This window comes from Lycium ferocissimum, chromosome 8, assembly GCF_029784015.1.
Source record: "Lycium ferocissimum isolate CSIRO_LF1 chromosome 8, AGI_CSIRO_Lferr_CH_V1, whole genome shotgun sequence".
NCBI classification, from domain to species: domain Eukaryota; kingdom Viridiplantae; phylum Streptophyta; class Magnoliopsida; order Solanales; family Solanaceae; genus Lycium; species Lycium ferocissimum.
This window is the reverse complement of record NC_081349.1, coordinates 39,590,125-39,662,213: the sequence shown is the minus strand read 5'-3', so window position 1 is coordinate 39,662,213 and position 72,089 is coordinate 39,590,125. Positions and strand designations below refer to the sequence as shown.

The 72,089-nt window shown below is 32.6% G+C and overlaps 2 protein-coding genes and 3 long non-coding RNA genes across 6 annotated transcripts; 2 read left to right on the top strand and 3 right to left on the bottom strand.

Annotated features, from left to right (window-relative positions):
• The first annotated feature begins 2,327 nt into the window (after positions 1–2,327).
• LOC132066925 (zinc finger CCCH domain-containing protein 23-like) lies at positions 2,328–3,522 on the top strand. Its single transcript, XM_059460113.1, has one exon. The coding sequence runs from the start codon at positions 2,611–2,613 to the stop codon at positions 3,421–3,423; it is 813 nt and encodes a 270-aa protein (XP_059316096.1). The 5' UTR covers positions 2,328–2,610; the 3' UTR covers positions 3,424–3,522.
• Positions 3,523–9,700: 6,178 nt separating this feature from the next.
• Positions 9,701–10,855, bottom strand: LOC132066924 (uncharacterized). The gene is made up of 2 exons (XR_009416965.1): positions 10,506–10,855; positions 9,701–10,064 (listed from the first exon to the last, which is right to left on the bottom strand). It is a non-coding gene; the product is annotated as an uncharacterized LOC132066924 (long non-coding RNA).
• A 17,450-nt stretch (positions 10,856–28,305) lies between these two features.
• LOC132066923 (zinc finger CCCH domain-containing protein 47-like) lies at positions 28,306–35,054 on the top strand. The gene is made up of 2 exons (XM_059460112.1): positions 28,306–28,459; positions 33,934–35,054. The coding sequence occupies exons 1-2, from the start codon at positions 28,335–28,337 to the stop codon at positions 34,784–34,786; spliced, it is 978 nt and encodes a 325-aa protein (XP_059316095.1). The 5' UTR covers positions 28,306–28,334; the 3' UTR covers positions 34,787–35,054.
• Positions 35,055–56,608: 21,554 nt separating this feature from the next.
• Positions 56,609–58,232, bottom strand: LOC132068426 (uncharacterized). The gene is made up of 2 exons (XR_009417395.1): positions 56,804–58,232; positions 56,609–56,685 (listed from the first exon to the last, which is right to left on the bottom strand). It is a non-coding gene; the product is annotated as an uncharacterized LOC132068426 (long non-coding RNA).
• Positions 58,233–58,238: 6 nt separating this feature from the next.
• On the bottom strand, positions 58,239–60,156 carry LOC132068425 (uncharacterized). 2 transcript variants are annotated; one of them, XR_009417394.1, is made up of 3 exons: positions 59,819–60,156; positions 59,470–59,513; positions 58,239–58,387 (listed from the first exon to the last, which is right to left on the bottom strand). It is a non-coding gene; the product is annotated as an uncharacterized LOC132068425 (long non-coding RNA). The 2 variants fall into 2 exon arrangements; XR_009417393.1 differs by having other exon boundaries at positions 59,470–59,510; positions 59,819–60,154.
• Between the last annotated feature and the right edge of the window lie 11,933 nt (positions 60,157–72,089).

Here is a 72,089-nt window from a genome sequence, read left to right as displayed (position 1 = left end):
TAAATTCACATATGCATAAGGTAAATTTGGATGCCAAAAAAAGAAATTAAGTGTCGGTGGATGAAGATCCAACATGAAGCAAGAATCAATGCCCTTTGGAGTCTCCAGGTCTTCTATATGCAAAGCGTCATTGATGTAGTGCTTATGAGCAACGATTTAGTTATTCCTGAAACTCCATTAGTTGAATGTGAGATACTACCTTAAATTTTATCTTTTTAATTTGGTAAAGTATAATTGTTTATGCTAATTATAAATTGTTAGAACTATTTTTTTCATGTGAATTTGTTAATTTGATTATATTGTTAGAACCTACCCATTCCTTTGCCGATTTCTTCACGGTTTATCATTTCCATAGCTCATGAACTAATCAATTTTTTTCGTTGCTATAATAATCTAATACAGTGAATCACGCAAACCTCTTCTTTCGTTTGAGTTTGTTTGGTCACCACAACAAATATGACTTTAACTACAAACTAATATTCAAATACCGTTAAACAAATTGGTATAGGAGAATATATATTATCTGCATCAATCTTGATTAACTCACTTCGTTTTTCTTTCTTTCTCTTTTGTTTTTCTTAAATCGGTTAATGTTTTTTCTTTTATGATACTATTAATTAAACTTTTTGATGTTTGTACTCCCTTTTCATTTTTGGCTTTGTTATTAAGATGAACAAATGACGCATTTAGTTGTTCAGATGCCTTTTTATGTTTTGCTTCTTCCTTTACAAAGTGTCTATTCCCATGTAAAATTTGACTGATTATTGACCTATTGTTAAAATTGTCATTTTATGACCTAATTTCTTACCCTCATTTAAGGCTATTTGATGAATCTTTTGTATAAACCCAAACTAAATTAAACAAAAAAAGTTGTCACCTCACACAAATTTGTTTATAGTCTTGTCAGTCCAAGGTCCACAGAAGAAGTTATTTTTTTTTGTTTCTTTTCGTTTTTTCCTGATATAATACACCTGAAGTTTTGCATGCAGATATCAGTTACAGGTAGAATACAAAAACTATTAATGGAGTTTATTTATTGTAGAAACTTTTACCTATTAGTTTCACTGTTTATTTAACCGGTATACACAGATTATACACTAATTATACACGAATATACATATTATATATGAATTATACATTTATTATATATCCAACGATTATTTTTAATTTATATGATTGGTGGTAGACTACATAGGTTAATTCTTCTTTATTTTGTGAGCGTTAAGTATTTCTTTCAACTATTGGTAACAGAAGTATTTTGAATTGGAAGACAAATATTCAAATGATGTGAAAAATGAGACGCAGTAGTCTTACATACATAACCAAGAATACTATGTGGTCATGATACTTCCGACCGATACTACGTCTTTTTTTTTCCATATAATATTAGAGTTTAACTTTTGTTTATTAATAAAAAAAGGATTCTATATCATATCATTATAACGATAACTAGATAGTACTGATAAAAGGTGAAATTTGTAATGAAGAAAGGTTTAAAAAGGCTGATAACCTGTTACATCAAGTTAAATTATATCGATAGTGTATATATAAGTAAATCATTTACAACTATATATAAGTCAAACAATGATAAAACAAAAGCATAAAAATAGCAAGATAATTTATGCCTGTTTCAGTAGATTTTTTTGTTTTTGGGTTTGTGTTCTTTTGTAGCCAAGTAATTTTCTTTTTTTATGTCAATGGAAACAATTTTCTCCATTCATCATAAGCTCTTATTTTGCCATTAAAGAATCACTAATCCTTTTATTATTTGACAGGTCCATAGAAGTACTAATTATTTTTCAGTCATTAACTCCTGACTAGAAAAAAGTTAAATCTCGGAGTCAGTAATTGCTTGAATTCCGATTACATAGATATGATTTTTCTCATGTAAAAATAATCTATTACACACATCCGTTACTTCATGTTAAATGGGTCAAAAAATAGATAAAAAGTCAGTAACTCATACTCCCTCCGTCCTAACTTTTGTGACGGTGTTTAATTGGGAAAAAAATTAAGAAAGAAAAAATACTTTTGAAACCTATGCATGTTTTGAAGGAATCTGTCAGAAATCAGCACATCGAGAACGTTTCCGACGAACTTTTTGTCAAAAATTCCTTGATGAACCAATTTGCTTTGGGACGTCCGCCCAAAATTGGCATGTTTAACAAGTAATAATGGTCTAAAACAAGTTATTGACATTTATATCAATTAAATCATCTCATTTGTGATAAAATGAGAGTGTTAAAACTAAATTATCTGTAAATATAGAAAAATAACATCCTTTTTGGGAAAGACAAAAAAGAGAATTGCGCACATAAATTCAGAGTGAGAGAACAATAGTTGAACATAGATATATATCCTTAGAGCAAGTAACACTTGGTTCTTCAAGATATAAATAACTTATCATTCATCCTACTCCATTAGAAACCGCCTGCTCTTGTTTCAGAAAAAATCCAAAATTTCCATTTCAGCTGTTCCAATGAGTCTCTTTACTTCTTTCTAGCAATTGAATTCACGTGTGAATAAAATCATACATCTATAAGTACGTTTTTCTTTGTTTGCATTTTCATTCTATATTTCTTCAATTGTATCATCACCATACAGTAACAAATGGCTTATAGAAATAATCGCCATTTTAGCTGCAATTTGCTTGAATTCACCGATCAAGAAGTATGCGAATCAGATCAATTTCATATGTACGTGTACAAAATTAAAAAATGCTCAATACTTCGCAGTCATGAGTGGGCCTCTTGCCCCTTTTCTCATCGAGGGGAAAGAGCACGTCGACGTGACCTTAGAAAATACAGTTACCTGCCAATCCCATGTCCTGGTTACAAATTCGCATCATGTATAAAAGGAGATTATTGTGAATTGTCCCATGGAATTTTCGAGTGCTGGCTACACCCTGCGAAGTACAGGACTCAGTTGTGCAATGCTGGCAGGTTGTGCGACAGACGAGTCTGTTTCTTCGCACACACATTGAATGAGCTTCGTCCTGAGACGAAGTACAATTGGTGTTATGTGTACCAGTACCCTTTAGACATCCAACCATATCCGGACATTTTAATTGAAAATGGATCAAATGGCAATTGGATGGTTATTCCTTGCAATCCTCAGCCGCCGCCACCACCACCTCAAGATCAGTACTACGGTATTACTGCTTCTCGACTTGGAAATTCTTCAACTTCTCAGCAAACTCCTCAGAAAAATACATCAAATCTTGAGTTGTTTGTTCCCGCTCCTCCTTTTCAATCTCAACCAAGAATCGATCAAACGTTTCAAAATGATAGTGATTTTTCGTTTTTTTCAACTAGCCCCGCAAAGTTAGCTGATGAGCTGAAGAATCTTGAGATTGGGCGTAGTTCTCAAGTGAATAAAATGCATGATGAAAAGGGGAAAAGACCTATGGAATTTGAGTCATAAGATCAAGAGTTTCCAAACATCAATTGGGTTTCTGATTTGTTGGTAGATGAATTTAAGGGTGCAAGATTGTAAATATTTTTAAATATAATGTATGACTGATAGTAATTGATAATTAATTAATTGGAGATCATTTTTTAAGATGGTTGTGTTAACAATTTCTATTACACAAATAACTACCTTTTAATAGCTTCTAACAAGTTATAGCTATAAGTTGAAGATTTACAATTAAAATATTTGCTTTTTGGGACGTATTTCGATTGTATCTCGCGTTTTTGAAATACGATGAAATACGGAAATACTGTGTATTTGAGTGAAAAAAAGGCTATATTTATGGCAATAAAAATCTTTTTCAAATTATGTGGTAATTTGTATTAATGGTTCCATGATTCATGCAAACCTCATGAGGTTTTTGTTGTATTCGGTTGTCTTTCGCGTTTTTGAAATACACGAAAATATAAAATTTGGCAGAATAAAAATAGGTTGTATTTATGGAACATATTCTCTTATTTCATTTTAAATAATAAGTCAAATTAAATCAACCATGTATCATGCATAACGGCTGAAGTTCCATAACAACCCACGTTTCTCTCTCCAAATTACTCCATTCCAAACTTTTAGAAATACTTCCAAATACAGAAAAATATACACTGGAATACAATGAAATATGGTTGATTGTTTAAGAAATATAAAATTGTAGTATGCGTATATACAATGGAATACAATGAAATGTATAGAAAACTGTTTCGTAAATTAGAAATACATTGAAATATAGCGAAATATATTGAAACAGTACACTGAAATATACTGAAACAGTACATTGAAAAACACTAAAAAAATGACGAATATACATTTTCTCCTTCGAAATACAAAGCGAATACAAAAAAATACACTATAAGGAAAGATATTTTCCTTCAGGTGACGTCTATCTATTTAAGAAAAGGCCATTATCGTCCTTTCACCTTTACTCCTTGCCCTAAACCTCAAAATCGAAACCTTTCAATGCCGCCATATCGTTCTTCGCATAATATTCCTTCTTTTCTCTCATAACATTAACACTCTTATACTACCAAAAATTCTTCATTAAACACTCGTTAATTAGGGTTTAATAACTTAATTACAATGGTTTTTTTTTTGAGTTTGGAGATGGAGATGGTAGTAATACAAAAATTCTTCATTAAACACTCGTTCATTAGGGTTTAATAACTTAATTACAATGGTTTTTTTTTTGAGTTTGGAGATGGAGATAGTAGTAATAGTGGTGGTGGTGGTGGTGTTGACGGCGGGGTGGGTGGTGTAGATAGATAAGGGAGGGAGGGGTATGTGAGGGGAAGGAGAAGAGAGGCCGGTGATAGAGAAAGGGAGGGAGAGAGGCGGCAGTGAGGGGAAGGGGAGAGAAGAGAGAGAATTTTTTTTAGGGTTTGGAGAAGATGATAAATCTTAAATGTGTAGTGAGGGAGAATAGAGAGGTACATGTATTTCAAAAGTTACTGGACCAGTTATGAAATGTAATTTTGAAAAAATAAAGCTATAAAAATTAAATAAAAATAAGGTAGTTATTATTCATAAATAAGTATTAGAGGTAGCTATGGCAAGTAAATTTTTCTGCCTTTTGTATGTATTTGGGGTTGATCTTGTTATTTATTGGTCATTTCTGCCTATTCGTAGGAAGTTCTATTGAAATAGTAGTAAAGTTTATGTGAGAGAAAAATTAAGCATTATTCTGTTCATCGATTGGTGAAGCCGTCAGATATTTTCTTAGTTTTTTTTTTTTTTTTTTTTTTTTAAATATTTATAAGTATAAGCTAGAGTGATTATAAAAAAAGAAGAGGAATCCATTCTGGTGCTATATCATATCCTTAAAAAAAAGAAAACGTACGCAAGAAAGAGCTATTTGATACTTGTACTCGGTACTTATAAACTAGTTTATTATGATTAATTATCAATTATAGTGAGAGTGAGTGTAAATTAATTATGATTATTGATAATAGTGTATTCGAATTTGCGTGTCATATATTTATTGGGTTAATGAAAATACCAAATACAAATAATTTTTTACTAACCACGCATTAAGAAAGCGATCATTAAGAACAAAGGAAGCACTTCGCGGCATGAATCTGAATTTTCTTTTCTCTCTACGTTTTTAATTATTCTACTCACTAATATGAAGTGAATGCTGAAGCGCTTGACACATTAAAAAGATGATATAACAAAATAAAGGAACCACAACAAATAAATTATAAGCATTTCACAGCACGAATTTGAATTAAAAAGTAAATTATAAACAGGAAATGCAGTGACAGAAGAAATTGAATTTGGTCACTTTTGACAAACAAAACAAGCAAATGATCCTATTAATTTGGTCATCTGAATAATATGCTTACACTCTTTTATGTGGGGAATGATGATGACTCCAAAGTATTGAATTATCCAATTGAGTGCCTACGATCAGGATAAACAAATTTATAACAAGGAAAATTTGCTTTTTATTTCAACCGTGACTAGCTGCTCTCAATAAATTTATAATAAGGAAAATGCTAGATAATGAGAGGATTATAATGCAGAAATTATTTACACAGTAAATAATACGAAGCAATTATTACTCATTAGATAAATAATAATATAAAAATTGTGATATATTAAATACTTCTTCTGTTTTAATTTATGTGGCACTTTTTGCTTCTTGAGAGACCATTTGACTAATTTTTAAAGCTAAACTGGATTAGATCAACTTAATATTTTAAAAATTAAAATTTAGATATTCAAAAACTATTAGAGAAGTACTGTAAGTTGCATTTCTTCTCATGTCGATATAATTTAAAATTCATTATGAAATATTGATCAAAATTTACATAATTTGAATCTCGAGAATCGAAAAATATCACATAAATTTTGATCGAGTGAGTAAGTAATAAACATTTTAACACAATGTATAATAATACGAAAAATATTACGTAAGGATTACAAGAGTTAGAAGCTTGTACTTGTAGTCTTGTAGTACTTTAGATGATATTAGGAAAACTACGAAATAGAAGAGAAACGGTTTTTGCTATTTGTGTGTTTGTGGGGCCTCAAATAGGTTAATTTTGGCTTATACGAGGACATAACATTTATTTATTGCTTTATTACTGTAGATGATATTAGGAAAAAACGAAATAGAAGAAGAAACGGCTTTTGTTATTTGTGGTGTTTGTGGGGCCTCAAAAGGTCAAATAGGTTAATTTTGGCTTGTATGAGAACAAAACATTGAATTATGGCTTTAATTAGATCAATACTAAATAGTTTAAAAATCGTAATACATTAAATAATACCCTTCCGTTTCAATTCAAATGTCTCAATTTAACTAGACATGAAGTTTAAGAAAACAAGCGGAGCTTTTAAATCTTGTGATATTAAATTAAATATGTGTGTAATGCACTGACATACCCTTTGAATCTTATGTTTTTAACAAGTCATGTAAAATGTTGGAACTAGAGAGCTACCAAATTTAGAAAATGCATTCTTCTTTAACAGACTAAAAAGAAAAGTAAGATACTAAAATTAAAGCATATGAACCAAGGAATTTTACTCAGGGAGTTCGGAAAAAACAACAAAAGCTAAATATAAAAAATAATGTTGTCTCTAGGAGTCAAACCTAGGACCCTAGACAATTTTGAACACTCTAAACCGCTTGAGCTAAGTTTTTGCATTTCTTTAGGGTATTCAAAAGTTAATATATATGTACATAAACACAGAAAATCTACCCTATATATACAATGTAATTTTTTGCCAAGGGTGTTCAGGTGAGCACCCTCACCACCCTCTAAATTTGCCCCTGTATGAACTAATAAAAATGTAATACGTAGTGAATAAAATTTCATACCAATCACACAGATTTGTCCTCTAACTTAATCTCTAGAAAATTGAAAGCCCCTGAACAACTTCTTTGATTTAGTGTTTAATTAGTTCATTATTTTTTTAACCTCGTCAAGACAAAAAAGAAAGTTATAATATAATCGAAACAGAAGAAATCGAAGTCACCAAACCGAACAAACGAAAAGGAAAGGAGAAAAACTGAAACATACAGAAATTAGGTATAACGTTGGTGTAACATTTTAAAAAATTGAATATCGCAAACATCGAATTAAAATATCCAAAAATCGTACCATACCGACCAACAAACACCTTGTGTGAGAAGGAAAAATTGATGTAGCTGTTTGTATAATAATACAAAAATTTTACAAGAGGTAGAAGCTTGCACTTTTACTTTATATGATATTAGGAAAAAAAAAACAAAGGAAGAGAAACGGTTTATGTTGGTTTTTGGTGTGTGGGGTCTCAAATCGGTGTTTGTTTGGCGTATATTATAGGAAATTTATATGGCGTAGGTAACATCTAAGAGGTATTTACCTACCGTAGCTAACCGTAGCTATACTATGTATTTTCGTACCAAGTTCAAATCTAAACCTCACTCCTCCTCTTTTCTTCTTCTAACCCTAATTCCTCCACCATCGTTCAACAATTTCATTTCGCTGCCGTCGTCTCACCGTCTGTCCAACGTGCGACGAAGATCTCGTCGCCGTCGTCCCCTAGAATTTTGAACATATGCAGGTTCATGGTGGCGGTGTTTCTTGGGTGAAATTAAGAAGATGAAGATGATCTCGAGTTCCAGATCGTCCTCGTCATCACGTAGTCATCACGTCGTCGTCGTCGTCGTCACATCACCGTTGTCATCACCTCGCACACGCCAGATTCAATTTTTCGCTGATGCGCAATCGACGGCCATAGCGGAGAAAATGGCTAGATCTGCGACAATTTCTAGTTCCAGATCTGGCCGTCGTCATCACCTCCATCGCTTTCGCCGGCGTCAACTAGACCGGCGGCTTTTCCGGAGGACCTTGGTCGCTATATTTTGTTTCTTCTATTTCTCAGATCTAGCTGGCTATGATCTGACCAGATTTGAGTGTATTATGCTTTTTTGAATGTAAATACAATATATTTTTTATATTTTCGCCTGTATTTATGGATTCCAAAGAAGATTTTTTTCGGAAAATCCATGTATTTTTGAATTTTTGTTGTTTGAATACAGCCAAATTGAACACGATGAATTGAATACAGTGTAAAAGTTACGAATGAATACAATGAATTGAATACAACCGAATATCCCTGTATTTTTTTGAATTTTTATTTTTTCAATACAACTGAACTGAATACAGTGCAAAAGTAGCTACGAATGAATACAGTGAATTGAATACATCCTAATTGAATACCGTGAATTGAATAAGACAAAATGAATACAGCGAAATGCACCTGATGGCAAACACTTTGTAGCTCGGAACAGTAATTAACGAAACTATAGCTACGCCTTGCAACCTACGTCCAAACTATAGTCATTTATGAAAATTCTCAATGTAATAACAAAACAATTCAACAAATTTATCACCGAGCCTTAAATAAATAAAAATAAAAATAGGTCATAATTCATTATCTTTGCTTATATAAGAATGCATAATTGTTGCCTCAAACTCATCCACCAACAAGTCATTAAAAAAAAAAAAAAAAATCTTGATCCTGAAATTCCAACTGCACAAACTTTTTCATGGCTTAAAGTTCCATCATCCATGTTATTTGCTCTAGATTTCATCAACTCTTTAGTAGAATATAGTGAAAAATCAGTCTTATTCTTAATTAACCATTTCAATTCTTGATTGAGATTGAGAAGAATAAGAAGGAGGAGGAACAAACAACTCAAAGTTGCTGTTAATTGTACTTAGAGCCTGTTTATCGACATGCCAAGTTGTTGAAATTAGCTTATTTTGAGAGATACTTTTATAATAAGTGTTTTTACAAAAAAAAAAAGAGTTAAGGGTCAAAAACACACCTTAACTATAATTTTTTTGTGTGTTTCATACCTGAACTATGCGAAGTGAGCAAAACACACCTAAACTATCACTATATAGTTAGCAAAACACACCTGGACTTATATATGATGGTGTGTGTACTACATTCTCTTTTTTTGTTTAAAAATAGTGCCACATGGCACTCCACGTGGATAAATAATTTCATTGTGGCAGAAGTTAATTCCACATGGATAAATAAAGGTTAAAAGTTAAAGGGGTAATATATTTGGGTAAAATTAAAAATCACCTGTCATAGTAAAAATTTTGTAATATTCTCACCGGATATTCTCTTCTTCTCCGACAGTGGTCTCATCTCTTCAGTGGTTGGTGTCTTGTTTTCCCCCATTAAGCTTCAATTTCATCATGAATTCCATATTAGTTGCTGATTTTCTTACAAAAAAAAAGTTAGGGTTCTTCATGTCACAAAATATTGGGGATTTTGTATAAAAATTTAGGGTTTTGTGATTCGTCTCATCTGAAAAGAGTTGAAAGGAGTAGAAATCGACTACACACATGTATTCTTTCTTCACCCACGAATTTCTTTATTTTTAAATTAGGGCTGAATCTGAATTTTACTTGAGAACTAACTTTCTCCTATTTTTTGTCATTTATGTTAAAAATCAATGCTTTATAATAATTTTGATACAGTTTTTATGATAGTTGGCTTATTAAACTTTGCATATATCTATTGTTCCAGTAAAATGACCGACAAATACATAAATTTAAGGTTTCATATTGGTGGTATACTTGTGAGTGAGTTAGAGCCTTTTTAGATTGGAGGGAACAAGGAATATGCCTTTAATGTTGATATGTATCATTTGTTTATTCCGGAATTGAATGATTATTGTAGGTATTTTAGGGTTACCAATGTAGAGAAAATGTTTGTTGGATCTTCTGAATGTGACAATTTGGTAGAATTGGTGAAAGATGGGGATTTGTTGGTCTCAGCTAATGTGTTGGCTAATGCGGGTACTATGGACATTTATATATGTCATAAGGGGGAGGTTTTTATTAAAACAACACATGTGGCTAGTGAGCCTTTTAAGACCACATGGAATAGGGTAGGTGGGCCTAATAAAGAATCTACCAGCAAGGTTAGTGGAAGTCTCAATGCACCTTTAGGTAAAGAAATAGAACTTATTAATGGTAGAGGTCAAATTGAAAGGGTCCAACAACTAGACCTGGTGGAAATTTTTTATTGGGAACACAAATGAAATTGAAGATGAATTTGGGTTGTCTAGTGAAGAGGAAGATGATGTAAAAGATACTGTGCATAGTGACGCTGAAGACAATGAAAATATTAACCTTTTTGATGATGAAAATGGTAACGGAAGTGATGTTCATGAAGAGCTAAACATAGTTAAGGCAGATTTGAAAGCATATGTGAAGAAAAAAAGGGAGCCAAGAAAGAAAAAAGTTGCTGAGTGTTTTCTGGGAGAAGTTGGCATAGATCCAGGTTTTGAAGACATTGACATACCCAAGAAAAATCTGACCGGTAAGCTATTAGATGATGAGCCTTTTTATGACAGCTCAGATGCGGACAACTTTGAGGGTGAAAATGAGGGGGGAAACAGATGTTGAAAATTTTGGTATTTTAAGAGCAAGGAAGAAGGCAAAAGGGTCTCATATGATCCAACATCGAAACATGTCATGTGGCAACTAAATATGGTCTTTGGGGATATGAAAAAATTCAGAAAAGCAATCAGTAAGTATGCAATTGAGAGAGGTTATCAAGTAAAGGTCTCAAATGGAATGGAAACAAGGCTATCACAGGAAGGCAACTTCAACATAAAAGTGCATCGCTTAGGTCTATGAAATCAAGTCACAAGCTTCACCACAAAGTGCAACAAAAGCTGGAGGTGTTTAGGAAAGACGTGACTGATTTTTATTGCAGTTCGAACTACTTTAACTGGAGGTGTTTAGGAAAGACGAGACTGATTTTTTTTTTTGTGATTCAAACTATTTCTACGTTGTGTATTTTGATTGTGAATATGGTAGTATTGATTTTTGGTCGTGTATGGTGACTGATTTGCAGCCCAAATAGTTATTGTATGGTGACTGATTTTTGACTAGTAGTTATTGAATGGTGTTGTTTAACATTCAGTTCAATTCTATAAGTGAATGTTGTTTTTAATGTATGGTTATTGTTGTGTTATGTGAGAACAACAAAAGGAGAAAGTTTTGTTGGTGAATAGAGATAAGATTGATGTACAAGAAATTAAAATAGCTTGAGAGGAAGCTATGAAGATTCTTCCGTATGTGTATTTCTGTTCCGATCATTTCGTGTGTGTATTAAAATAGTTGTGGTTGTACTTCATGAAATGAGGATTACGGTGCGAGACGAAAGGAGTAGGTGTTCTATTTCGAATAAATTTGTCGAGTTTTCACAAATGTTGCTAAGACTTAAACAGTTCATAATTGCTGCTAATGCAAATATGGTTCTACTAGAATTTGTCACTATTTTTGAGATGACACCTCTAGAATTTGTCACTATTTTTGAGATGACACCTCTGTTACTTCCCAAGCTAAACTATAAGCCAATATGTTTCTTCTTAATATAGGCATTCTCTGGCTTTGCTAATTCTTTCATAGAGGATGATTTGCACAGATTACACAAACAAAATTACACAAAATACCATTCCATATTACATTCACTAATTCCATATTACACAAAAATATTCAAACTTGCACAAGGCTCCCTAGCATTTGAACAACCAAAAAAAATACATTAAAACATACACTAATAAACAACAACATCTTCAAATTTTTCTTCTTCTTCAATTCACCCTCAAGTTCCTTCTTATCCCTTTTCAAGCCAAGAATAACAGCCTTTGCTTGGGTTGGGAATGTATCATCATACCAATCAAAGAATCCACAAGCGACACAATCACTAATCTAAAAAAATTAAATCACACCATTTAATTGGATGATTAATGGCAACATATAGGTTAATGTATAGTAATTTGAAAGATGATTACCCCATAATTCGGGCATCCATAAAAACGTCTTCCCGGATGATTATTCATTGTTGATGTTCTTATCGTTGTAGGCTGCCCACATTTACAAAAGACATTCTTTCTAATTTTGACAAGAAAATATGACCAATGAAGAAGATGAAGGGAAACAAAACGGAGAAGAAAATCTTATTAGCCCTTATAGAAGAAGAAAATGAAGAACAAGGTTGATAATGAAGAAGAAATAAATGAAAAAAATCTGCACAGGAGAAGAAGAAATGAAGAAAAATGGCTGAGAAATGATGAAGAAGAAAGGGGATAGCTTAGGGTTTTAAAGAATTAATTGAAAATTTTTAAAAAATAAAAATAATAATGAGTCAGCAAAAATAGAGCCGTTACCTATGCCAAATGGACGAAATTTTTTGATAAAATTTTGCTTCACGCGCACTTAGGTGAGTGAGGTCAAACATTTAGTCTAGTCAGTGTCCAGGTGTGTTTTGCTAAATGTATAGTGATAGTTTAGGTGTGTTTTGCTCACTTCGGATAGTTTAGGTATGAAACACAAAAAAAAAAAAAAAAAAAAGGGTGATAGTTGAGGTGTGTTTTTGACCCTTAACTCAAAAAAAGAAGAAGGTAATTTGGAAGAGTAGCAGTTTGTGTTTGGTTGATTATGAGAAAAGTGCTTTTATTAGTAATTTGTGTTTGGCCAATATTTTTGAAAAATATTTTTAAATGTCAACTTACAAAAATAAAAGTCGTTACTACTGTTAAGTTTGGTAAATATGAATCTTTGATATGGATAATCTTGTCCCAAAAAAAAAAAAAAATAATAGCAACTTTTTTATTTGAGATACTATTGTTTTCAGCTTCTGCTTGAAAGCCAAGAAATAGCTTCTACTCAAAACACTTATATTTTCACATAAATCTTTGCCGTAAAAACCTTCATCATCTAACATATTTGTTTATCTTTTCGAAGAATAAACACCTTTATAAGTTTTTCAAAAGCTTGGTGTTATTATCCAAATCGAAGGGCCATGACGGGCATCTGGGCCCTTCTTGTCGAGCACCGCTAAACATGCTTTCATATCATAATCATAAACAAAGTGGACCTTGAGGTTCATCAAATGGAAATCTGTTAAATCATAAGAGAAATATGCTGAAAACTGGATGAGCTCGAAAAGACATACTATACAACTATGCTGGACAAAAATTGTACAAGCCGACAAGGCCGTCATGGAATATTATACAACAAAAATATAGGCCGAGGGTCCATACAACGTTTAACTATACCATGACTATCTTCAAGCCCCTACTGAAGTATATGACATAATAAAGTCAGGACAGGGCCCCGCCATACCCGTATGCACATAAAAGTATAACGTACCAAATACACAACAGCAACTCCGGAACAAGAGGAGTACTCCAATATCAGCTGAACAACAACCTACAGGGGCAGATTGTCAATCTATCTACCTGAACCTGTAGGAATGAAACGCAGCGCCCCCAGAAACTGGAATGTCAGTACGGACAAAGTACTAAGTATGTAAGACATGAATGTAATATGAAAGAGACAAAAAATTACATAGGATAAAATGAATGCAACTTGCATGTCTGAACTGCCTTTGTGGGCCGATGATATGCATAAATATTGTGTATGCATGCATAGGGGTCATACATATATATATGTGTATATAACGCCTGTCGATAACATCCAAATCCACTCCTCAAAGAGAAAGTGTATACGGTCGTCGCAATATAATTTACCCAACTATGAGTTGGGGTCGAATTCCACAGAGAACAATATAAAGGCGATTAAGAAAGTAAAGAATTTATCATCAACTAAGCTAAGCCAAGCCAAACACTTTTTTAATATTTGATTTTTGGTTTAAGAACTAACAAAAAATAAAACTAACTAGAAAGAGGTAAAATGATCAATAGCCAAGCATGAATACAAGGGGATCTAAAGTAACGATCCAATATATTTCACGATTTTATAACTAAGAGCGAGTCTATGTTAACAAATAATGATTTCTAAAATCTCATTGAAAGTCTTCCAACCAAATCAATGAATTTCACTCTAAGCTCTTCCAAGCCTTAGAGTGTGACATTAAGCACAACCAATTGAATCTCAAGTTAACTTTCCTATTCCTAGCTCAAGTTATTAGATGAGGTTTAAAGCACCAAATTCTTATTAATTAACCTTTCCCAAACTCAATTTTCCTCTTCCGAGCTCAAATCGAAGTAAATGGACGAGTCCTAGGGTTAGCTAATCCCTTAAGAAACATTAAAGAACAAGTTTAATTAAAAAAACAAAGACCCTCTTCAATAGAAATAAAAATCATTCAATACATAAGCATAACAAGAGATTTAATCCAACTTTGCAAATGAATATTTTCATAAACAAGATTAAAGTGATGGAATAAAATTCTACATTCTTAGATATATAGTACAAAGCAAGGAATTGAAGAAAGGGTTAAGAAATTTCTCATTAAAGTGCTCCAATCTTCTCCTCCAATGGCGTGGTTGATGATGAACCCTAACTTCCAAGCTTGAAATGTGGCCAAAGATGAATGTGATTTCACTCAAGTCTTCTTTTTGTAGTTTCTCAATTTTCTCCATCAAAAATGACAAAAATAATCTTCAAATTTTTAGATTTTCGAAATTGCGGTGCTAGCCACTTTTTTCACTTTTGGCCACTATTCTCATTTTCTTCATTTTGACCTCTTTTCGCCTTGTTTTTCACCTGATTTCTTCATGCTTACTTTTCAATCATATAAACCTATAAAATTGAAGTAAACCATAGTAAATGACACTATTTTTTCAATCAAACATAAAAAAATCTAAGCATAAAGAAGATATAAGTTCGTAAATATACCAATATATCACCTGTTAAGCCTCTGTGGGCATTCCATCGTATCATATCGGCCTCTGTGGGCATCATCATCATCATCATCATCATCATAATCATCATCATCATATGACCAGCTGATCAAGTGGTAGTGCATATATAACGCTGTCACCTTCCCCATACCCCATACATATATATAATACATAATATATGCGTATATAACGCCCGAGGAGTCATAGGTCTGTACACACACACACACACACATATATGAAATGAAATGCATGAATATGATAAGAGTACATCCTGAATCTGTCGAAGTGATGTAAGGTTGTTATACCTCCGAACATCAAATAACATTTTCATCAACAAGTGACTTTATGAATCATACTGAATCTGAAGAAAGACTTAGAGCCCGTTTGGATTGGCTTATAAGTTGGCTTATAAAAAACGTTTTATTTTTTTGAGTGTTTGGGTAAGCGACTTAAAGTCATTTTGTGCTTAAAATAAGCTCAAAAAAATAATTGGACCCATTTAACTTAGTTTATCTAAAGCGACTTTTAAGTTTTGAAAACGAACTTATAAGCCAAAAAATAAGTTGGACTACCCCAACTTATTTTTTTTTAAATTATAAGTTAACGACTTTAAGCTATAAGCCAATCCAAACGGGCTCTTACTGAAAACAACATTCTAGAACCTGAATCAATATGGAACATCCCTAGCTACTAAGAATAGAATCATTATGGAATAGCGTTATTTCGTTCATAAGGATCATGCCAAAAGAAGTAAAGTTAGCCTTAACATACCTCAAGTCATCAACAAAAACCCATAATGAAACTGTCGGGCTAGTATTCCAATCTCCTTAGTCACTACAGTACACCTAGCAGCCAACAACACAACAACAACCTCATAGAAGTCTCTTTAATTCCACATCACTACTCACCTCAAGATTTACATCAAAATAGCCCAATATACGCTTTGTATACAACACTTACACACTTTCTTCTTCCGATTATACCAAGCATAACATCCTCAATACAATCTCAACACCAACTACTATCCTTACAACAAGGTTTTAGCTTAAAAACACATTTACAACATGACTCAAGTTAGATTGAATATCAACATAAACTCAAATTCATGTTTGAACCTTCCCTCCAACTCCTTTCCTTCCAAACCTAACATAATCATCATATAAATTCATAAAGATGGAGTTAAGATAGAATCTTACCTCAAAACTCAAGAATACATCAATTCCAACAGTGCTTCACCATGAAGTATCCTCCAAAACCACTACCAAGAGGAGAAACAAGCTTCCATGATCACTTTAGAAACTTCAAACACTTAATCTTCTCTTTTGATCTTGATTTTCCTTAGGGGTTTGATAGATATGTTGGAGAGGGTTTTCTAGAATGTTGGAGATTAGGGAAAGTGGATAAAGATGATATAAAATGAAGGGTATACAAATTATATTTTAAAAAAACCAAAAACAGAATTGTGGCCGACTTAAAAATATGGCCAGAAATACTGACCTTATTTTCAAATATGGTCCGTATTTATGGACCATAATTCCCAGTCCAAAAATCTCACTTTCTGCCTAAGGAAATATGGTCCGTACTTGAAGACGTATTTGTTTGTATGGTTCGTATTTTGCACCGTACTTCTCGGATTCGTGATCTGTTAGTTCCATTGGAAAGAATACTCTCTGAACTTGAATTTACGTACGTTATGCAATATTCCATAACTCCTCATATACTAGAAAATATACCTCCCCAAAGTTGGACCAAAAATCCTGTTTAGAATTCTGCCAAATTTTTTCAAAATTTCGACAAACTTAATTTTTTCGATTCGCTTGATCTCGGAACCTTCCAATACCTACTAAACATGATCTTAAACTCTTATACACTCAAAATAGACATATCTAATCCCATATGACCCTGAAGGTTGTCCCGCTCTTCCAAGTCTACGACGACTAACTTGCGACGAAATCTACGTACAAAAGTACGAGGTGTAACACTTGGTCTAATATGCTATTAGTCACAAGGTGGAGCTCTTATAATGTATGCGCGCAAAAACCACTTATGTCACACAATGTCCCAACATGACACAGAGAGTCCTGTATTTTGCTGGATGAAGCCAAAACTCAATAGCTCAGGCATAATTCACAGCCCTCTCTTTTTAGATACGATCCGAACTTATAACCTGGACAAGGGATTGTCAAATACTTGTACTTTCGTGGGCGTGATGACGAGCTTTTCCCCTTGGTCTGTAAATGGACAAGAGGTTCGGGTCATGGCTATGAGGTTTTGAGAGGTTTTTTATCTTATAAGCATACATACGGAAGTCATCGGATTCATAAAGAGCCTTGATAGATGAATTTGTTGACATTATCATGACTTGCTCTTGCCCGCCAAATTGTTTGCAGAATGGCGAAGATCATGAATAGTAGCTGAAATGCCGATCATTCCTGTAAGGCATTGTTAGTTAATAGTGATGATACAATTGAGGAAAATATAGGATGGAAATACAAGAAAAGATGTGCTTGTAAATTGTAGGAGTAGATGTTTCCAAGCGAAAATAAAAGTAAAAAAATCAACTGCTAGAAAGAAAAAAATGTAGAATAGAGGAAATAGAAATTCTGGATTTTTTTTTATTTTTTGTTTTTTGCAAGAGAAAGAGGCTGTGTAATTCAATGATTGTGCAATGACCAATGAGGTATTTATACTTGAAGAAGCGAGTCAAATTCATGACTATACCACTATGAGTCACTGACTTCATACTTATAGGTTGATTCTTCAATATTGTATATATTGAGACGGTAATGAAAGTTTTATATTATTAATGTAATTTATTTGTTATACGGGGTAACTTAATTTTTACTAAATCAATGCCTATTAAATAAAGTTACTTTCTTGCTATTTTTTTTAAAGTGATCTGGTTGTGTAAATATTTTTATGCATAAAACTTAATTAAACTCGATAGATTTATGTTTTGTGACCGGAGAATTATCTCTCTCTCTTTTTTTAATTTTTTTTTTTTGTAATTCTTTAAATTTTAAGAAGAGGTGAAATACATAATTTAAGAAATGATGATACAATTTAGAGTGCCTTGTTAATATTGATTCTTTAAGTTTGAAGTAGACAAATATACATTGTTAAAGACAAGAATGACGAAGATGAAAATTAAATGTTACATAAAGTTGTTGGAGTAGAATTTTGTACTCAAATATTCAGCATGTTTGTATACACATACGTCTTTTTGTTCTTTTTACCAGCAAAGGTGTCCCCTTAGCCAATATTTTCTGGCACTCTTTTAATATCAATACTACTTCGATCACTAATTCTTCACATCCACATTGGATAATTAATCTGAGAGACAGTGATTTTACTGTGCCAAATCCGCTTGTTAAGTGGAGTAAATTTTATTTGTTTGCTCTGTAGCATATTTGGAAGAACAGGAACCATAATGTTTTTAATAACTCTACTAATAATGTTTCTGTCAATCATGTGGCAACCCGGGTTCAAGAGTTCATGTATACCACCAATCACTGCTCCAACAGGAATCTGAGAGGTGATTCACATTATTAATACTAAGTCCTCTTTATATAACAATCTGATATCACAATACAGGTACTGGATGAAAAAATTGGTGAATCCGCTGATCCGCCACAGCTTTAGAGAAGCGAACCAGATGGCACATGTTTTGGCACAACAAGGAGCTAATGGAGAAGAAATAGTCCAACAAGTGTTTTTACATAATCCTCCGTCTATTGTTATTGTAGACATATAAATTTTAGTTGAATTAATTCATACAAAATTTGGATTAAACTCTAAGTTATTGACATGTTGACCAAGTCAAATTTTGGTTAATAAAGTCGGATTAATTATTTAAGTCAAAATTACATGATTTGAATGAAATCCAAATTACATTTGAGTTAGTCCATTAAATTGGGCTTCTAAAGACGAGCCCAATAGATGTCTTTCTAGCCCAAGGTCCACTAGAATTACTTGGAGACCAAAATGCCCCCAAGCTCTAGCTCACACTTATATAAAAGAGTCTCATATCTCCTTTGGAAGACATCTTGAAAAGTGGCACAACATCTTAACTGGAGGCAAAGGAGAGCACGACATCTACATAAGTCTTCTCCAAAGGCCTTCAACAAGAAGGAGAGTTCAAGAAACGTCTTCCCTAAAAAACAATCCAAAGTGCTGCTCAAAGTTCTTCTAAGATTCAACACATCAACATAAGTCCATCCTACATTCGAGAAAGACGCTACATTGGCCCTCAAATCAAGGCGAACAATATGGAGATTAGAATAAAGGGATACATCCAAAGTTGTACTCACAAACTAATCAATAAAATAATTTTTTATTATATTTATTTTATGATTACAGTTATTTATTTTCTGCTAGCAAAATTTATTGCGAACAGTTATGTATCAAGTACTTGAAGATATGAGAAAGCAGTATAATACTCGCTGAAAGTCTCTTCTAATGCTTGTAATAGTCTAGTCAAGTTAGGTAACCTACGTGTGATGAATGCTGATGTAATGCCTAAATAAGTGTTTATGAATAAATAAAATCATCTTTTAGTTAATAAAAACCGTAGGAATTTAACTTATGTCAATACTAATAGTACACTGTTGACTTAATTTAATGTTAGGACAAGGTTTAAAAATACACTTGTACTATTTGAAATTGGATAATTGTGGGCTCTTTAAACGGAATGTCTTATGTGGTGCAACAACAACAACATACCCAATATAGTTGATGTTGGAGCACAAATACGACTAAAAAAAATGTCAAAAACCAACGGGCCGCGTCGGTTTTTTCATTGAAACCAACGGGAAAGAGACCCAACATGGTCCGTCGGTTTTCATAGCGTTGCTTTCTGGAAACCGACAGACTGCGTCGGTTTTTTGCGACAGACTGCGTCACTTACGTGGTCCGTCGATTTTTTATCCAATAATAAAAAATATTAAAAAAATAGACGGACTGCGTCGATTTTTTCAATTAAAAAGAAATAATATAAATTTTATAAAAAAACCGTTAATTTATATTTTATTTAATAAAAAAACCGACGCAGTCCGTCGGTTTTCTGGAAAAATACCTACAGGTAATTGCTGCATTTTAACGCAGCCACACCTACACAAAAACATGCTTAAAACCAGCACTAAAATGCTCCAAATCAATTTTAAAAGAGCTACAACACATAAAATCACCCTAAGTAACAATCAAACACATCAAACACTATCTAAACACATCAAATACGATCTAAATAGACCTTTAAAGTTTCTAAATAGACCTTTAAAGTTCAAAATATTCAAATGTCCAACCAAAAGTACCATTAACTAGTTCTACATAGTTTTAACATAAGTCCATAAAGCATAAAACATAAGTCCAATATGAAATCCAAACTACTACAACTCTCCATCCGGTGTCCGGCCTACGAAATCACCGTCGTCATCATCTTCTGATCGGCAGGGGGGGGGAGAACGGGCACACCAAATGGTCCACATGCAATATGGCTTTTTAACTTGTGCCTTGAGTGATTCAAGGTTCGTTTTCATCAATTTACTTTCCTCGACTCTTTTTGCCTGGATCTCTGCTGATTTCCGATTAAGTTCTTCGATTTGCTGCGCCATATCTACGACCTGAACACCATAAACTCCCTCGGCTTGTCGAGAAGACCCTTCACCTTGCAATCCTGACCGAAGGCGACTTAAGTTGTTTCTTAGGCCTAGACCGTACGCTCTACCCTTTTGTACTCCCCCAACTGCTCTACACCAAAAAATCTACCTCTAATTCCGATGGAGGACGACTCGGGCGGTCAGGCTGAGTTTGGTCGTACTGGTCCACATCTTGCATAAATTGCGTTCTGCATATTTAAAAATGAAACTTAGTATATAACGAATATATCATTATTAGATTTATATATAATTACTTAAATAATAAAATTATCACTTACATAAGAATCATGAGCCCTGTTCTCAACCCATTCAATCGGATCCGACTCCTGTTTCTTCTTTTTTGTGTGGGTCTTTAGGAATAGCTGACTATATTCTGCGCGACCTACTACTTTCACCAACAACCATATTATAAAATATACCACTGACCCCATCAGTCTCTCCATGATCAGTCCAAACATAATATTTCTCCTTAAACCCACGACTATATAAATGAACCCTAACCGCTTCTGGTTTCAAATACTTCTTACACTTGCAATGAGAACAAGGACACCTAATTACCCCTTCATTTTGAAAACGATGAAGTGACATTGCATGTGTGATAAACTCATTAACACCTTCAACAAATTCATCATGTACACCCATACGATCACTATTATTCATATTCTACATCCACATACGATTCATCTACAAAAATATAGCCACAAATTATTTAGGTTATAGAAATATATTATAACTTAAGAATTCTAACTTAAAATATATTTTAACAAAGCACAATCCCAACCAATTCTAACTTTGAATTCTCAATAACAATTCTAACTTTAATAACTTATGTATTCTAACTTTAATATAACTTCGGAAAAGGGCTAAATATACCCCTGTACTATTGGAAAAGGGATAAATATACGCCTCGTTATACTTTGAGGCCAAATATACCCTTACCGTTATACTTTGGGTACAAATATACCCTTCATTTTAACGGAGTACACGTGTCGTAACTCTATTGGCTTATTTTAACTATCTCCTAATAAATAAAATTTTTAATTAAAAGACCCATAACCCAATACACATACCCATACCCATACGCATATCCTAAAAGTGAGGCAAGCTCCATCAATGGTGGTTGCCGATCAAGTATGGCAAGCTTTTAGCTTGGGTCAACGAAGAGCTAGGCGGTGTGGACTCCAGTTCATTATGCAGGTCATTAATTTTCTGTAGAAGCTCCTTTAAGTACTCGATTGCATCCCCTAAGATTGAAGCCCTGTCCATCTGTCAATATACAAAATCACAAATTTACAGCCAAGAAGAAGGTTTTGATATTAGGTAGTCAGGAAGACAAATTGGTAACACAAATATCAAGTCCAATGGTTGTTTGGAATTAAATCTCAAGTAAGACGCATATGTTAACTAGCAGGTAGTTAACTTTTAGCTCTAACCATTGTAAGTTATGCATAAACATAACTTCATTTAGAAAGGATTTGCATTAATACATTCAAGGTATTTTAATTACGTTCTGCATCTCGGCCCTATTAAAGATAACTTCCTATGTCTCGGTTCCTTAGAGCTCCAGTAAAATTGTTTCTGCATGGTAGTGTGAGATTCAAGGATTGGTGTTGGGTCTTTTTTTTTTTTTACTTCATCGATTGGTGTTGGGTCTAATGAAGGTTTCAGTTTCCCATTCAATACAACTCTCAATTATTGGATCCGACACCGCCGGCGGAGACTCCGTCTGAGATTCGGAGTTGGAATCTTTGCTCCAAAATAGTGCTTTCAGATACACGGCGATCGATGCCAGGCGATGGCGACAGAGTGGTGATGGGCAGCCACCATTGATGGAGCTTGCCTCACTTTTCGAATATGGATATGGGTATGGGTCTTTTAATTAAATTTTTTATTTATTAGGAGATAGTTAAAATAAGCCAATAGAATTACGACACGTGTACTCCGTTAAAATGAAGGGTATATTTGTACCCAAAGTATAACGGTAAGGGTATATTTGACCTCAAAGTATAACGAGGGGTATATTTAGCCCTTTTCCAATAGTACAGGGGTATAATTCTAACTTTAATAACTTATGGATTCTAACTTTAATATTACTTTGAAAAGCACAATCTCAACCAATTCTAAAACTTGAAAAGTAAATCTAGTCAAATAAAGTCTACATTTTAATTTTGAGGTTATAGAAATATTATAACTTAACAATTCTAACTTTGAAAAGTACAATCTCAACCAATTCTAATTTTGAATACTCAATAAAAATTCTACTAACTTATGGATTCTAACAAAAAGCACAATCCTAACCAATTCTAAAAATATAAAACTAGTCAAATAAAGTATACATATTTGCACAAATTCAACATCAATAATATTACAAACAATGATAACTAAGCTAACAAAAATACATTGACAATGAACATAAAATATAGCACAATAGCAAGCAAAAAAAAAAAAAAAATGAAAAGTAAACTAGTCAAATAAAGTTTACATTTTTTCACAAATTCAACTTCAATAACATTACAAATGATGTTTAACAAAGCTAAATAGACTAACATTAGGCCTAAAATCTACAAATTAAACTAAAATTGAAAGAATTTTAAAAGCCCTCATTTGAAAGAAACTAACCTCAATTTAGAAGTTAAAAATGGGGTTGGGGTAGGCGGAGGTGGGCTGCGCAGGTGGCGGGGGTGGTCGGTGGCACAAGTGGCGGGCGGCGCAACTTAGGGTTTTTTTTGTTTAAGAGGAAAGTTGATTTTTTTTGGGAAAGAAGGAAATGGGAGGAAGAACCCGTGTGGGTCTTCATGTATTAAAAAAACCGACGGACAAACCGACGCAGTCCGTCAGTTTTTTTGATACTGTTGACCCGACTTTGACCCAAAAAAAATAATTAGAAAACCGACGTAGTCCATCGGATTTTTTAAAAAAAAAATCATTTATTAATATTTTAAAAAACAAAATGAATTATAAATTATTTAATGTATTTTTAAAATTAAAACCAACGTCGTCTGTCAGGTTTTAATTATTTAAGTTTTATTCTTTTTTAATAAAACCGACATCCCACGTCGGTTTTTGTACAAAAAAAATTGGTGGAATTATAAGTTCAAAATTCCGAGAAAAAAACAGACGTTGTCCATCGATTTTTTAATTAAAAAAATATTAGAAATACACAAAACCGACGTACTGCCTCGGTTTTCCGTCGGTTTCTTGTCCGTCGAATTTTGGCAGTTTTTTAGTGGTGAAAAAGACATTCCGTTTAAACAGCCCATAGTTATTCAATTTCTTATGTGCTACAATTCTATGAAAATTTTAGTAACCCGCCAAAATATTGCTAAAATACATTGTTGGTATTTTTGTGAACTTTTCATATAATTATTAATAATAACATCTAAGTGTTTTTTTGTTTTTTTGGTAATTAAACTTTTTATTAATCACCAAAGTAGGCATTAATGGATTAATGCACCGATATGAAATTAAAAGACAAGGCCATTCTTATAAGGGAAAAGGACACAAAGTGGCCATCAAAAATTTGTTTGGCCTATGTTTGGGCTTAATACCTAGAGCTGGCCGTTCAGCCCAAAGTATTGCCAAGCGCTAGCCCAGCAGTCCATTCCATACAAACAAGAAAAGAAAAAAAAAAAAGTCGTCACTAAAATGTTTGCTAACAAAAAGAGCAGGTCTATTTGTTGCGACTTAGTCGGCACAGAAGATTGAAAAGTCGCCACTAAAGATCGACAAAAAAAATTAATATTGAGCCTTCAAAAAATATCCCAAAACATGTATAATTAGTTAGTATACGTTAATTGAGCCTTCAAGAAATATCCCAAAACATGTATAATTAGTAAGTATACATTCATTAAACAGAAATTATACACCAATGATACATTTTCTAATTATATGTTGATTATACATTTATTATACACAAATTATACAACAATGATATATTTTCTATACATATACTTTAGGAATACATATTCTATACGATAATGATACAGTTTCTCTACGTATGATACATTTTTTCTATACATATATATACATATACAGTATCGATACATATTCTATACAACAATGATACAGTTTCTATACATATGATACATTTTCTATACATATACAACAATGATACATACACAAAAATGATACAGTTTATATACATATGCTGGAATTAGTTGAAAAATGACTAGAAAATAGAATTATTTTGAAAAGGCTAAAAAATGACTTTTAAGATTCTTGGGTCATCAAGTGTCGATAGTTTCACCCGGTCCATTTGTGTCCTTTTCCCTTCTTATAAACCACCCTCGTGAATGTTAGACAAAACTTTATAGAATTTTACATAAAATTGGTGATAAATAGGAGAATTAGGCCCAAAAGTTGAATGATGACGTGCAATTTGCATGATTTCCTTATTGGGGTAGTCTTTAATTTTTGTCCCAACCTAAAATACCTCGAGGTTTTGGATTCGAATTCTGGCTCAGTAGAAGAAGAAAAAATTCGCAAGGCAGAGTTTAATTGTAAAATTAGGCTTATTTGGGTAAAAGTTAGGCATTAAGGCCTAACTTTTGTAGAATTGCAGCAAAGTAATTTGCCTTAAGCAAACCTCTGTCTTAAGGAAAACTTTTGCGTTAAGGTAGACCCTGCCTTATTAGGCAGACTTTTCGCGAAGCCTTGCCTTGCGAATTTTTTTTTTGATTGAGCGAAAGTTCGAACCTAGAACCTCGGGATATTTTGAACTACTTTTTTAAACGAAGGACGAAAATTAAAGACCATCAATTTGAGGGACAAAAATTAAAGACCAGCGCCTTTGAAGAGCAATCAGTGCAAAAAAATGAATGATGACTTGCTAAGATCATGGCTAACTGAATTGGGCCACATTTACAGAAGAGGAAGATTGGGTTCTAAGTCCCCTAAATCGGCCTATTTATGTGATAACTAGCAAAGGCTGGTATTTATCTATTTACAATTGAAAGTTTAAGAAATACAATTAAAGAATAAGAGAAATGAAGGCACAAAAATTGGTTGTCGAGTTCTTCTATTATTCTTTCAACTTTCAACATATTAATGTCCCTTGTGAGTCAGGGCCAAATTCCAAAAATCTTGAAACTTTTATCATGGCATTGACACAATTTTGCAAGAGAAAATTGACCTATAATAATTTACGGGCCAAATCCTATAATCCTTGTCTCTGAGTGACCTATAAGTCACGAGTTCGAGTGGTGGAAACAATCATTAATGCTTTTATTAGGGTAAACTATCAACATCCCACCTTTGAGGTGCGGCTCTTTCACGGACCCTACTAACCGGAGATGCTTTGTGCATTAAGTTGCTTTTTTTTTAATTTCAAGTAGAAAAATACAACTCAAGTTCTTGACAATAATTTCTTGATTTAGAACACGGTCTTCCTTAGCTAAAAGTACCAACCTATGTAACAGGAGATTAAAAAACAAAAGTTCGATACATCACATGACACGCTAGTCATTACAAAAAATTGTCAGCCATTTTTCATTTTGGCATATCAAAATATCAAATCTTATTAGTCGAGTGATAATTGGATATCATCATTGTTGGTCAAATAACCCAAGATATAATTGCTAGCCAACACGTGAAATGATCATAATACCTTTTATGTATATTATATATACACACACACACGCACATAGAAACGTGCGAGTTTTAAGATATCCGTCTCGTAGGTTAACAACGAATTGACTGGTACGGGGATTGAGAGAGCCAAAGCAATGGTAAATAGGGATTTTAGTTTTATATTAATTATGACTCCATATTTTATCAAGAATAAAAAATAGAAAGAAAAAAAAAACGGAAAAGGATATATACTAACCAAACTTGGCTTTGGGTTATAGATTTTGACTCATTTATTTCGTGTAAGTTCTGTTTATCAAGAATATGAAGGTATAAATTTGTCCCCGTGTGATGTTTATACCAAATAATATTAATCTACCATGATTAAGGTATAAATTAAGGTAAAAAAAGTGTATTAAATTAATTATAATTTAGTGATAACGGTATATGCGAACACATATGTGACGCAATCATTTGGTTGGTGTTAACACTAGATATAGACAAGTAATTTTTACCAAATATGAAAGCATTGCTATTTAAAGGGGAATGTGATTCCCGAAAGAAAAAGGAAGAGAGAGAGAGAGAGAGTACGACGTAGATGGATGAATCTGAACCGTTGAAACGATAATTCTTACACTTAACACGGATCTGACAAGCCACGACGATGTGGTAGAAGTAGAAATTAAAGAGAGATTTGGAAACCAAACTTCCAATATATTCTCAAGATTTAAACAACAATTCACTTGCAATGCTTGCAAAGCCAATAAATGGTCATGAAACTAAAATTACAAGAATGACCATTTCTCACGATTCAGGCGTGACGTCCTGGAAGCGGACGTGTAAAGCATGTCGCCTTTCGCATATCACTTATCCTGGTCACCCTTTTCATCCAAAGAAGGTAAGTTCAAAGCCTAACTGTTTCCTTTCGCATTCACTTATCCTGGTCTCCCCTTTCACTCTGCAAAACTAAATTTGTCAAAACTCATAAATCAACATCAAAATCTCTGGATTCAACTTATTTCTAAATATTTCATGATATGATTTCCTCAATTTATTTGTCCTCTCTATAAGTGTGTTTCTTTAGCGTTTTGAAGATGTGCAAAATTTGAGGACCGGATTCACATCTACGCTAGGTGAATTTTGAAGTCGAACATGATGTTTAAGGGTTAGAAAACGGATATACAAATTCACATATGCATATGGTAAATTTGAATGTGAAAAAAGCATTAAGTATCGATGGACAGAGATTCAACATGAAGCAACAATCAATACCTTTTGCCAAACGCTATTGATGTAGTGCTTATGAGTAACAATATAGTTATTCTTGATACTCCATTGATTGAAGGTGAGATTCTGCCTTAAATTTTATCTTGCTATTTTGGTAAAGTATAATTCTTTATGTTAGTTGTAAATTGTTAGAACTATTTGTTCTTTGCAAATTTGGTATTTTTGATTATATTGTTAGAACTTACCCGTTCCTTTTCTGTTTGCTTCTAATTAAGTTTTTGATGCGTGTCTCAGTTTAGCACATAGCTAATGAGCTAATCACTTTTTCTTGTTGCTATAATAACATAATTAGCCACACAAATCTCTTATTTCGTTTTGATTTTTTTGGTCACCACAAAAAGTTTATGACTTTAACTACAAATTAATGTTCAAATACCGCCAAAAAATTTGATAGAAATGATGATTGCATCAATCTTGATCTATTCACTTCATTTTGCTTTCTTTCTCTTTTTTCTTAAATCAATGAATGATTTATTTCTCTATTCATATATCGTGTTAATATAAAAGGTGTAATATTACTTATAAAAAGAAACTTGTCGAAAATCATATCAAATAAGCACCCATATCTTTTTTATTTATTTATCAACGTTGAGTCTTTTTCTACAATTTTTTGGTATTAGAATTTCAAGTGTTTAACTCTCTACTTTTTTAGGTATTCGGTATTTAAAATTCAGTTGCTTGATCAATATAGATTCATGGTGGATAGGTTCACTAAGGGGAATAAAGTGGACCTACAAGAAGTTCTGCATCCCATGACTCGAACTCGAGACCTCTGGTTAATAGTGAAAGGGATTTTGACACCTTTCCACACCCTTTGCTAGTAAGTATTGTTCCAATTTTTCTTCCAATAATTGTTTTATTAGCTTTTCTACGATGTTACTCTTTCATTTGCAATTTACTTGAAAATAAATAAATTTGATATACTTCTTTCACAAATTATATAATTTTTTTTTTTTAATTTTTTTTTACATCTCTTTGTAAAAAATGTATTTACTTTTGATTGGAATGGGTGATTTATAAGAATGACCTTTGAAGATGGGTGGTCTTGAACTTTTGACTTGTTTGCCTCATAGAGTAAACTTTAAGTTTAACAAGTTTTGTCTTTGATCTTAAAAGTTTGCCAATGGGGCAAGCAGAGGTAAAAAATTCAAGACCATCAATTTTCAAGATCATTGGGTGTAATTTCATGAATTGGAACTAGGGGTGGGCATAAACACCGAAAACCGAAAAACCGGACCGAACCGAATTAATTCGGTTTTTCGGTTTCGGTTTTTCGGTATTTCGGTTCGGTTTTCGGTTTTTTTTAATACCAATTTCGGTGTTCGGTTCGGTTTTCGGTTCCGGTTCACCGGTTCTTCGGTTAAACCGAATTTTTTTTTTTTTTTTTTTTACTACATGAATACAATTTTTTTTTTGGTAAAAAAACATAAGTAGACAATAATATTATAATATTTACATATTCTTAGCAACTAAATGTTATTAAACATTACATGACAGGTTAAATGTTTTATAGTAAATCAAATTGCTATATATAAGGAAACCCTTCAGACATGAATAACTCCAATACCTATTTGTTGTTCATAGTATAAACGCTTTATACAATTTCATACTTCCTCCTTATTCTCGCAAGATTTTTTCCAGCGTTTTTTTCTTACCTTTTCTACTTCCTCCTTATTCTCAACTTCTTTCATTGTTCCATAAAAAATAAAATCTCAGTTTTCATTTAACACTACAGGATATTGAATACAAGTATACTAATAATTTGAGTGTTGATTTTTATTATATATAGTATAATAAAAATGTTATACATAGAATAATATTCATATAATTTATTTCACCTATTATAATAAATTAGATATAACTCACATAATTTGATTATACACTATATAAAATTTTATATACCTCGTATGATTTTATTATACGTTGTGTAATACATTATATTTTGTATATAGAAGATATTATCTTGTATGTGTGGATGATCACTATGGTTGGATTCTAAAGTCATCAAACCTTCAAACATTTAGTCTAGCGTAAACCTCCATAACTCGAAGCAATCAAGAAGGAAAAATGGAAATAAATGGAGAGATGTATAATTGCTAAAAAAAATCGAATTAAAAAACCGAAACCGAACCGAACCGAACCGAACTTCAAAAAACCGAACCGAACCGAACTAATTCGGTGCGGTGTTCGGTGTCCACTTTCAAAAAACCGAAACCGAAAAACCGAACCGAACTTTGAAAAAACCGAACCGAAAAACCGAACGCCCACCCCTAATTGGAACCCCTTAAGAGGTCCAGTGATCCTGTTGGGCCAGCTTTATTTTCACCTTAGGAACCTTGGACCTCACCAACCTAGGCCTGCAAACCTTTATTCCTGGGCGTTGTCAAGTCATTTTTTTGCGTCAATTATCCTTCAAAGGCACTAATCTTTAATTTTTGTCACTCAAGTCTGTGGTCCTTAAATTTTAGCCCTACTAATTATTTAATTTATTCCGGCCTGTTTCGCAAAGCATAATTTATGTAACATTTTTATCTTAAAAAATTAAACGTTTACCTCATTCGGCATAAATTCTGTAGGAATTAAGTTATGCGGCATAAGTATTGTAGTATTTTTCAGATTATGTTAGAGCGTTGAAAGTTTTGCCTTGTCCGACATAATTTTTGTGGATGTTATAATAGATATGCTGAAGTTAAACGTAAATTATGCTGAGTGAAAACTAAAATTATGCCGTTTTCATATTATGTTAAGTGTTGAAAGTTTTGCCTTGTCCGCTATAATTTCTGTGGATGTTATGATATATATGCCGAAGTTAAAAGTAAACTATGCCTTGAAAAATCTAAATTATGTCACGCTAAAAATGCTGAAGCATAAAAATTAAAGACCACAAATTTGAGGGGAAAAAATTAAAGACCACCCCGAAATAGGGACATTTATGCAAATGACCCTTGTCAAGTTATTCCGGCCCAACCCAATCTTCAAATTTACTTTTAAGGGTCAAAATCGTTATTCTTTTTGGATAATTGAACTTTTAATCCCTCAAATATTGATAAATAGTAATTTTAATCTCGTGATATTTTACAAAATATTTTAAACTAAATTAATTAAAGAGTGTAGAAAATATGTTTTGCCTAGATTATTGTTATTGGAACTATATTACCCTCGACTAGAGAGTAACAATAAGAATTTAACATAACACCAATAACTAAATGATAACAATTAATAAGTTTTTAAAATTGTGGAGATTCAAAAATTGAAGGATCAATCAAAGTGCAAATTTCAATTAATTGAAGATTAAATGTTGCTTAACTAAGTATCACTAGGATCAAAATCAAAACTTATTAATTTTTTGGGACTAGAACTACAGATTTCTTTTCTTTTGTTTCTTTTTCTATATCAAGAATTGCATATATCCTAACCAAGACATTAAGTCCTTGTTGCATGTACAAACACATACCGTAATACATATACATATGCGTTTACATATACATATTTGTGATGGATTTAACTTATCTACTAGTAGGGTAAAAAAATATTATTAATGTAATATAGTTTGCTGTAACTAGTTGTCAGTTTTACTTATCTGGTTATTGATTTTACTTAATATGAAATGTTATAATTTGTTGATATCTCTAGGTGACATGATAGTGTAAACAAAATATCTATAACATTACTTAAACTTTTGATGTTTGTATTTCCTCTTCTTCGACATTTTTTTGGCTTTGTTATCAAGGGCATAAAGGAACAAATGGCCAATTTCGTTGTTGCATGCCTTTTAGAATTTTGCTACTTTTTTTTCACTACGTGGCTATTTTCATGCATAATATGCCATATTATTGACGTATTATTAAAATTGTCATTTTATGACCTAATGCCTTATCCTCATTCAAGACTATTTGATGACTTTTTGTTCATATAATCTCAAACTTAACCGATAAAAAAATTGTAACTTCACACAAGTTTGTTTATATTCTTGTCGGTCGAGGGTCCACAGAAGAAGTTCACTTTGTTATCTCTTCTTTTTTTGGTTTTTTTTCCTGATATAATTAATACAACAACTTGGAGTTGTGCAGGTAGGTGGCAGCTAGCTATATAAGTAGAATACAAGAAGCACTAATAGAGTTTATTAATTTTAGGAGTTTTACTCAGATAGCAGTTCATAAAATTTATTTTTATGAGTGTTAAGTATTTTTTTTTCTACCATTGGCAACAGAAGTATTTTGAATTAGAAGACAAATATTGATCAAATGATGTGAAAAATGGGAGATAGTACTTAGTAGTCTTACGTACGTTAACCAACAATATTTTTATAGTCATGACTCTTATATACAACTAGTGCAACATCTTTTTCTAGGTCTTTAAAGTTAAAATTTAACCGATGTACGCTAATAAAATAAAAATATTTTACAGTATCAAGTCATTATATTTAAAAAATAACTACATATATATAACTAGTTTCTGGAAAAAAAATCCACATAATCTGCTATAACAAGTTAATTGAACTAATAATGCATGTATACAGAGGCGAATCCAGGATTTCATGAGGATGGGTTCACCATTGCTTTAGAAAATAATGGCAAAAATTAAAAAAATTGCATGAGCTGTGGATTGAACCCATTCAGAATACAAAGATAACCTTTGACCAATGCTCCACTCAGCCTATTATGATCATGTGTTCACTTAGTTAATATTAGATATATTTTCAGAATTATACACATAATATATATATCGAGATTAGTCGAGTGACCATGTGTTCACGTGACCCAAAATTTACACACAAATTCGCCCCTACATGTATACAAGCAAATCCTTACAATTATATATACACACTAATAAATAAAAGCATAATTCAATTAGGTGAGACCTTTGAAAAAGGAAATAAATAAAAACAAAAACAGATTAGTGTAAATAGAAAAATGTGAGTAAGAAATTCAAACTTCAAACAATTTCATTTAAGGTAATTTCATTTCCATCTTAATTTGTTCTTGTCTTTTGTCTAACTATTGAAATTGTTTCTGAAAGAAGCAAATCTAACAATCATATTGGGCTACTTCAAAAAGCTTTATGAATATTAACAATCATTCTTAGTTGTATCATCATTTCTTAAATATATTAATTTCACCTCTTCCAAAATCTAAAGCATTAATTAGAGAGAAGAGAAATTTCTACATTTATTTATAGTACACTCGCAATCCTCTCTTAAGTTTGGATATTGTTTTCTAAGCACATGCAAGTAATTCCCTTTCAATAAATCGTTTTTTTATTGGTGTAGACAATTTTCTCCGTTCATTCATTGTAATAATTAATATCTTGTCTGAACCTTTAAGAAAATGTATATCATCAAAGTGCCATTAAAGAATCACTAATCCTTTTAACATCAGATAGGTATGAAGAAGTACAATATTTTCAGTCATTAACTCATGATCAAAAGAAAGTTAAATCTCAAGATCCGTGATTGTCTGATTTCAGATTACACAAATTTATTTTCTTTTTTGGAATAATCTATCATAAATATATTCATTACTTCAAAATGAAGGGTTAACTCTATAAATATGAAGTCGGTAACTCTTACTCTCTCCGTCCTAATTTATGTGGGGATATTTGATTAAGAAAGAGTTTAAGAAGGAGAGAAAATACTACCTTTTGAAATCTATGCACTGGTAAAAAAAGGTGAATTTACAATGCAATCTGTTGAAAATTGGCTTATCAGAAACATTTATTACAAAATTTTCGCGTAAATCCCTTAATGATGATGCGCAAATTTGCTTCGGGACGTCTTTTGGGAATTGGTGTTTTTAGTGATGGTCTAAAATAAGTCATGCATTTGTATTGTTATAATTCATCTAATTAACGAAAAAATTGAGGATTTTACAGTTAAATTGTTTCTAAATAAAGAAAAGTGACATTTTTGGGACATACAAAAAAGAAAAGCGTGTCACGTAAATTCAAAAAAGAAAAGTGTATCACGTAAATTCGGGGAGAAAATAAGAGTTAAACATAAATATATCCTTAGAGTTGGTTCTTCAAGCTATAAATAGCCCTCTTGTTCATCCACCAATTTCATAGCCACACTCCTACTCCACTAGACATTGCTTCCTTCCGTTTCAGACCAAAAAAATCCAACGAATCTATTCTGAAGAGTTTTTTTTTTCTACTTTCAAGCAGTTTATTATCTGTTTGTGTAGATTTATACACTTACAGTTACATTCTTTTGTTGCATTTTTCTTCCTATATTCTCTTGAATTGTATCATCACTATAAACTAACAAATGCCTCACATGAATAATCACCATTTCAGCTACTATTCATCGTCTTCCCCATTTCATCAACAATTTGGGGGGCAAGAAACAAATCACAACAATTTTCACGAATTCATCGATCAAGCTCAATATGAATCAGATGAATTTCGTATGTTCGTGTACAAATTAAGAAAATGCCCAATACTTCATAGTCACGATTGGACGTCTTGCCCATTTACTCACCAAGGGGAAAAAACACGTCGGCGTGACCCAAGAAAATACAACTATTTGCCAATCCCTTGCCCCGCTTACAAATTCGCGTCTTGCATTAAAGGAGATAATTGCGAATTGTGCCACGGAGTGTTTGAGGAATGGCTACACCCCGCTAAGTACAGGACCCAACTGTGCCATGCTGGCACGTCGTGTGACAGACAAATCTGTTTCTTCGCGCACACATGGAAAGAGCTTCGTCCTGAGACGAAGTACAATTGGCGCGATGTTTATCTCTACCCTTTAGACATCCAACCATATCCGGACATTTTAATTGAGAATGGACCAAATGGTTATTGGATGGTTATTCCCTGTAAACCTCAGCCGACGCCGACGCCACATGATCAGTCCTATGGTACTACTATCTCTGGACATGGAAATTCGTCGACTCCTCAACAAATTCAGCACGAAAATACATCAACGTTTGAGCTGTTTGTTTCCCCTCCTCCTTTTTCTCAATCTCAACCAAGAATCGATCAGACGATTCAAAATGAGAGGGATTTTTCGCTTTATTCAGCTAGCCATGCAAAGTTGTTTGAGGAGCTGAAGAATCTTGCGATCGGGACTAGTTCTCATGATGAAAAGGGGAAAAGGCCTGTGGAGTTTGAGTCACAGGATCAAGAATTTCCAAACATCAATTGAGTTTCTGACTTCTTGGTGGATGAATTTGAGGGTACAAGTTTGTAAATATTATGTATATGATGTATGGCAGCAATTGAATATTGATTAATTAATTAGAGATAATTTTTAAGAGGATAGTTATGTTAACAACTTCTAACACTTTTTTGTCATTTATCATTTCTGCCCTTTGTATGCATTTGGCGTTAATCTTGTTGTTTCAACTTTCAATTGTTGTTTATTTGTCATTTCTGTTTGTATGTATTAATTGGAAGTTCTGTTAAAATGTATGCAAGCGTTATTTCGTTTTCAGTTTCGTCACTCTCATATATGTTCTTCCTTTTTTCATCTATCTATAAATAGATCACTCAACAATTTTTCTTTTTTTTTTTTTTATAATTCACTGATTCAACTAATTCAATTTCAAGCCGCGTAGAGCTCATAAAGGGAGAATAGCTTCCTACCAGGAGTTTCTAATACAATTGTATGAATCCAAGAAATTGATTAAAAAAAATTATGAACTTAAAGAAAATTGCGGAAGCTTAAAATAAACCTTAAAAAGAAAAAAAAAACAAACAATAAAAATAGAATTAATTCAAGAATGAATCAAGAAATTCAAAAGTAATCAAGAATTCTAACATTCTGTTTGGATGGTTGTTTACCATGGTTCATTAATGTACAGTATGGTGTGATATAGTATGGTGTTGTATTATATTATACTGTATTAATGAATATAATGTTTGGATAACTATCATTTATTGTGGTTTAATGACATTTTTATTGTTTAGTTTGATGTATGGTACTGTACAATAACATGTAAGTTTACTAAAATACTCTTAACTAATATAACTATTAAAAATATCAATAATAACTAGGATAACCCAATTAAAAGATGAAATAAATAACTGTGCTCATCTCTTCTTTTTTTCTTTGTCTCTTTCAGTTTAAAAAAAGCAAATAACAAAGTTGCCTGAAAATATCTATATTATCAAGATTTTTTTTATATCATCTTGATTACTTCAACTGAGAAGTATTCCTTTCTAGTGTTCTTTCTCAACCTACATAAGGGCTAAAAATGTTACTTTGATTTAAGTAGGTTTGGGGTGGTGGGGGGTGGGAATGGTGGAGGGGTTGGTGGTGTGGGGTGATTGTGGGGTTTAGGGGGTGGAGTGGTGGTGGTGGGTGGAGGTGAGGGTAGTGGGTGGTAGGGTGGGGTGGGTATAATGGCTAAGTGAAATACATAACCACACAAAAATCACCAAATTCGTGATTACAAAAATCGGAGTTTTTCATGGTTATATAACCACGGGATTAAAACGGATTTACAATACCATACAACATAATTTTAAAAACAATGAAAACAAACATGATTTCATAGAAAACCATACATTAATGAACCACGGGAAACAACCATCCAAACAGGGGTAAGGCAAACCTAAATCTTGAAAAGATTCCTAACAACAACTAGCCTAAAGCCCTAAACTATTGACCTTTTATGGAGAATAATTGCAGAAATTTGAATATGGATCTCACCCCCCCGCCACCCCCCCCCCCCACCCCAGGAACAACAATAAGAAGAGACTTATCTCATTTCTCGAATACCTAAATATAATCTAAAATTTGAAGACTTGGAGTTCCTAGCTTGAGATCTTGTAATTTTAGGTTGACTTGAAGGCAGATCCCCTTTCGCTATTACATCAGGGCCTAATCGACAAACAATGCAAGTAGCGAAGTAAAGGAGAGAAAAATGAAGCTACGCGAAAAGCTTCACCAATTTTCAGTTCATCGATCAGTCAAGCCATTAGGCTATTAGAAACTTAATCGCACTTGGTGCTTATATCAATTTATTCTAATTTACCATAAGTGGATTTATAATTTAATGTGAAAATGTGTATTAATTGACTAATTATTTAATGATAATAAAGTATATAAAAACCTATAGTACCATATATTTATTAGGCTGGTATAAACATTTTATACTTAGTAAATTTTCGTTAGAACCTGTAATCTGAAACAAAGAATTAATAAACAAGTTTCTGTTTGTTAATCAAAACCAAAAATAAAATAATCAAAACAGAAATGTAGAAGATGTAGAAAAAAAATATTCTGAGCCCACAAGTTGCCTGTCCATCCTTAAGGAATTATAACCCTCTCATGGTTGCTAAGGATCTGGGTTACTTCCTCCCAGGATAGAACGAAAGAACGTTTCTGTAATAGCGGCAATGCAAACTACAAAACTCCGGCGAACTCAAATAGCGAAGCAAATCACACGACACTTACAGTTTTGTTTGAAAACGATGCACTGAATGTGAAGAGAAGAAGTTAAGAATTTTCAATTGCAGAAGTTCAAGATTTTTCGTTGTAATCCAAATTCAAATCCGAAGCCGAGCGACGACAGCGCAAGGAGAGACTTTCTTCTCAACTCTTTGTGAGCTAGAGTATGTGCTTTCATGTACAAACACACAACTCTCCCTTTCCACCACCAATGTGGTACAAAGTTCTCTTCCAAAAGGAACTTTGCTCAAATTTTCAACTTTTCCCTCCATTTCTCATTCACACCAACTTATTTTTAAAAAGCTTAAGCTTAAAATTCCAACAATTTTTACAGACCAAGCATTAATTAAGCACACGATAAATAAAAGCAGCTTATTGCGTATGTTAATGTTAATTTCAACAAGTAGCTGGAAATATCGAAAAGTCGATGAGGGGTCATAGCTTCTCTATTAGAAAATTTATAATAACGCATACTTGGCTTTTATTTCAATTGTGGCTAGGTAGCTGCTCCCAATGAAATGATGTTCACCACAAAGGAAGGCCAAATGAGTTTGAATGCCTAAGCTTTAAATATTATAAGTCCTGGTATTTCAAATTTTATTTAAAACTTAAATCTTATATATATATAAAAGCAGGCCAAAGGCCCGCTGACGTGGCGCAACACAAATGCAGAGTTTTCATTTATCTTTTTTCTCATAATTTTGGCCTTTTAATCCATTTTAACTCCTATTAGTTAATTAGTCAAAAAAAAAGGGGGGAACGTGTCCTTTCAGCAGATTTTTGTGACGTTTCCATACGCTACCTTTCTAAAAGTCAAAAGTTGTCCTGAGTCTCTCACTTCATTACTACCAACAAAACCCACAGGCTACAGTACCTCTTCCTTATCGCCTTTCTCCGATTAATATCATTGGTATTACTTACTTCAATAATGATCTATTTCAATATATGTACAGTTCCTTTTGCTTTATGGTTTTACAGTGTCATTTCTTTTTGCATTATTGAGATATTAATATAGAGTTTCTTCCTTTTAAAATTTTCTCTCACAGTATATATGATTTCACTCGATGTTTTTGCTTTTTAGTCCTTTTATTTGAACCCACTAATTCCCTATAATCAACATTAACTTCCCCATAATTAGCATTGTTGAAGATGATACATACCTTCACATAATTCCCCATAAAATCACCCAAACTCTTTAATTAAAGAGCTAATGTATTCATTCAAAATTCTCTTTAAATCCATCTAATTTCCTTATTCTATTTTACTTTATCATTAATTATTTATATTTTATCTCACTTTCTTTTAATTTCATGAATAAATGATATATAATTGTGGGCAATAGAAAAGTGATGTGGCAACCTTAAGACATTTAAAGCAAGCTTATGTGTGACAACCTTGACTTATAATTCAAAAGAAATGTTGGAATCTCCTCACATATATGTATTCCTTAGAAGGTTTTTTTTCCCATTCAATTGATTTGAAAATTGGTACTTAGGTTTCATTATTTTTTCGGAATTTTATTTTGTTATGCTTATGGGCACGGAGGCTTAGAAGATGAAAGTGAATGAGAAATGGTTGAATGTATTTTGAAGGAGGGTGGAGATAAGAAAATAAATGGAAGATTTAAGGAGAATGAAGGAAAGATATATATTGAATGTTGTTGTAGTATTACAACTTATTTAAAGATAGATTTAATTTTCATTGTTATATGTTCGTCTCAATTGGAAGTGTTTATCAAACAAAGGTGTAGACAAATTTTTTTGTGCTTATTTCTCTTTTATTGCTCGCTTTTTGTGTAGTTCTTTCCTTTCTGTTAATCTAAGGCTTATGCTTATCACCACATTAGTTCAATTTTTCATGCATATTATAATTGTATTATGCATTTTCTTTATTGAAAAAATTATTTGAGCTAAATGTAGGGATCAATTTCAAAAATTTAATAAGATTTTAATTACCGCGCTTCTTTACTAGTTTAAATAGATACATATGTTCATGAAATAAGTAACTATTCTGAATAGTCTCTTTCTTGACTATATATATTAGGCTTTCCTTCATGAAGTGACCAAGAAAAGTTTGCAGGTATAAACATGAATTTATTGCATTCTGAGAGGAATTGCTTATATTTTCCTAATCTGTATACAACTTTTCACACCTCAAAAGCTTTCTTATTAGATTATACTTTTCCCATTTTTCTAACAGACACACGCAAGGCTGTGATCGAACCTTCCCTGTCTGCGACCAGGATGTTTGCTGAGAGGGGTCAGATTTTGCTAATGGTAGCTAGTTACGTTTCAGCCCTACTTAGGACTCCGCCGGGGGGGGGGGGGGTGCATTTTGGGGCATTTGTTATTTTGTTTGGCCTTTAATTTGGTTAATGTTTGTTCTCAATACTTATAAAGAATAAAGAATTAGGGGGAGGAAAATATAAAGAATTAGGGACTACTGTATAAGAGTTAAGAGTAGATTGGCTCACATACTAGATTATGATCTTAATGCAGCAGTAACTAATGTGAAGCAATTATTACTCATTCATGAATAATAATATTAAAATTGTAATACATTAACTACTAGTATTTTGTTTCAAGTTATGTGGCATTTTTCTCCTTCTTTTTTTTTTTTTTTTTGAGAGATAATTTGACTAATCTTTGAATTGAAGCTAAATTAGATTAGATGATTCAATATTATAATAATTAATTTAGATGTTCAAAAATTATTAAAAAGGTACAATAAGTTGCAATCCTTCTCATGTTAATATGATCAAGAAAATTAAAATATTAATCAAAATTCACATAATTTGAATGCAAAAGGCAAATAATGTCACATACATTATAACTGAGGGAGTAAATGATAAAGATTGTAACACAATGAATAATAATACAAAAATATTACGTAACGACTACAAGAGTTAGAAGCTTTGTTGGAAATAATAATTCAAAATTGTAGGAAATCAAAATTGGTTAGGATTTGATATTTTAATTCATATTTAGTTAGAATTTATAGTCAAATTAATATAGGAATAGGTTTTCTTGTTTTGAGTTAAAGTTGGTTTCTTACTATTATAAATAGGGCTGCTGCTATTTATTTTATATTGTGGAGATTGTAGAGAGTATTCAGAGACTCATAAAGTTTATCAATAAAAGATTTTCCTTCAAATTGGTATCAGAGCTTGCACGATCCTGGTAGAAAATCAAAGAGCTTTCGCTGCCCGCGGGCGGCTATGACTCATATATGCCCCCCATCAGGCCGATGATGATGATGTTAGCAAACGTTCGACTAATGATATGCATGAAAAATAATCATGCTGAGAAGGACTGACAAAAAGATTGTAAGTTTAAAGAGGTGCAAGCACATATGCACAAGAGGAAGAACATCTTCTCTAAAAGTTAAAGAAAAGGCAAAAAATAATAATTGCAAGGTTGATAGAAAGTGCATCAACAAAATTGGAATGTTGGAGAGAAAGTGCTCCAACGATTATAAAGGTTGAAGAGAAAGTGCATCAACAAAATTGGAATGTGGGAGAGAAAGTGCTCCAACGGTTGAAGTTTGAAGAGAAAGTGCTTCAACAATTGAAGGTTGGTGAGAAAGTGCATTAACAAAATTGGAATGTTGGAAAGAAAGTGCTCCAACGATTGTGAAGGTTGAAGAGAAAGCGCTTCAACAATGGAAGGTTGATGAGAATGTGCATCAACAAAATTGAAATGTTGGAGAGAAAGTTCTCCAACGATTATGAAGGTTGAAGAGAAAGTGCTTCAACTATTGAAGGTTAGTGAGAACGTGCATCAACAAAATTGGAACGTTGGAGAGAAAGTGCTCCAACGATTGTGAAGGTTGAAGAGAAAGTGCTTCAACAATGGAAGGTTGATGAGAAAGTGCATCAACAAATTGAAATGTTGGAGAGAAAGTGCTCCAACGATTGTGAAGGCTGAAGAGAAAGTGCTTCAACTATTGAAGGTTAGTGAGAACGTACATCAACAAATTGGAATGTTGGAGAGAAAGTGCTCCGGCGATTGTGAAGGTTGAAGAGAAAGTGCTTCAACAATTGATGGATTGGAAACAAGTGCCTCAAAGAATTTGAAGATGGTGACAAGTGCATCATGAATTAGATATACAATTTTGAATTACGGGAGAATGTTAGAAATAATAATTCAAAATTGAAGAAAATCAAAATTGGTTAGGATTTGATATTTTAATTCATGTCTAGTTAGGATTTATAGTCAAATTAATATAGGAATAGATTTTCTTGTTTTGAGTTAAAGTAGGTTTCTTACTATTATAAATAAGGCTGCTGCTATTTATTTTATATTGTGGAGATTGTAGAGAGCATTTAGAGACTTAAAGAGTTTATCAATAGAATATTTTCCTTCAGCTTGTAGTCTTGAAGCACTTCAGATGATATTAAGAAAAAAAACCAAATAGAAGAGAATACGATTTTTGGTGTTTGTGCATGTGTGTGGGGGAGGCGTCTCAAATCGGTTAATTTTGGCTTATATGAGAACAAAACATTTCATTATGCCCTTATTAAATCAACATTAAATAATGTACAATTTTTAATACATTATATAATACTCCGATCCTGTTTTAATTTAATTGTCTCACTTTAATTACGCATGGATTTTTAAAAATGAAAAATGTCACATACATTAAGACGAAGGGACTAAATAATAAAGATTATAACACAGTGAATTATAATACAAAAAATATTGCGTAAGGATTAGAAGAGTTAGAAGCTTGAACTTGTAGTCCTATGGTACTTTAGATGATATTAGGAAAAAACGAATTAGAATAGAAACGGTTGAACAAAACATTGAATTATGACTTTATTAAATTAAAATTAAATAATGTAAAAATTGTAATTCATTAAATAATACTCCATCATTTTTAATCATTTTAATTTAACTGTCAAAGTTTAGTTACGCATGAAATCTAAAAGATGAAAAATGCCACATGCATTTAGACGAATGGAGTAAATAATAAAAATAGTAACAAAGTAAATAATAATACAAAGAATATCATGTAAAGATTATAAGAGTTAGAAGCTTGAACTTGTAGTCTTGTAGTACTTTAGATGATATTAGGGAAAAAACGAAATAGAAGAGGGCGATTTTTGTTCTTAGTGTGTGCCTGTGGTGTGGGGTCTCAAATAGGTTAATTGTGGCTTATATGGGAACATGGACTGTAACACAGTGAATAAAAGTTCATACATAATGACAGACATTTCCTCTAACTAAAATGATTTAACTACGATTTTTTTCACTTTTTAACAAAGACGAAAAGAAAAGTTACAATTCTTATATAAATCGGGCAAAAAAAATTGAAGTTACCGAACTGAACGAATCAAAATCAAAATGAGAAAAGCCCAACCATCAGAGTCGGATCCGGGGTTTATATTTTATGGGTTCAATTTTATGTCTTTTTAGCATTGACCCATTATATTTTTAAGCTATGGGTTCATATCTAGTATTATTTCAATTTTAATAAATAGTTACACATAAATTTATGCTTCACGTTGAAAGTACTGTGTTTAGAAGAATCCGATATTGATACATTGGATCCGCCCCTACCAACCATGAGGAATTTAATTAAGTATAGTATAATATTAGTATAACATTTTAAAGAAAAAAAAAACCGAATTAAACCATCTGAAAATCGTATTATACGAACCCACAAACACTCTTACGTGTGAAAAGAAAAAAACTGATCCAGCTGTTTGTATAATAATACAAAAATATCACGTGATTTTAGATGATAGGAAAAAAAAAAAAAAAATAGAGAAACGATTTTTGTTGGGTCGTGTGTGTGGGGTCTCAAATAGGTTAGTTTTGGCTCATATGATAACAAAACAATTCAACAAATGTCATCCCGTAACCTTAATATAATGGAAATTAAAAATTGTAAAACGGTGAATAACAATATAAAAAATATTACGTAAAGATTACAAGAGTTAGAAGTTTGTACTTGTAGTCTTGAAGTAATTTAAATGATATTAGGAAAAAAGTGAATCAGAATTGAAATTGATGTTGTTGTTTATGCGTGTGTGCGGGTCTCAAATCGGTTGATTTTGACTTACAAGAGAACAAAACACTTAATTATGCCTTTATTAAATAAACATTAAATAATGTACAAATTATAATACATGAGAGATACTCCATCATTTTAATTTAATTGTCTCAGTTTAATTACGCATGAAATATTAAAAACAAAAAATGCCACATATCTTTAGACGAAGGGAGTAAATAATAAAAATTGCAGCACAAATAGATGATATTAGGAAAAAAAGGAAGTAAAAGAGAAACGGTTTTTGTCGTTTGTGAGTGTATGTGGGGTCTCAAATAGTTAATTGTGGCTTATATGACAACAAAGACGGTAATTGAGTGAATAAAGTTCATACATAATCACACAGAGTTTTCCTCTAATTCATTTTTGATTAAAGGCGAAAAAGAAAGTTACAGTTCTTATTCAAATTGAAAAAAAGATAAAGTTACCGAACCAAACAAACAAAAATTGAAATGAGAAAATTAAATCCCAACATCAAACTGATCAAAGGCGGACCCAAGATTTAAATTTTATGCGTTCAAGTTTAAATTAAGGTTTCTAGCATTGAACTGATTATATTTTAAAAGTTATGAGTTCAATCTAATATTATTTTAATTTAACTATTTACACATAAATTTATGATCTGCGGAGAACGTACTAGGTACAAATGAATCCGGTATCGATTCAATGGACCTGGCCCCGCTAACCACACTGAATTTCAGATTAGTATGACATTTTAAGAATTCAAATACTGAAAATACCGAATTAAACTATCTGAAAATCCTACCAAACCGACCCACAAACAATCCTACGTGTGAAAAGAAAAAATTGATCCAGCTGTTTGTGTAATAATACAAAAATATCACGTGAATTTAGATGATATTAGGGAAAAAAAAAAGGAGAAACGGTTTTGGTTGGGATGTGTGTGGGGTCTCAAATAGGTAAATCTTGGCTTTATGTTAACAAAATAATTCAACAAATGTTATCACAGAGAGCCTTAATTTAATGGAAATAAAAAGAAATAGGTCATAAATCAATCTTTTTAGCTTATATAAGATGCACCATAGTAGCCTCAAAACTCATTCACCAACAAGTCACAAACCCAATTCCACACACTTTTTTTCTTCTTTCATAGCTTAAAATTTCATCATCCATTTTTTCCACCTTAGTAGTAGAATAATTTCAAGTTTCAAGATTCATCAGCCCCTCATAAAACTTGCATGATTTAGTCTAAAATAGTGGGGGAAAAAATTCATTATGAACCATCTCAATTCTTGATTGAGATTTAGAAAAAAAATGAAGAACAAAGAACTCAAAATTTGTTGGTGCATTTAGAAGCTGTTTGGTCAAGTTGCCGAAATCAGCTTATTTTGAGAGATACTTCTTTTTGAAAAAAAAAAAAAAAAAAAAACGTTTTGGGAGAATAGCAATTTATATTTGGCTAAATTACTCAAGAAATGTTTTGTTAGTAGTTATTATTTTGACTAATATCCTGAAAAATTATTTTTAAATGTCTTACGAAAAAATGTTGCAACTTCTAGTTAAGTTTGGTAAATATGAAACTTGATATGGATAATCTTGTCCAAAGAAAAATTAACTTTTTTTTTTTTTTCCATAGAAACTACTTTTTTCAGCTGCTGCTTAAAACCAAGAAGCAACGTCTACTACTACTCAAGTATATATAAATATATATTTTTTCAGCAATAGACTTGGCCAAACTCCTTCATTTTCTAAAATATGTGTTTATCTTTTCGAAAAATAAACACTTCTATTAGTTTTTCAAAAATTTGATCGAACAGGCTATATATTAGTCACAAGGGCAGAGCTCTTTTAATGTATGTGCGAAGAAAACAAACTCTTCTATCACACAATGTACTAACATGCACGACATAGCTGAGTCCTGTATTTCGCCGGATGTAGTACACGTACTCAATGGCACAATTCACAACCCATCTCTTTTTAGACATGGTCTGAACTCTGAAGTTGAAACCAAGACAAGGAATTGGCAAATAGTCGTATTTTCATGGGTGACAACGACGAGCTTTTTTCCCTCGGTGTGTAAAGGGACAAGAAGTCCAGTCATCGCTACATAGTTTTGGGCATTTTTTGATCTTGTAATCATTACTAATCACTAACAATGGCCACAGGAATGATCGTCATTTCAGCTAGCTAGTACTCCTCCATTTTGCAAACAATTTGGGAGGAGGGCAAGAGGCAAGTCATGGTAATTTCCACGAATTCATCGATCAAGATTTTTATGAATCCGATGACTTTCATATGCAATAAAAAAAAGACGTACATACGAAAGTCATCCGATCATAAAAAGCTTGATCGATGAGTTCGTGGAAATTATCATGACTTGGCTCTTGCCCCCCGAATTGTTTACGAAATGGAGAGTTTTTTTTTTTTTTTTTTTTTTTTTTTTTTGCATTTTGCATTTTGCATTTTGCTCCTCTAACGTGGGTATGTTCTTGCCATTCGCATCCTATCCTTTAATTTTTTATTTTTTTTTAACAATATATGCTCTGATCTCTTTATTTTCTTATAAAACCAGAAAAAAAAATTTAATACTAATTATTTAAGAGGGTAAAATAGGAAAGCCCACAATTAGAATTTCCTAAGAAATATTTTTATGTGCAGTAAGTAGTAAACTTCACCAAACCAAAAAAAAAAAAAAAACTTCAGAATTTAAACCGTTCTACCCAAACAAAAACTCAGTCTTCTTTCTTAACAGAGAACATCTTTGCTTTTTAAATTACTCTCTTTTATGTTTTTAAAAGTCTAACAATTTGTTATTGTTAATCTAATGTTCGTACAAGCTAAAACATTGCAGGTCACAATGCTTAATTACATCTATACCTGCTAAATACTCATAAAAAAGGCCGCCATTATATATATACATACAACACACTTCTGTTTTATTAGCATCCTCCTCTGCAACCGAAAGTGGCTATGGAAATAAAAGTATAATTTTTAGGAAATTTTACTTGTGTCTTTCTTATTTTACCCTATTAATTAATTACTAAAATATATGTCTTTCTCTGGTTTTATAAGAAACTAAAGAGATTAAGATGTATATTGTTAAAGAATAAAGGATATAGTCCGAATTACAAAAGCATACATATGTTAAGGGTGCAAAATGCAAAGAATTTAAATGGAGAAGATCGATGATGAGTACTAGCTGAAATGATGATTATTCCTGTAAGCCATTTGTTAGTGTATAGTGATGATACAACGTAAGACAGTATGAGTACTCAAAGCGGCTCCTAGCATATGTATAGTGATGATACAATGTAAGACAGTATGAGTACTCAAAGCGGCTCCTATCATCATATGCTGGGAAATTTGGAAAGCTCGGTGTTCAAAACAGGTATGGTAACTCTAAAGTGTCTAAGGCCAGACTAATTTACAATGTTGCTTATCATCTCAGGTGGATAATCTAAAAGACCAATTACAACCCACACGGGAATGGCTCGCACAAGATTGTGTGCATCACAATGAGATGGATCAAACCCCCATTAGATTGGATAAAAGTCAATACGTATGACAACCATAATTGCGAGGATTCAATAGGAGCCGGAGGAATTATCAGAGATGCCAATGGAACAATTATCAGAGATGCCAATGGAACAATCACCTCGGCATTTGCTAAAAATCCGGGAAAGGGAAGCAACAACTTAGCACAGGCACCTGCGGCCTAATTAGGAGTGCAGTGATGTATATATTTCTCAAGGTTTTCAAAACATTACCGTTGACTGTGATTCCTTGGTTATTGTCGATATGCTCAAGGGCAATACGAAAATAGCATGGCAACTCCAAGACTCCATAGATGATACTAAACAGACACTCTCTCAGACAAATCATATCATCCAACATTGTTATAGAGTAGCTAATCAAGTCGCGGACGCACTAGCCAAATGGAGCATCGAGTGGAGGCTGTTTCTAATGGAGTAGAAGGAACTGTACTTGTAATTCAGTGGCTGTGCAATGAGTTATTTATACTTGAAAATCTATGAGTTACTGATTTTATATCTATAGATTGATTCTTCCATATTATGAAGTAACGGATGTCTGTAATAGATTAATTATTCCCCAAAAGCAAATTACAATACACTGAGACTAACAATTTTTTTTTATTATCAGTGTAATTTATCAATTCATGCTTGCTACTTAAAGTTATTTATCTGTTATTACCTTTTAAGTTATTTGATTGTGTAAATATTTTTTAAATTGTTAGTGCATAAAAATTCAGGCAATATAATCACTGACCATGAGCTCTAATTTTCTTCTAGTGAGTTAATGGCTGAAAAGTTAGTACGACTGGACAATTCTCTGAGTCCGGAGCCTAAAGGGTATAAAAATACACAGTATAAACCAAAAGAGGGTAGCCGAAAATATATATACCAAAAGGGGTATAACGTGGACTGATCCACGTTATACCCCAACTTTTTTTTCCCTCTGTCAGAATCACAAAACGAAAAAAAAAAATTGTATAACGTGGACTGATCCACGTTATACAAAATTATTTGTATAACGTGGATCAGTCCACGTTATACCCCTAATTCAGGAGACACTTTTAGCGGTGTAGCTGAGGCCAACCATGCTAAATGTTCAATCGCTGGAATCAAAGGGATCTGATTGCTCTTCTAGCAATTCTTGAACACTCATATCTTCTTCTAATTTTGTTCAACTTTTCTCTTTCTATTTTGCAAATTTAAATTCTCAAGTGAATTCTTCTTGCAATTTTACTTCTTTTTTTTTAACTTACATAATATGAAAATTGAACGATCTGAAAAGGAATATGATGGTATAGGATCTCAATTAATAATGATGATATTTAGCATTAGACATCATAATTAATAAACAATCTCCTTGTAGAATAAAATATGGTTGGAATGTAAAACTATTTTTTCTCTTTCCTTGTAAGAAAGAAGAAGAAAGAATTAGGAAAGAAAAATTCTCTCAAAATAGCATTTAAAACTTTTACTAACTAATTTAAGGGCAACTTACACAAATGACTACACTTTGGGCTTTTTCCAAGCATAGCTACACTTTTACTAATTACATTTCGTAGCTACAGTAACGTATATTTGAATTCGGTTGTATTTCGTTGTATTCAATTCGGATGTATTCAATTAAGCTGGATTCATTCCTAACTAATTTTACATTGAATACAACCGAATTTAAAATACAATAAGTTGAATACAATGTAAAATTAGTTAGGAATGAATCCAGCTTAATTGAATACATCCGAATTGAATACAACGAAATACAACCGAATTCGAATACACGTTACTGTAGCTACGAAATGTAATTAGCAAAAGTGTAGCTATACTTGGAAAAAGCCCAAAGTGTAGTCATTTGTGTAAGTTGCCCTTAAATTAGTTAGTAAAAGTTTTAAATGCTATTTTGAGAGAATTTTTTCTTTCCTAATTCTTTCTTCTTCTTTCTTACAAGGAAAGAGAAAAAAATAGTTTTACATTCCAACCACATTTTATTCGACAAAGGAGATTGTTTATTAATTATGATGCCTAATGCTAAAGATCGTCATTATTAATTGGGATCCTATACCATCATATTCCATTTCGATCGTTCAATTTTCATATTATGTAAGTTAAAGAAAAAAAAAGTAAAATTGCAAGAAGAATTCACTTGAGAATTTAAATTTGCAAAATAGAAAGAAAAGAAGAAAGAGAAAAGTTGAACAAAATTAGAAGAAGATATGAGTGTTCAAGAATTGCTAGAAGAGCAATGGGGTCCCTTTGATTCCGGCGATTGAACATTTAGCATGGTTGGCCTCAACTACACCGCTAAAAGTGTCTCTACGAATTAGGGGTATAACGTGGACTGATCCACGTTATACAAATAATTCTGATCCACGTTATACAATTTTTTTTTTCGTTTTGTGATTCTGACAGAGGGAAAAAAAAGTTGGGGTATAACGTGGATCAATTCACGTTATACCTGTAATATCCCGTAAATCCGAGTTAGATGTGAATGTATGAAACTAGTATAAAGATCATATTTTAGCTATATGAATCCATTCGGGTGATAAACAGTCGTTTTGAAGTCAAACCAAAAAGTGAAGTTACTCTTAGCCTAAATTCGTCTAAGTCCGAGACAGTTAGTTATGACCGGTTTCGGTAGTGCGTTAGAATTTGAGAAACTCAAAACATGAAAGTTGTAGGCACTTTGAAATACCTTTCCAACCATATATTATGGAGCTCAAACGGAGCTACTGTGCTAGAAGTTATACCCGTTTTACTCTGCGCGAAGTACACTTCAAGTGTGCGATCGCGCACCAGAGGCAGTGTTACTGCCTTCGCTACGTGATCACCTGCGCGAAGTACCCTCCAGCTGCGCGACCGCGCACCGACCACGATATTCTAAGAGCCAAACTTCGTTATTGTCATACCCTATTTTAACCTAAGTCAAAATAGTTTACAACATCCCGGTAATTCCGGGATTAATTAAAGTTTAAGGAGTCGCCACCTAATTATTTATGGTGAATTAGGACACCTAAAGTTAATTAAAGTAATTATCTAAAGTTGATTTTAAGAGTCTGCGAAACTTGAGATTCTAGGTAAGGGTTCAATTAACCTAGAGGGAAGGTATTATGCATCCTCTAAGTTCCATTAATAATGATTAACCGACCGGACTTAAGATTAATTGAAATATGGCTAAGTATGAATATTTTGAAAATATTGTACTACGTATATTTGTTAGAATCTTACGAAATATGAATGACTGCATGAGGATAACATTAAAGTAGAAAGTAGAACATCTATTAGTTAAATTAAATAAGCACAAGAATGAAATTTGTGTTGTCTGAAGAAAATATAGTAAACTTATAAAATATTTAGCCACATGGGTAACTAAAAAGTGACTTAACTTTAAAGAAATTTAGAAAAAATGACAAAATGAATTCTGATCAAACTTGTAACAATGTGATTTGAATGATCCTTTTGAGAAGTCACTTGAACTTAACTTTTCACGCATGAAATAAGTAATTTTTCGGACTAAAAACTTGGTTTATCAAATAAGCAGGTTTGTAGGATTCAATTACCGATTTTAACTATTAGTTAAATATAAATCCTAAACGTTAGGGCAAAAAGGTGATTTAATATTAAAGCGCACACCAAGTACTAACTTATCTAGAGCAAACAAAAGAGTAGGGGTGGAGAATGTTTCCACTATTTTTATATTTTTTACATAGCTAGGACAAAAGAAAATGATAGTTCGAGAGAAAGGACTCAAGTTCATGCTGGGAAGAGTCTTGCGTTAAGACTCCATGTTTGCTCCAAGTTGTTCATGCAAAAGAAAAGACAAAGATAAAGATTAGATAACTTAACCTTCCCTTGGGACTATCATTTCACATAATAAAAAGGTAACAATGATCTATAGCTCATGCTATTCAATATTTAAACCACTCCGAAGAGTGGCTCTGAACAAAGCTAATAGTTAACATATGCACAGGGAAATGTGGTGATAAGCACTGATGCCTAAAAGAAAAGCTATTACATCAACTAGAGACTTTCATGAACTTAAGAAAGTTTTGGTATATAGCTTTATATTTAAGTGATATCTATCTCTAAACATTAAGCAAAAGATATGACAAACCAATATTAGGAAAATTTTAACAGTTTGTTACGTACAACATCTGAGGATCCTAATGGCAATCTCATGACTATTAGCTCAAAGTCTAGTGACATCTATCCAAGAAAACTAGGAAACCAGATCTAAATTTTAATATATTGATACTTTGACAGGTAATAAATCTCTAAGAAATCATTTTCTATCACGAAGACAAGCTGGTTAAACATTTAAGTGGACAGTGGCACAAAACAAACCACACTAGTCATAGTAAATTAACAATGCAGATTTTATTAATGAGATTCACATAAGTTATTTTTTTAAACTCAAACGAAAGGGAGAGAGAACCAAAAAATAATTTCTACAAACATCTTACAAGCGTGATATTGAAACATGGAGATTGGAGACTATAATTTTAACATAATAATTCTCTTTTAGCGCTTAATCATTTACTCACAGATCCAAACAAATAAAAACAAATACGTGGTTTTGACTACACAAAAAAGAAATAACCTAACATAAACATCAGATCTTGTACTCAGGCTGCAAAAAAAAAAAAAAAAAGAACAGATCTATGACATGGTTTTTCTAAACAAACACACGTTATTAACAAGAGAAGAAGTAAAATAATGCTTTCGGATTATTACCTTCCACGGGAGCAGTGAACGAGGCTTTGAGGTCTTAGATCCACTACTACTTCCCCAATAAAATGAGAATTAAAACTTATAAATAACTAAAGTAGATAGACAAGAGTTGAGAAATTTTGAAATTTTTTATCTTCCAAAAACTTCTTTTTTTTTTTTGCCCCCTTTTGCTCAAGAGTTAGAGATATATTTATAGGGGTAGGAAACTAGGGTTTTGATGATTTTTCTACAGATTCCCAAGCGGGAATTTTTCGTAATGTCCCGTTTGACCCCAAAATCAAAGCTTCAAAAGTTGATTTTTTTCAGAAACTTCCAAGTGTTTTCAAATCGTTGAAGAGGAGAGAGGAAAGTGTTGCACGAAAATGGTGTAACAAGGCTGTCCATGGCTGAAAGTAAAATACAATTTGCTCAAAGAGGGAAGGAGGAGAGGGCACGCGTCTTGTACAGAACAGGAAAAAAGGTGGAAGAAGACAAGAAAACGGATGTTTTATTTGGATTAGGTTTTCAAGAAGCTGAAAAATAAATGTTTTTGTGTATTGTTGGGCTCTGTTCGTTGAAGAATGAAGGGAAAAGAGAAAAGGGGTCTGAGGGAATTAAAGAAAGATGGGCTGGGAACTTATTTGGGCCAGTAGGAATTTTGTCTGGGCCATTTATTTGGCTGAAAATTGGTGATTAATGGGCTGCCATTTAGGCTGTTATGGGCTGTATTTGTGGCCAAAAATTTGGATCCTTTCCCCTTTATTTTAATCACTTTTGGGCTTCTAATTTAATAATTAATAACTAGTACAACATATATTATATGAAGGCGATTAGTAATTAATATGTGGAAAGTAAAGGATTTACAAAAGTATTGATTTATAATTAATTTAACCAGTACAAATCCTGAAGTGATAAAGTAATGCTCGTAACGCTGATAGTAAAAAATAGTAACACTATTAATAGTAGTAGACATAACAAAATGGTAGTGAAAACAAAATATTTATTTCATTAATACTTTTAGAAGCCCAATAGATTAAAAAGGAGGGACGAGATTGGGTGTCAACAGTTATATTCTTTCCCACTTCGTTTTAAACCAATTTTTCTGAGGTAAAGAACCCTAAAGAAGTCTCTCAAGCCCTAAGGACTAAGCTCTTCTCTCCCAACCTTTAAGAACTTTAAGGTAAGCCTATTCCATGCAATCCAGTCAATTCCAACATACGTTCATGATCATTAAGCAAGAATTCATCATTCTTAACATAGGGTTTTCAAGAAAACCCATCTCAAGGTTCAAGAATTCAAGATTTTGGAAATCTTCTTCAAAGCTCAAGTCTTTAATTCAAGTTTTGGAGCGACTAAGGTATGTAGAGTTACTATCTACGTGTGGGAACATCATTGTTTCTTCCAACGCCTCATAATCCATAAATTATGATTCTCTACTAAAACTAGGGTTTCTATATCATGCTCGCGATAACCCCAGGTCCCATGTCCATGATTATATTATGTATGAATTGTTATAATTCCATCATTGAGTTCTTAATATTTCTTTATGATTATTGAGAATCTGTCCGTAATCCATGAAAACCCATATTTTGTATTCCATGGGTTGTTGCATGCATGTTTTTGACTAAGAATGATTATTTCATGAATATCCTATATGTCTACAAGTTTTCATGCAATTAAATCATATAATTATTTTCATGCCATGATACAAGAAATATACATGCTAAATACAAGTTATTTCATAAAACCATGATACAAGCTATGTTACAAGTTATTTCGTGAAATCATGATTACAAGTTATTTCACGAAAATCATGGGCTTCTTAGCCAACTATATTATGTTCATGTTTTTGGGAGTTGCACAAATTACCGAGAAGGCTCAGATAGCCTGAAACTATGTAGCCACCGTAGGACAAGGATCGCTCCGCCTAGATAGGACGATACCTTAATTTTACACTGAATGGATCCATCAGGCACGTTACCACCTTATACCCTGGCAAGGTATGGGGGCTCTGCTGGCACTACAACAAATTCGATTATTAGGGACAAATAATTTTGTCACTTATAAGTCATATTTCGTCACCAAAAATCTTGTGTGACGAAAAAAATTTCGTCAATCATTCGTCCCTAAAAGCGGGTCGCTAAAAGTATACAAAGACTACTTAATGTTTCGTCGCTAAATAAAGTTTATTAACTACGAAATCATCCTTTCGTCCCCAAATGCATAGTATTTGTGACGAACATATTTGTCATAAAAAGGAAAGATTTTCGTAGTTGATAGTGTGTTTTTGTCACTAAAAAGGTTACTAATGCCGACAAAATTATCTTGTCACTAACTATTTATATTAATCAGTGACGACAAACATAACTTTGTCATTAAAGGCTACCTTTTATACACAAAATAATCCGTCCCTAAATGTATAAATTAGTGACGAATTTGTAGGTAAATTATCATGTCGTCACTCAAAATATTGCTTTTACTGACAAAATAAAATTGTCACTGCAAATTGTCATAATTGATACAATATATTCTGGAAAATAGAATTATATAAGAATATCTCATTGCTAAAAACACAAACATAACATATACAAAATGCACATTATAATACATTGTCTTTGTATATATGCATAACCCAAAAAAATAACATAATATGTCTCCAAAACTTTTACTTTGTCTTCAAACTCTTAGTTGTCGCAGACTTTATTTCCTGTTGTTGAAGAACTTCATCCTTCCTATATAAAATCCGCAAATAGCAACGGTGAAAGATAGAAGTAAATTAGTAAATTTTGATAGCAATACAATTAGAATTTATCAAAATCATCAAATTCGGAGAAGAAGGCAGCGCTGCATACAATGGAAACCGGATTTGATAAGAATTTCAACGATGCCTTGAGACTTGAATAACATAGAAATTCCAGTAATCATCAATGATTAGAATTAGTCGAAGCTACTGCTAAAAAGGATGGTTTGGTAAGTTTAGTCAACGCTAATATATTGATACTATCAATTCTAAGAATGCTGACCACTAGAACATCCAATTATCTGAAAATAGAGATAAATATCTCTTTACATAAAAGAAACTCCATTTAGTAACAAATGAAAAAAAAAAAAAAAAAAAAAAAAACAATCGCAACAATGCTTATACTTGAAAAAACACAACCAGAGGGTCAACATATATATAATCCAAACAACATCATCTTTACCAGAATATAGACACAAATGCTAAATGGTGTAACAAGCAGGCATCATTATCAAATAATATTTGCCCAATTTTAAAGTTAGAACATTTTCAAAATAATTTATTACATTCTGAATAATATTGAATTAGGACATGGATAATTTACAAGAACTAATCAATTCCCTAGAGCGATCGACTAAACTTCCTAAAGGATTCAACTTAAAAAATTGCTCTCTCTATCTAAATAGTGGTAGTAGTTACTATGAAGCAACAGAGTAAGAAGAGTGAAATGAGAAGATACCTTGATTGAAGTTTGAGACAACAGCTCTTGATTAGCTTAACCATCATCTGTTGCGTCTAATTGTATTTTGTCCGACAATTTTAAAAAATAAAAAAAAGTAAGCTAACGATAACAGCAGTATAGGAATATAATATACAAAAGAAAGTAGTCAACCTCCAACCATCTTACAAGGTTGTAAAAACAGACACGCTGAAAGAAATACATGTGCATGTTAGAACAAGAAACAAACTACGTTCAAGACGTAGCACCTATATGGAATGTTGATATAGAAATCAAAACATGGTGGACTTGCACGTCTGCTTTTATTTTTAATTCAAACCCAAAAAAGGGCAAGGAAAAAAAAGAGTACAGCTGCTTGAAGACTTGAAAGAAGAGTAAGCAAACATCCAAATAAAGTTGTACGCGTGGTCGTAACTCATGAATCCGAATCACTCCACTGGCAATTCCTTTCATGTATAGAATTACCAAAGCATTATTAAGTTCATTCCAGGGACGAAAGTAGCAACCAACTCCAAATAAAACACTCTTTAACCACACCAATACATGAAAAGGGTCCAAGTAATTACCCTTGCATCCCTCAGGGGTTGGCCTGGTGGCAATTGACTTGAGCCTTGGGGTGCTCCCTTTCAAGGTCTCAAGTTCGAAACTCGCTGGGTGCAAACAATTTCTGAGGGCCATCGGACACAGGAAACTGAATTACCCGTGGTGCACTTGCGGGAAACTCCTTGCCGAGGGCCTGTGCACCCCCGGGATTAGTCGGGGCTCAAAGAGACTCAGACACCCGGTGCTTAATCAAAAAAAAAAAAATTACCCTTGCATGTCCTCAATGAAGTAATGAAGAGTTCGCATTAACAACTTCAAATGTAAAAAAATTTTGCAACCACTTGATGTATTTTCTTCTCTAATTATGGTAAATATTCAATTCCTTTAGTGGTTACTGATAAAAGAAATTAATGTTATATATAAGAATATTTGTAACAGTGATGCATACGTGAAAAGCAAACACACACACAATCTAGTCTTGAGGATTATAGCAACATAATAGTATCATGATCTATATGGTAAAGTAACTTTAAAATAGTTACTGTCAATATGAAACAAAGAGCAACCCCTCTAAGATGCCAACAAACTCCTCTGGCTAGAGTATATTATCATTAACATTCTTTATACACAGTGGAGCACAAGCTAAAACAGAGGAAGCCTTAAATTCATGTCCTCAAGCTAAAGCTATTTGTAAAAAGTTAGCAGGGTTGAATTTATTTTGGCATTTGTGAACCTAAATCCTGAAGTAATTGAATGCTGATGTGGTTCCAAGAAGCCCCGAAGTAAGAGGACATTGATTCAGTAGGTTCCTGAATCCTATTTCACTTTGAAGAAGTAAATTAACAGCAGCAGCAGTGAGAATGAATCCAAAATTAAATCAGAACCTTATATTAGACTTGCAATAACAATTACTACAGAACACCAACAACTTGTGGTCTATCTCAATTTGTTTGTTAAAATAAACAGGTATTTTGCCAAGAATTGAATGATATTAAGAGCCTAAACAGTGATATATTGTGGCAGCCAGAAAATGTAGGTGTACTGGGAATACCATACAACCAGCCCACAAGCTGGCCATTCCAAAGAAAAAAAGATAGGATATCATGTTAAGAGTTAAAATAAAAATCTAGTGAACATTACTTATGAAGAAGAAGATTAAGTGGAAGAGACACTACAAGAAAATGCTTATTTTGTGGGGTTTAAGCAAATTAAGCCAGTGTCAACTTCAGACAAAAGAGAAGCAACAAAAAAGTTGCCAAAACTTGAACCAGAAAAAATAGAATTTATAAACAATCAACTTACTTCAACATATCATTTCTTGATCAGGAAATTTGAATAAATCTTTTAAGGCATGAATTTCACTAGTATGTAATAGTAACTGCAAAAAAAAAAAAAAAAAAAAAAAAAAAAAATCCTTGAAACAAATTAGTCTCAGCTAATTAATGTAACATGGAGAAAAGAAGTAAAAGCACTTTAAGCTTTGGGAGATAACTTACTTGACATCTCATCTATCGAACCTTTACTTGATTTTTTTTTTTTTTAATGACATGGGAACCCGCAGGCCCCTTTGGGTGCGCACTAGGTAAACCCAGCTCCTGTGCAATAGCTCGCAAACCACACAGAAAAGATAACCCGTACTAGACAAGTCCCATGCGACAAGCTCGACCCAGAAGGCCCTTGCTGCTGTAGGCAGGGGGTTTCAAACCTGAGACCTCTATTATGAAAGCCCCATGCTCAACCAACTGAGCCACCCTTGCAGGTACCTTTGCTTGATTAGTTTCTTTCAGTTTAATAATTAGTACATGCATTCATGCAATTGGAGTTGGAAACGTAGACTGCCGAATCAATTCTCACAATAAAAATGACAGGGACCTTTTTTTGTTCCTAGATATTATTGTAAGTTTCTGTAAAAAGTAGTTCCAAGGATAAGGAAAATCCACATGCAATCAGTTTGTCAAGAAAACCATCATCTATTTATGTAAGTTGTGATTCCAAATATGTATTCCATCTACCTGTAGTCACATAGGAAGATGTCACTGAGCCAGCTATATTCATTGTTCCCAATCAATAATTCAATCATCAGTAAGAAAAAGCACCTAATCCTATGACTTAGACTTACACAACATAGCCTACCCAAAGAGTTAACAAACTAAATTGCTGCCAAAATTCAAGTAATAGAGCCAATCTGCTTCAAAAGAAAGAGAGAAATCAATACATTAACAAACTTGGCCTGCAAATCAATGCATATTTAGTAATACAAGATGATTTGTTGCCAAGCACCGGGCCCAACAATTCAGGCAGTGATTTAGCTTTATGACACCATATCTACCTGAGATATATAATTAAAATTTCTAAATAGCAATAAATATCTAATATAATAGTTCTAATTTCACAAATAAATAAAGTGAAGGTAATTTTTTCGGCATATAACAAAAAAAGTAACACAAGAAAATATATGAATTTACAGACATCAAAGAAGTGAAAGCTTGCAGTTTAGTTGGTAAAGAACAATGAAAAGGCAGTGGAAAACAATTAAAGAGAGCATTTCTTTGAGAAGGTAAATATTTACAACTGAAGAGATACTTCGATCAGTTAGTTCACAACATTGTCACGAGCCTTCAGTAATAGGAAAGTTAAATAGTTATCTAACCTTGTCAATTAGAAGATAGATGACCAGAAAATAAACTAAGCGGGTTTACATAACAAATAATGTACTAGATATCATGAACGAGCATGTGAAAATACAAATAGATAGAAACAACCAAAAAGTGAAGAGAAAGGTAAGGATGAATTCACACCAGCATGAAAAACACAAACTAAAAAGAAAAGAGTACAAGAACAATCTACCTCAATCATGACACCCATATTTGAGTTCTTATGAAAATCTAGAATTATATCTTCCATTATTTTCTTCGCCTTTTCGTATGGCTCAACTGTTATGTAATAAGCTTCCAACTTATAGATGGTGAAGCTCTCCACATTGGAAGACTGGCCATTCAACACAATTGTTATCTTCTGGTCATTCAACTCAATTGATATTTTCCTTGCTTAACCAATATTGATAACTGATATATTGGACCCTACAAAATATCATATCATAAATAGAAGTATGTCAAATGAAAATCAATTCAATGTCTCATGCTAAGCCTCTAAAAGACGACACCAGATGAGAAGTAGAAAGACACCCGTACAACTGTAGTACAGTAACACTAGCAACATTAGCATACAAGTTGATTCCCAGTTAGCTTTCAAATAAAATGGCTAGACCAATTTAAATATTTTTTTTATCCAACTTCAACTAGTTCACAAAGCACTCGTAAATTTAACTCAATTTTAGTCCACTTCCCAAATTAGTCATAGCACACTGTAAGCCAGAAAAGTTGTTTATAGTAAATAAATAAGAGTCAAAATGTGTATGTAACTATCTCAGTCATAATGTAGACCATCAAGAGGAAAGATTCCAGTATAAATCACAAAATATGATGACATAGTTCTGCAGTTTAGCAAAAACAATGGACTAGGACACGTAAGCGAGGGTGCGAGACTATATGTGAAGCACTTCAAACAAAGCATCTGGATAAGCTGATATGAAATTTATGCAACCCTTTAAATATGGACTCGCGTCACAACACAAAGAACCAAGTCCTCTTTAAATGAAACTTATAAAGAGTAGTTTCCCACTTTCTGCTAAGTTAAAATCTGGTTTTTTTTTTTTTTCAAAATAAGTATTGGTGAGTACCAACGTAAATTGAAATTACCAATTTATCTTTAGAAAAATTAGTAGATCTACTACTCAGCTATGAAGACATTTACCTACAACTGATTGGTACATTAGAAGCTAGATTTCTGAGTCAATGAGAAATATATATATGCAATTGTCTTGATCTGTTGCATTTGGTACTGCCATCCCTTTACAGATAAAAGGTTTCATTTTTTATTGGTTAACTAATGAATATTTCTTTCCGTGATAACTTTTCTACAATAAGAACTTCATTCACTTATCCATATCTCCTTAATGAGTTTGAATGAGAAGTCTCATTTTTCAACTAGTTTGAACCTAAGGTTGAGCGAGGGAAGTACGTTGATGGCAAAAACACAGTATTAGAATCAAACACACAAATTCAAGGATCATGAGCAAAAATCTAAGTGTAATTTTCAATACCTGTTGAAGGAGATTTGAAAGAATTTTGGAAAGCTGAATGTCTGCTGCCAGGAACTTGGAAGTCAGAATCTTTTTAATAAATAAAATGGATCTTAAGAATAGTTCATTCTTACGCAAATAAAGATAAAACTAACAAGTCAGGGAACTAAACAATAAGACAAAGCATATGGTGACAGTTTAAGGACCTCTGCGACTCTGTTACTCTAGTCACTCCCAATTTCTCAAAATTAAGTTGGTAGGGTTACATATATCTAATTATTTTGATTTCATTGGCAGAAATACAGAGATATAATCACCAAATTAAAACTGTAACAAAGACAAAAGAGAGGGAGAAGAGAGAGAGACTTACAATTTGCAAAATAGCAATTGCCTGCTGATTCCCGCACTTTGCAGTTGAATACTTCACAAGAGATTAAAACAATGTAAGTAATAGAGATACAAAGAAAGCGAAAGAATGAAACTAAACCCTAGAAAACAGTTCACAGAAGAAACTAGAGGGAGAAACGACTAGGTCTGAGGAGAAATGGGCATAAATGCGAGGGAATATGATTTAATGGAAAAATAGAATTTGGAGGGAACCGGTATTTGGGAGAAAGCGGGAGGAGAATTTGGAGGAGCGAGAGGGGGAATTTGGCTAGGACATTTTAATATCTTTGTAATTTTCCTTTGTTTCCCTTTTTTCTCTTTTTTAGGAACTATGTAAAATAAGAAAAAAATTGAATTAAATTTATAAATAGAACTAACTCATCAAAATCAAGTAAATATAGTGTGTATAAAATACATAATTTAGTAAAAATAAAAGATAAAAACATGGTGTCGTGACTTGTTCAGTATAGCCAATATGTTATGAAAAAGGGTTAAGACAACGTTTCAATATTCAAATAATATTTTAGGTCTTTAAATGTCACAGTCTAATTACTTATGTCGTGATGGCACCAACAGTTCTAGCATGACCCCCAGCAGGCAACAACAATAAATGTTCTGATTTTTCTCTATGTTACTGTATGAGTCCTGCAATCCCAACCCATCCACTCGGCCTGTTTCTACCCCTGGTAGTGGCCTCAACAGAGGGCACAATTTATCGATAATTTATGAATCTATTGGTAAATATACAAATGTTAAACAACTACTTAAGGAATGTTGAAAGTCATAGTGGATAATTGAGATTCCTCTATTTCTATCTTTGAAAGATCATAATCATGTAAGTAATTAGTGAAATAATTTTGAAATCATTATTAAGGCCCCACGATGGGCGTCAAATTGTAAAGCGTAAGAATCACTTTGTGATTGATTACGGAATGAAGCTTATAATGTTGTAAAAAACATAAAGAACGACATTAAAATGGTGAAAATTAAAGTAAAAGGGATAAGAAAGCATATCTATATTGTTGGTAACTAACTACATATAGAATAGTATAGCCTTCTAGTGATGTAGGACTAAGATAGGAAGGATCAAGTATGAAGTGTAGTCAATATGTTGACTAGCCTAGTCCTTCAGAGGAAGTTAAAGGAAAATACATGGTCCTATTTTGTGAGAGTACCAAGGGTAAGACAAGGAAAGAAAAATATCGTCATGTACGACGGTGTTTGATGCCCCACTAATTGGTCATTTGTCTTGTATTAATAGTTGTCTAGGTGCTCGGAGTCCACAGCTGACTTGTAGGTATTCAGTTAGTCCATTAAACTAAATTACCTACTGGGGCCGACATATGCTCTTCTGATCTCACAAAGGCCGTTAATTGTGAAAATTGTTGGACGTGTGTCTTATCCCTTTAAACTTGATCAGTGGGAATTGACACAAGTTGAGGTGGACATGATCATGGCTTGTACAGGGCTAGAAATGCGGGGGATTTACCCATATGTCGCATAGCCTTGGGCTAGAAGCCTGGATTCGATCGTATGCAAGTCGGACCACAGTGGGTGTCATTCTGTGTGAGTCGCTTGTGTTAGGTGTGATGGTTATCTTTGGATTAGGTCTGGATATCATGTGTCCATACATGTTACGAGCACGTACAATTTTTGACAATTATAGTGTCTTATCATAATATATTTGAACTTCTAGTTGGTTAATTTCTTCCTTTATTGCTTTCATTTTTTTTTAGTTTATTTCAATTTTTAGATTGGTGGTAAATAGTTAATAGAAGATCACAAAACATTTAGCACCTTTGCAATGTCTAGGGTTGCAAGTTGATAATCTCCGTATAATTGCTATATGTGAAATCACGGACCCAACGCACAATAGATTTTATGTTTGCATTGACACTTGCCTTTTCATAAAATATTGTTCGGTATTATCACATATCATTGTATGATTTTTATCATGTTATTTTCTATAGAGAGCGCTTGAAAAAATATTTGCCAATGTCACTTGTAATAGTAAACAAGCGTAGCCAATTATCATTTCATATTTTACTATGAATATTTTTGTAACAAATAGTTAAATTATTCAACTACAAAGTTCCGAATTTTTTGTGCGCGTGTGTGTGTTTATGCGTATGTGTGTGTTGACATCCATTTTTGGCTCACCCCATTTTAAATTAGTTTGTTAAGCTTCTTGAATTTTGAACGGAGTAAAATAATTATTTATAAAAGTCAAAAATATTTTTCTATTATTTTTTGTGCTATTCCGCCATTTCATTTGGTAAAATATCCTAGATATATTGTATATATTGTTTAATAATTAAGGTATTTATTTTGCTTATATAAATTAAATACATATTAATTTCTAAAATACAATAAATATTTAGTAATTTGAAAATAAAATTATTTCAAAATAGATGTCTGATTATATATATGGATTAATTATCATATTTAGTCTATTTTTTTCAAATATATTTTATTGTTCAAGTTCAAGAAGCTTAATAATTTTATTAGATAATTAATTTATCTCAATTCTACTTCAATTTGGTTAAATTTTAAATAGTATTTGAATTTGATTTCAGCAGATTTTTGACTATAATTGCAATAAAGTGGCCAAAATTTAAATATGATCACTACCATATTTTAAGCCCCCAAATTTGGTTGAATTTCCTTCTTGGAACATTATCTCATGGCTTTTCCAAAAATGTTTGCTATGAGTAGACACTCGAACATTGATAACTTATCACCACAATTGTTGCCAAAGATCATTTATATTTAGCTACGAATTATTATCGTCGCCAATAGTTAAATCATTCAACTACAAATTTCAAATCGTTGCTATCTAAAACATTGCATATTTTGTGACAAAAATTTGTTGTCTCTAAGCTGCATGCTGATTAGAGATAATAAATTGTTCGTCACTAATTGTTTATATTTTTAGTGACAAAAACTTAGGTCACAATTAAACATAAAATTTTATAGCTAAAGCTTACAACATTTAACTACGAACTCTAATTTGTTGCTATTGTAAGAACATACTTTTTGTGACGAAAATTTTTTCGTGTCTAACATTTAACCAATTTTAAGACAAATAACGGTTTGTCACAAATTGGGTACATTATTACTGACAAAATAACATGTCACTAAAAAGATAAAGTTCGTGGCTAATGTAACTCAATAAATGGCGCCAACTTATTTTTTGGTGGGAAACTTTAGTGGACAAAATTTTGCTACGAAATTTAGTGTTTCATCACTAAAAGTATGTGGCTTATGTATTTAACCACGAAATGTAATTTTTGTCACAAAAAGTGAACAAATAGTGACGAATTTTGTATTGTAGTTAATAATTTCGCAGCTAAATATCACATTTGTTGTAGTGTGGTCCGGCGAGGTACCAGACTCCACGTACCCACGTGGTGATATTATATTGTCGGTTATGAAATGCTCTCCCTACCTACCATGTTTTACTCATGCTTTATATTATATATGTATTCATGTTCATGCTCATAACCAGGTTCCAGTTTCACGTTCAGTTCTTATCTTTGTTACCTTATGTCCCATGTTATTTCATTCAGTTGCTTTACATACCAGTACATTCAATGTGCTGACGTCCCCTTCTATTGCCCGGGGGCCTGCATTTCACGATGCAGGTACTAATTTACAGGACGACGTATCTGCTCAGTAGGACAGCACTCGTATCAGCTTATTGGTGAGCCCCATCTCATTCGGGGTTTAGTCAACTCTTTATTTTATAATTAGTTATGCATCTAAGGTATACGGGGGCCTTGTCCCAGTAAGCATGTTTTCCAAATCGACTCATGATAGAGGTTTCATAGACTAGACAAGTCGCTTATGTTATGTTAGACATTCGGAGTCGTATAGCCATTTTGGCTCATTCATGTTATTTCCGCACTCATGTTTAAACAAGTATTTTTATTAAGTATTATTACTTATTACGTTTTATAAAGGCTCATCATGCATTCACGTTATATTCCGCTCATGTTATGCCTTATGATGATTCAGCAAGCCATGTGATTCGCTCGGTCACATGCAGTAAGGCACCGAGTGTCGTGTTTCGCCCAGACCATGGTTCGGGGCGTGACAATACCCCTTTTGGTATATATATTTTCGGCTACCCCCTTTTGGTTTATACCGTGTATTTTTATACCCTTTAGGCTCCAGACTCACAATTCTCTTATCTCTAATTCTTTAAATTTTAGAAAAGTTGAAATACATAATTTAAGAATGCCTTGTTAATATTGATGAAGAAAGTTTGAAGTTGCCGAATATGCATTGTTTAATTTGTTGATTTCAGCATCTCAACCGGCTAAATTGTCTTTGCTAATTCTAATGCTTTACGGGTTGTGTTTCACCAAATATATAATCGTAAGGAGTTAACTTATGTCAATAGTAATAGTATATGTTACACTGTCGACGCAGTTTAATGTTGGAAAGATCCAAATTTACTCTTGTACTATGTGAAATTGAATAACTGTGTGCTCTATAAACCGAATGTCTTATGTGCTGCAATTCTATGGAAATTTTAGCATCCGCCACTAATTGCTGAAATACATGGTTGGTATTTTTGTGATTTTTTTAGTATAATTTTTTATAATAATATCCAAGTCTTAGGCAATGATATGAAATTAGAGTCCACAAAATCCGGCTATTTACGTGATAACTGACAAAGGCTGGTATTTGTCTATTTACAATTGAAAAATTGAGATATCCAACTAAAGAATAACAGAATTGAAGGCACAAAATTAGTTGTCGAGTTCTAATACTCCCTTCGTCTCAAATTATCTGTCGTGGTTACTAAAATAATTATCTCAAATTATTTATCGTTTTAGAAGTTCAAGACACAATTTGTTATTTCTTCCCCATTATACCCTTAGTAGAATTTTGTCATTAATGGAAATGACACATAAATAAAGAAAATATTTAATGGAGAGAGATTATAACTTAGATATAAATAAGGGTAAGTAGTCAAATACCCTTCTAATTAATATTTCTTAAGGGCGTGTAAAACAAAAACGACAAATAATTTGAGATGGAGAGAATATAATTTTTTCAACTTCGAACATATTAATGTCTCTTGAGAGTCAGAGCCAAATTTCAATAATCTTGAATTCTTTCTCATGGCAGTAACACAGTATTTCAAGTAGATACATATATCCCAAGTTCTTTCCAACAAATTTTCTTCGGTTTTCAATACAATCTTCCTTAGCTAAAAGCACCTAGGTACCTAAGTATTGGGAGATAAAAGAACCCAACATATCACAGGCTACATTAGTAATTACAAGAAATTATCATAAAATTTTCATTTGGCCATATCAAAAACATCAAAATCATGTCAGTCAAGTGATAACTAAAATGGCATGATTTTAGTCAGATTATTCAAAATATAGCTGTTCGTCAATAATTGAATTGATCACGACGGCCTTTCTTTGGTATATACAGACTAAGCTCCATTAATCGAATGTGAGATTATACCTTCAACTATCTATTACTAAGCTCTTTAAGTATAATTATTTATGGGTCAAATTCAATTATCCTTGATTATAAAGCTTGGCATTAACCCAATATTTCAAGTAGACGAGCACCTCCCAATTGTTGAAATTATTTATTCCATTTATAGTAATTCCTTATGAGTAATGCAAAGTTAAAGAAGAAAGCGTCTAGATTCGTGTTTAATGTATGAAAGATCTAGATTAATCCTTGAGATTAAGTGTGATTTATTTCACATAATGGGTCATTAATCCATTTTTGTAACTGTTGAATCATTATGGCCATTATTCAACCCATCGTAACTCCCCATTCCTACACCTCCTATATATTCCTATGTCTTCTTTGTGAGACAGACAACATCAGAAAATGAATAGTTTCTCCATCCGTTGTTTTATTTTTTTATGAATTTCTGGACAAATGTGTTTATGCAAACTCTAAACTTCCAGCCGCTAGTGCAAGTGTTTGGAAGTGCTGTGGAACCTTGGAAAGTGACAGGCCTTAACGATTTGCACCGGAGTCGGGCCAAAATCACAACAATAATAGTGAGAGAAGAAACTCCATTTTTCATATGGATCTTCTTTAAAGAAAGAGTAAATGAGTGAAAAATCTCTATTCTATTCTGTTAGATTGAACTAGTGCATTCAGAGTTAGTTGATTTTAAGAACACAGTTAATAGAGGTGGAAAGATATATTACATCTCTTTTGTGGATGCCAATGTGATGAAGAATTGAAAAATCAGCAGATATCAAGGTATAAGTTCTCTACAAGTTTTGATGTGAGTAAAAAAAGTAAAGTACTTTAGTACCTATCAAACTCAAGAGATGAAAAGGTAAAAATTACCTTTTACCTAAAACTTCTTCATTAATGTGTGATATATTTTCATAACTATAAAATTTTATTCTCAAAATATTGGAGATTAACGAAATAAGAAAAATATTCATCATAAAAAATGTGATTTGCATATTTGAGAATGTTTTAAAAAGAATGTTGCAAGTGCATATATTAGTCTTGAAATAACTCACATGTTATTTTTTGTAAATGATGATTTTTATCTCCAATATTGACGCATGCGTCATTGTGGGGGACGAGCTACACTAGTTTCTTTACATTGTCTCACAGGAGACAACTGAAATTGCTAAGAGTAGTGTGTACAATGGAAAAAAGGACACATTTGCGTTTGACATGGTGTTGTGAAGCAATTGTTGAATCTTGGTGTTATTTTCTTGAAATTTGTAACATCCGAGAGAAATTTGGTGGATCTTTTAACCAAGAACTTAGCAAGGAAAGTAATCCTTGAAATGTCGAGGGGGATAAGGCTAAAGCCCATGGATTGAGGTAATATGGTGGATACCAGTTTGTGGTCAAACAAAGCCATATAGGCCGTCAATATGCACTGCATATCTTATCCCTATGACGTATGGTAGTGTTTTGTGAGGTTGAGTTTTACTCTTAATCCATAGCCCGTTGTGGGGGTGTGTTTGAGACCAGTGACGTACGCAGGATTTTTTGTCAGCGGTGTCACGTTTTAAAATGAGAAACAATAAATAAAACAATGAAACACCATAAGAAAAAGAACAAAATATAAATAAACAAAACTAACACATATGGCTATAACTTTTCTAAAAAAAGTACTACAACTTTCTCGATGAGTTTTTTTTTTTTTTTTTGAAATGTATTAAAAGATATAACCTCATCAGAAATAATACTAAATACTTAATCAATTTAATTTCGTAAATTGTTCTTAATCAATTTCATTGGCGAGAAAGAAAGTGAAAGAAAAAAAAAGCATAAAAAGGAACTGCACATATCTAAATAGGGAAGCAGCAAACTTCCAAGAGGATTGAACGTGAATCATTTTGTAGATAGCTGAAGGAGTAAAATTTTTATATAAATAAATGATGCTGCTTAGGTTCGAACTCGCGTCCTCGCCTGCAAAATGAAAGGCCTGACCCTTTAGCTACGTGATCCACTGTGACAAGAGGTGTCACTTTAAACAATATATTCTCATCTTTTCTTCTGCCTTTAATTATATGTACATATTTAGTAAAAATTTCCGACGAAGCAGTGTCACGTGACACCCCTCGGCACAAGGTAGATCCACCCCTGTTTGAGACACACTTGATGGATTTACTTGAGTTTTACTCTTAATGTTTCCGTAAGCCGTTGTGGTGGTGCTATTGAGAAGCATTGAATGGATTCACCGCTTGATATGAGAAAGGTTGAGATTATTTTGCTTTTAATGATACCATAGCCTTAAGGTGGTATATTTGAGATAGACTTGATGGAATCACCTACGTGAGTGTAAAGGTTTGGCCGCCTTTTATGAAAAACTTGGGCAGTTTTTCTAGAGCACTCATGAGACCAAGGTTTGGTGCATGGTCATAAAAGCACTTTATTAGTATCGCGGAGTTTGCATAAATTTAAGGATATAGTATGTGTTGTGGGGGTCTCAACTTATGTCCATTCAGTTCAAGAGTACTTCACTTTGTGTATATTAGTTGTTGCCTTATTTCACTACGTGTTAATTCAAATCGAAAGATATTGACACTTAAGTACATGTTCCTTGAGATTAAGTGTGATTTATTTCACATAATGGGTCATTAATCCATTTTTGTAACTGTTGAATCATTATGGCCATTATTCAACCCATTGTAACTCCCCATTCCTACACCTCCTATATATTCCTATGTCTTCCTTGTGAGATAGACAACATCAGAAAATGAATAGTTTCTCCATCCGTTGTTTAACTTCTTTGTAAATTTCTGGGCAAATGTGTTTATGCAAACTCTAAACTTCCAGCCACTGGTGCAAGTGTTTGGAAGTGCTGTAGAACCTCGGAAAGTGATCGGCCTTAACGATTTGCACCGGAGTCTGGCCAAAATCGCTTTCAAGGCAGTGACTTGCCACGGCGCAGCGGTGATCCGATAAGTTGATTCTATCATTTTGTTCGTTTTACTGATTAATATTGTTTATATTTCCAACATCAAGTTCTTTACAATAATTTGCTTCTTCATTCTCCTTTACTTAGTAAAAAGTACCAACCTATGTAACAGAGAAAAAAGGACCAATACATCACATGCCATCCTAGATAGAGGCGAATTTAGTATTTTAAACTCTATGGATTCAACTCCTTAAGAGTCTTAGCATTGAACACATTAAAGTTATGGGTTCATGTCTATTATTTATTGTACTTTTAATTATTTTTTATAAATAAATTTATGTACCACATCAAAAGTTATGAGTTCACTTGAACCTATAAGTACCGACGTACGCCACTGACCTTTGGAATTACAAGAAATTGTTAGGCATTTTTGCACATTTAGCCATGTCAAAACATCAAACTTTGTCCGCCAACTCAAGTGACAAGTAAAATGTCATGATTGTTGGTCAAATTACCCAACATATGGTTGTTGGCCAACACTCGAATTGATCATCACACTTTCTCTTTTGTATACGTAAAACATACCAGTTCTAATTCTAAGACATCAGTCTCCTAAGTTAATAACAAGTTGTAATTGGTTCAGGAATTGAGAGGTTAAATTTGGGTTTCCGTTTTATATGGATGACTCCCTTATTTATCAACCATCAGATATTGAAAAAAGGAGATCGAAGAATATTACTATAATGAAACTTGGCTTTGAAATGATAGATTTTTGATTAATTTATTTTTGGGAAAAAGTGCAAATATACCCCTCAACTTTGTGATTTATAAAGAGATATACCTCTCGTTAAAAAAGTGGTGCATATACACACTTGTCGTTGATAACGTCCAAATCCACTCCTCAAGAGAAAGTGTACATGGTCGTATGCAATATTTTTACCCAATTATGAGATGGGATTGAATCCCACAGAGAACAATTAAAGGCGATCAAGATAGTACATAATTATCACTTACTAAGCTAAGCCAAACACTTTTTCAATATTTAATTTTTGGTTTAAGAACTAACAAAGATAAAAGTAACCTAGAAAGCAAGTAAAATGATCAATGACCACAAGCATGGATACAAGGGAATTACGCTCATGTAACGATCCAATGTATTCTACGATTTTAAAACTAAGAGCGAGTCTTTGTTAATAGATAATGATTTCTAAAATCTCATTGAAAGTCTTCCAACTAAATCAATTAATTTCACTCTAAGCTTTTCCAAGCCTTAGAGTGTGATATTAAGCACAATTAATTTAACCTCAAGTTAATTATTCTATTTCTAGCTCAAGTTATTAGATGAGGTTTAAAGCCCCAAATCCATGTTAATTAATCTTTTCCAACTTCAATTTTTCTCTTCCAAGCTCAAATCGAAATAAATGGGTGAGTCTTAGGGTTAGCTAATCTCTTAAGAAACATGAAAGAACAAGATTAATTAAAGAAACAAAGACCCACTTCATTAGAAATAAAAATCTTTCAATACATAAGCTCAACAAGAGTTTCAATCCAAACTTTAACAATGCATAATTCCATAAACAAGTTTCAAGTAAAGGAATGAAATACTACACTCTTAAATATTCATACAAAATAAGTAATTGAAGGAAGATTTAAGAAATTTCTCATTAAAGTGCTTCAATCTTCTCCTCCAATGGCGTATTAGTTGATGAACCCTAGCTTCCAAGGCTTGAAAATATGGCAAAAATGAAAGATAATATTTTTCAAATCTTGTTTTTATAGTTCCCCCATTGTTTCAAGTCTAAAAATAACACAATAAGCCTCAAATTTCAGATTTTGCAGATCTGGCCAATTTTGCATTTTTAATCACTTTTCTCATTTCTTCATTTTGACATCTTTTTAACTTGTTTTTTCACTTGGTTTCTTCTCGATCACTTCTCAATCACATAAACCTATAAAATAGAAGTAAACCATAGTGAATGCACTATTTTATCAATTAAACATAACAAGAAGTCTAAGATTAAAGAAGAGATAAGTGGATAAAATGCCAACTTATCAGCCGTTACATAAATGGGGGCAAATATACCCTTTTTACAACAGATTTTAAAAAAAAATCATTTTGGTTTTTTTTTTCATTAAGAAATACCATGTGGCCTTAAAAATTAATTCTACCTATACATTTATGTAGACTTACTTTTTTAAAGCTACGTGGTAATTCTTTTTCTAGTGGTTCAGGTCTGATTCGTTTACAAAAATGGGTAGACTTATTCTTTTTAAAGTCAAGCATATATTTTTTTAAAATGAACAAGACAACCCACTAGGAAAAATTGCCTTGTGGCATTAACAAATTAAGTCTTCAAAAAAAATAAAAATGGCTAGACTTATTTTTTAAAGTCACGTGACATTTTCTTAATTATAAGATAAGCTAAATGATTTAAAAAAAATTCTGGCAGGGAAAAGGGTATATTTGCACCACTTGTATAACGAGCGGGATATATTTGCACCATTTGTGTAACGGCATGGGTATATATGCATCACTTTTTTAATAAGGGGTATATCTGCTCTAAATCGCAAAGTTGAGGGGTATATTACACTTTTTCCCTTTATTTTTTTGTAGAGACCTGGTTACGTTATCGAGAATATGAAGGTAAACATTTGTTTCTATATGATGTTTATACCAAACAATACTAACTTAGCATGGTTAAGAGATAAATTAAGGTGACAAATATATTAATTAATTATGAGTTAGTGATAAAAGTGTATGCGAACACACGAGTCATGTAGTCATTTGGTTGTTTTTAAGCTTAGATTTTCGCTATGTTTGATTGAGAAAATAGTGCATTTAATATCGTTTACTTCCATTTTATCGGTTTTCTGTGATTTAGAAGTGATCGGGAAGAAACCAAGTGAAAAGAGGCAAAAGAAGACAAATTGAAGAAAATGACAAAAGTGGCTAGAGGCGCCGAACTGGTCAGATATGTAACTCCGAATTTCTGTGGTTATTTTGGTCGTATTTTGACATGGGAAAATTGGGATCTATAAGAGAAAGACTTGGGGGAAATATCTTTCATCTTTGGCCACTCTTTGAAGCTTAGGAGTAAGAAACTACACCTATGGTTTGAAGATTTGGAGGCACTCAATGAGAATTTCTTTACCGATTTCTTCAACTCTTGCTTTGTATTGTATATCTATGCGTGTAGCATTTTATTCCATCACTTGAAACTTGTTTATGGAAATATACATTGTTAAAGTTTGAATTAAAACTCCTGTTATGCTTATGTATTGATTGGTTTTTATTTCTAATGAAGTGGGTCTTTGTTTCTTTAATGTTTCTTAAGGGATTAGCTAACTCTAGGACTCGCCCATTTACTTCAATTTGAGCTCGGAAGAAGAAAAATTGAGGTTGAGAAAGATTATTAGCAAGGATTTGAGGCTTTAAACCTCATCTAATAACTTGAGCTAAGAACAGAAAAGTTAAATTGAGATTCAATTGGTAGTGCTTAACATCACACTCTAAGGCATGGAAAAGTTTAGAGTAAAATTCATCGATTTGGTTGAAAGACTTTCAATGAGAGCTTAGAAACCATTGTCTATTAACATAAAATCGCTTTTAGTTGTAAATCGTACAATGCATATGATCGTTACACGAGAGTAATTTCCCTTGTATCCATGCTTGTGGCCATTGATCATTTTACCCGCTTTCTAGTTAGTTTTATCTTTGTTAGTTCTTAAATTAAAAATTAAATATTGAAAAAATATTTGGCTTAGCTTGGTTGGTGATAAATTCCTTACTTTATTGATCGCCTTTATATTGTTCTGTTTGGAATTCGACCCCGACTCATAGTTGAGAAACTATATTGCGACGATCATGTAC

Excerpts from the sequence above, each read along its gene's own strand:
- LOC132066925 (XM_059460113.1), top strand. The coding sequence starts at position 2,611 with ATGGCTTATAGAAATAATCGCCATTTTAGCTGCAATTTGCTTGAATTC.
- LOC132066923 (XM_059460112.1), top strand. The coding sequence starts at position 28,335 with ATGGTGGATAGGTTCACTAAGGGGAATAAAGTGGACCTACAAGAAGTT. Across the intron at positions 28,460-33,933 it reads CCTTTCCACACCCTTTGCTA|CTACTATTCATCGTCTTCCC; the intron begins GTAAGTATTGTT and ends TCACCATTTCAG.